The sequence below is a fragment of the Colias croceus genome, chromosome Z (genome assembly GCF_905220415.1).
Source record: "Colias croceus chromosome Z, ilColCroc2.1".
Lineage (NCBI taxonomy): Eukaryota > Metazoa > Arthropoda > Insecta > Lepidoptera > Pieridae > Colias > Colias croceus.
The window spans coordinates 11,907,883-11,970,185 of NC_059568.1; the positions used below are offsets into that span (position 1 = coordinate 11,907,883).

The 62,303-nt window shown below is 35.2% G+C and overlaps 2 protein-coding genes across 2 annotated transcripts; both read left to right on the plus strand.

The window, feature by feature from the left end:
- The first annotated feature begins 5,164 nt into the window (after positions 1-5,164).
- LOC123705020 lies at positions 5,165-6,693 on the plus strand. Its single transcript, XM_045653575.1, has one exon. The coding sequence runs from the start codon at positions 5,228-5,230 to the stop codon at positions 6,416-6,418; it is 1,191 nt and encodes a 396-aa protein (XP_045509531.1). The 5' UTR covers positions 5,165-5,227; the 3' UTR covers positions 6,419-6,693.
- Positions 6,694-19,268: 12,575 nt separating this feature from the next.
- Positions 19,269-57,500, plus strand: LOC123705024 (intraflagellar transport protein 122 homolog). Its single transcript, XM_045653580.1, has 23 exons — positions 19,269-19,392; positions 19,576-19,806; positions 20,163-20,373; positions 20,527-20,674; positions 20,937-21,091; positions 21,360-21,557; positions 21,746-21,883; positions 23,066-23,194; positions 23,708-23,872; positions 24,544-24,684; positions 25,752-25,849; positions 33,221-33,374; positions 33,604-33,762; positions 34,650-34,810; positions 35,494-35,622; positions 35,992-36,137; positions 39,341-39,491; positions 44,695-44,883; positions 47,185-47,293; positions 48,329-48,488; positions 52,135-52,307; positions 53,661-53,816; positions 56,149-57,500. The coding sequence occupies exons 1-23, from the start codon at positions 19,331-19,333 to the stop codon at positions 56,326-56,328; spliced, it is 3,543 nt and encodes a 1,180-aa protein (XP_045509536.1). The 5' UTR covers positions 19,269-19,330; the 3' UTR covers positions 56,329-57,500.
- The last annotated feature ends 4,803 nt before the right edge of the window (positions 57,501-62,303 follow it).

Consider the following 62,303-nt stretch of genomic DNA (forward strand, 5'->3'; position numbering starts at 1 on the left):
TTTTATTAACGCCCGTCATCAATGGTTCCACGGTTATTTCACGGCCGAGGGGCTACCCAATTTGCAACAATGGACCATACTTCTAATTCCTTTTGTGGCATTTACGAATTTACGAGTCAGTGTTATTGCGACGTACCACACAATACGGATTAAGATTTATTTGTTCAAATGACTTTAGTGTTCCGGTGATGGGAAAGACGCTGGCTTATCTCATGCGACTTCCTTGACTTGCGCGTTTATATCCGTTCTGATTGGGAATTGTAACAATGCCTTGTTAATTATCGTGATCTAGAAAGTATTTAATAGACGTGAGCATATTATGAAGTAACAGTTGAATCAATCGTATATATATAAGTCAGGCTGCTTTATATAATCCTTCTATCAAGAAGTTCCTTTATGATACTTAGTATTTGTATTAGAATTTATGTAGGTATATTTTAAAGATATAAGGTATTGATCGTGAACCCTTTAATTGTGCCCAGACAAAAATTTATGACCATTCAACAGCAGTTTCATCATGGATGTAACCATCTCAGATTATTAATTTAAGAATCAAATTATATTTCACGATCATATGTGTTTTTTTACTAATACTACCAAGCATATACCAGCGCCTGACACCTTAAGTAGACTTTTTAATTTTAAACTTATTTACAAAGCCGAAGGGATGATGACTAAACATTTTGTTACAGTTTGTGATCTACAAATGGCCAATAAATTCGTCTATTGTTAAAGGTTATCAAAATAAAAGCTCTAACAATCCCCGCTTAACGTTCGCTATCTCCAGGCTTTACAGTTTCATTTTAAATAACGATTGCTTATAAATTATTGTAAATACTGAATAGATACATATTCCACATATTAAAGATAATAAAGCCACATAGTTAGGCACATCTCTTGTTAAATTTGTAATTTATTTATATAAAGGTTTGCTACTTGATTTGCGATACATAAAAAAATAAATAAGTATAACGCTATAAATGGGAACTGTCATAATACACCTACATTACATACCAAAACCATAATTTTAGGTATAAAAACAAGTAGGCAAAGTAACGACACAATTTGCGTAGGCGGCATGAGTACTCGTAGGTCTAATTATTTATTATTGAGAGGGCTTCTATATGCTTCTATGTGCTCATGAGTAATTTACAAAAATAAGCGGTATAGTTTATATATAAATTATAAAGTTAAAACATTGCGTTATATGGTACCTACTCAGATTAAAATGATAACGTTGCAATTAGATTGCAATCCTTCAAATTATAAATATAAATTATTAATGTCTTTTTGGCTAAAGCCAAAGTTTTCACAATATTAATGTTAATTAATATACTGTTAATACCTTAGAGCATTAAATGCTATAAGGTTAATACGGTCTCAAAGAGATCTTTGAGACAACTATATAATTATGTAAAATGTTCAACGGAATTTGTTGTAATTTCTTCGCTAAGACATTATTTAGCAGTCGTCCAACAAAAATTACTTTTTCACAAACATTTAAAATTCAACTATTAAAAATGAGAATACAAGTAATATTGTTATACCGTAGCCTCGATGTTCATTTTCAGGCCACCACCCAGGCCAAGTTGCGCATGCTCTGAACCGTCGTCTTTATTGAACGTGGAGCCTTCGCTTGTTCTTATCATACTATATTATTGTTATATATCTTTAACATGTCAAGCACATATGCTGCATAAACACATTGTAGGTAGGTACTACATTACGTAATTTTCTTTGTATGACAATGAGATAATTATTAATTAATGTCGGTTATAATGTACAAATCTACGTCAATATTGTAAGTGGATCGTGTATTTAGTTATACAACATAATTAATAATATTGTACATATTTAACGGAATTTTGAATTATGCAGATAGTTTTATGCACCTACGTAGTAGGTACCTACTTAATAGAATATAAAAAAATTCCTACATAAATAACATAATAATTTAAATATCGTATCTATATACAGTATATAATATGACGATTGACGATATACCTACTCATAGCATCCCAAAAACGCCATGTCATTGACTGAATTCGAGCGAACACTCGCTCATCACTATCCGACGTACAATTAAAGAGTAAATGTAAAGTAAATACTCGACGTTTATTGTCGATTTGATCCGTGACATTCGTGCTGAAGTACTTGAAACGAGAGGGAAATCAATTTCCCTTCTAATACCTCTACGTTAAAGTCGCTTTTGCTATGTAAATTATGTCGCTTTGTCACGAGAATACAACCCACGCAGGCTTTGAATTCTGTAGTGGCCAAATGATTTTTACTATAAAAGGGGATATTTAAATTGTTATTATAGTACCTACAGATGAGAAGCCAATTTTAGAAAATGAATATAGTTTTTCAAAGAACTACCTAAGGTAGAGCCCATATTGTGTCCGTTGTCAATCTGCAATCAGCTCGCTACTTACTAATTCTTAACTGAAGAATTTTGAGGAATATCGTGAAATATAAAGTAGGATAATATTTCGTAAGACGAACATAATCCGACTGAAAGAGTGCTCAGCATAATTAGGTATCGATTCATCGTTAAGTGGATTCCTTTAGGCGATGTTAAGTTGAAGCTGCTCGATGACCGGAGGCCATGGGCTCCCTCTGAATATTGATAATGCGATATTGAATATACAGCGGGAAAACTTTGTCAGACGTCTGTAAGGATTATACTCTGCTCAAAGTTTATTATTGTTCTATAGTAGCACAAACAACTTGGTTACAAGTTTCAAGGCACTGTATATTTAAATTTAAGTGTACGATTTTTTTTCTGTGAATTATTTATGTTTTTGGATTGCGATGTCTGCAAACGGGACGTGACCTGATAATATGGGAGGTTCGGTATGGTCACAGATGGAAGGACACATAAGCATGTGTCCTATTGTTTGACGATGGTAAGTTCGTAGTAACAGAAAAAACCCGCGGCGCACCGCCCTGCGCCCATATGGCTTACAATAACAAATTCTTAACCAAAAGTAAACTGTTATATCCCTGCGTTCCGTTTTTAGTTAGTATGCCTGTGCGCAGGCGAAAATGGCATTAAATTAAGTGCCTTTGTTTCCTTACATCTTTACCACCAAGATTAACTTAAACAAACACTCATATGAGGTAATAATGGAGGATATAGTTAAACGGTGACTTGTGTGTTCGTTTACTTCCTCAAATACAGATGTATTGTACAAAATGTGCAATAAGAATACCTAAATATTATATAAGTACCTAATTAAATCTGTGTATCTGTTACCGGAAATGTATGTAATCCGTCATTGTATACAATTCCTAGGAAATGTATACAATTCCTAAAATCGTACGGAAATGTGTGAAATAAATTATTTTATACACATTTCCTAGGAAATCTATACATTTCCTAAATAGCTATCGGAAATGTAAAACATTTAAGATATTGATATGTCGTAGGCAAGTTGTATATAATCTGGCCGTTTACAAACGGTCGGCATTTTGCAGTAACTATGCCGATAATTCGTAATCAGAAATTTTTGGTTTGGATAAGGGGGTGGGTTAGGTTAGGTTCGTGTTTTTTAAAACTACACAGAAATAGGAGCCCCACGAAGTGGGGCTCCGTCGGCTCGCGACCGTCTTTTTGTAGAATTTTGGAAAAAGACGAATTTTCGGCATATTAAAACAGCTAGCCGTAATGTAATACGGCGGATTGTACAATCCGACTGCGCCAAATATACGCGAGGACAGCGGGACGAGGGGACTGATTACTTGCAAAATGAAAATTTGATTTTATAAGAATAAATATAAGTTGATTTTGTGATATTTACGTTAAAAGTTAGATAGTTGATTTTTAAAATGTCAATTAGTAAGATGAACATAATATTATTAGAATTTTACGGTACCTATGACTGTTACCCGATTGTATCAATAAGAGCTATAATAAAAAAATAACATCGTGTTTTATTACAGAAAGCATTTACTTTACACATTTCCTAATACGATATAGGAATTGTATACAATTCCTAGGAAGATTATACATTTCCTAGGATATGCATGCATTAAATAGTTTTTTAAACAATATTTTATACATTTCCTTAATGGTATCGGAATTGTACACATTTTCTAGGAATTGTATACAATTCCTTGATTTCATACATTTCCGGTAACATATCTAATAAAATATTATAATAAAGATTAATACATTTTCCGATCTAGGTTCTTAGAACTTCTATTGAAGGTAGTTACGCATCCACCCCAACCCTCTGTGTTAGGTTGAGCAATAGCCTTCCGCTGGCCTCAGCAAGACCACCGGAGAGTTCTTGCAATTTAACATAAGCATTCCACATAATGGAAAACATTTGTTTCGCAATAAGGTATCGCTTGTATCATTGCATGTAATTCTGGCATTAACATTTGTGACTCCAAATCGTCCACTTGTTATAGTTAAGTAATTAAATAAGTTTAAGTTTAATTTTATTTTATTTCTTTTTTAAAAAAGTCAAATCGCTCCCGCAAAGTTTAACTGGCGCAGCCGGTAGGATAGCCACATAAGGTCTGCATGTCTAGAGGTCTTCAAAATTAGCCCTAGAACATTGCTATAAAGGCCGTGCTATCCTAAAAGAACCGAAAAATAAATTTGTTAAACGACCACGACGAGGACATGGGATCGACGATCGGTTGGTGAGTAAAACTTTTTGCCATCCTTTCTGATATATTCCTATATCCTTTTCACGAGAGTGTAATTTTGACTTTTAATTATTTTTTTTAACTGTTATTTTGGGATTGAACGTCTCTCATTATAACGGATCTGGTTTTAATATGAAATTCTATTAAATCAGTAATTAGTTATAACTCATACAATAAGAAATATCGTATTTAATTCTAAGAATTGTCTTGCATAAAACTCTGCACAGACTAATTAGCTATAGAGTGTAACTTAAATAAAAGTTTTACATAAGAAAAGTAAATGAATTTTTGCATAAAGAAATATTAATATTAATTGATTTAAATGATCTCAAAATTGATCGTAATTCAATTAATAATTTTTATATTTTATATGTGATTTTATACTACTTCAAGTTTTAATTTTTATAGTAATTGGTAACATATAATTTTTTTTTATTGTGCTATATTTAAATTTTTATTATATTGTGTTTTAAATTGATTTCTGTGTGTGTGTGACTTTTATAATTCGAAATTATTGTAATTGGTTAAAGACTTCAGAACTTTAATTACTCTGTACTTATTTAACATGGAAAGCGTAAACGTAATAACAATTCCGAGTGATATGTTAAAGCTTATTCCTCTTTTTGGTGGAGACAAAAGAATTTTGAATCTATTCTTTCGAAAATGTGAATATATAATTAATAAATTTAGAGGGCATGAAGAACAGAATATTTACGTTTTACATGCCATAACTAGTAGATTAATAGGCGATGCCGCCGCGTTATTATCCGAGCGCGAAGACATTAATACTTGGCCCGCTTTAAAGGAATTACTAGAACAGCATTTTGGTGATCCGCGTAGTGAGGATTGCATAAAAATCTCTCTCGAGTCCTGTAAAATTAAATCCGGCGAAAGTTACCTTGAATTTTGTAATAGGATACAGAATATTCGATCATTATTAATATCGAAGGTAAATTTATCGGTAGATATGGAAATTAAACGCGCGAAAATTGCGATTTATAATCATACAGCCCTGAACGTTTTCTTATATAATTTGCCCGAAAGCATGGTGCGTATTGTTAGACTGAAATCACCTAGTACATTGGAACAGGCTTTAGAAATCGTTTTAGAAGAAGTTAATTTTCACGAGCAATACCAATCTCGCAATCGTATCCATAGTAATACGGTGCCGAAACAAACGCCTAACGTTACGGTGCCTCAATTTTTACAAAATAATCCTCAACAAAGATCTAATTTTGGGATACCAAATGTACCTCAAAATGCACAGCAGGCAAAATTTGGTTTTAAATTTACACCTCAACAACCGTTTAATAAAAACCCACAGTTCGGGTATAGGCCAACATTTAATCAAAACCCAAAATTTGGTTATAGGCCTCCTCAAACTTTTGGTATGACGCCACAGAATTTCGGTCAAAGACCTCCTCAAAATAACCACTTTGAGTCTACTGACGTTTCCATGAGGACGGCACCCCCTCGACCACAAAATATAACTCAGCCAGGTTTTAGAGTGAACGAAACCGACTTACATAATGACAATAATTATTACTATGACTACAATCCTTACCACTATACGAATTACTATAGCTATAATCCTTACGACTATACGAATTACTATGGATGTAATCCTTACGATACGAATTACGAATACGATGAGAATGAGATTTATACACCCACTGACGATACCCAAGACATTAATGTGCATCCGTCTGATGAAGAAAATTTTCGAACGAAAGCCTCTACAAAGAAAAAATCATAGAGTTAAATTGCAATCCAAGTCTGAAATTGCCACACATTTATATTCCTGAAAATAATTCCAAATTTATGATTGATACTGGGAAACAAAATTTAAACGCGGACGCTTTATCTAAAATTAGGGTTAACGCTACGCATTCCGATAACGAAAACGAATCTATGGTTGTTAATATAGGCGATAGAGACAATAGGCCAAGAACGCGTAACGACTCTAGTACAATTACTATATCAGAACGCGATTCTAGTGAAACGATATCTATTCCCGACTCTGAAACTCTATCGGCGCTGAGTTCTCCTAGAACATGTGACTACCCAGTCAGGTCACCATCTATAACGTCGAAATCTGATACAGTTCATTCAGCTAATATAGTAGAATCGTCCGGTATACCTATATTACATGAAGCAATAGATACAAAACCAAATCAAATTTTAGTATATACGTGGTTTAAGAACGAAATGCAAGTTCACGACCTTTCACGTGAAAACCAAAAGGTTTTAGAAGTTTTCTTGCCTACTAATAACCCGGATCTAGTAAAACAATTTTTAAAAGAGTATATTAAACCAAAAGTTAAGTATTTCATTTATTTCGAAGATGATGAACATCGCAAACAGTTCACTAGCATTGTCATAGAATTATTTAGAAAGGATACAGTATTGCTATTTGAATGTACGGAGCGTGTAGTTTTTATAGAAGATGAGAAGGAACAAAAGGCTATTATAATAAAACACCATCAAGGCAAAACGTGTCACCGCGGTATTAAAGAGACTCTAGCAAGTATACGTAGAAATTATTTTTGGCACAATATGCAGGAAACTATTTCAGCCCTTATTAATGCTTGTGAAACGTGTTCTAAAATGAAGTATGATCGTAATCCCTTTAAACCTATTTTACAATTAACTCAAACACAAGACGCGCCGTTCCAAGAAATATTTATTGATATTTTTCAGATAGAAGGAAATTATTACTTAACTATTATCGATGCATTTAGTAAGTTAGGTCAAGCCATTCCAATAGACAATAGATCAACGGCAGAAGTAGTGCGTGCACTCATGAAGTATTTTTCGTTTTACGGCACTCCTAGAAAGATTAGTTCAGATCCCGGTAGTGAATTTAATAATGAGCTAATGAAAGAATTTTTGAATTTACATAAAATTGAGCTTCATATCGGCTCACCTAATAATCCTAATTCAATGGGATTAATTGAGCGTTTACATTCGACCATTAGTGAAATTTATAGATGTGCGAAATACGAAGAGAAATGCACGGATGCAGCATCAGTAATGATGTATTCAATTATTGCCTATAATAGTTCAATTCATTCAGTTACGGGCTTAACCCCTTTTGAAGTCGTATTTGGTCACACGGATTCAGGTAGCTTATTTAACGCTGATTTCGAGCAGCATTATATACAGCAATTGGTTAAGGACCATGCAAAACGTTTAAAGATTCTATATAAACATTTAGCAGAGAAAATGATCGAAACTAAGCAAAAGGCAAAAGATAGGAGAGGTGGTGAAGATCCAATCAGTCTCCCATCAGGAAAAATTATATTTGCGAAAGACGTTAATAAGCGAAAAAGCAAGGATAAGCCGCGATTCCATAAAGCTAAGGTTATAGGACAAGGTTCAAGGAACGTTATACCGATAGAGATTGGTAAAAGGAAGACTAAGGTCCCTATTAAAAATGTAAAACGCCCTCCGCGTTGTGGTGTTGGCTGATAGTGATGAGGTCCGCGCTGGCACTTCAACTACAACCTCTTAAACATAACCGGAAATTTAGACTATAGTGATGCAATGAGATACGATAAACTTACACCTAAACTTGAAAACGATCAAACTATCATTAGAAATAAAATTACTTTAATATCTAAAATCCTCTATAGTTTTATCAATTCTACTGAAGTCTTAAATCAAAATTCTAATATATTAGATAAGCGTTTAAAAATTGTAGAATCTATGATTAAGGATAATCATTGGGTTTATACTACTTATGTTGTAAGCCTTTTAAATTTATTTGTAAGTAACTTTCGTACTATTTTTATAAAATTAGGGGAAGTAGAGACTGCTCTAGCATTTAGTAAAGTATCCATACTACATCAAAGCATAATTAATTCTACAGAGTTGTTGCAACATTTAGTTCTTATATATCAAACTGAAAATTTAGTGTTTAAAGCGAGTGAGGCAAATTTAGTAAGACTAGAAGAAACTATTAATGTTAAATCGTATATTAAACAAAACCAGATTACGTTCATAATGGAGGTTCCAATTACAGATAATTATACTTATAACTATTACAAATTATACTCTTTACCTATATACCATGCATCCGATAGTAAAACCGTTTCCATTTTTCCTAAATATCCTTACCTGTTGGCAAAGGGGATGAAATACTTACCGATCGTAAAACCGTGCCGATCGCTCGCTGCTGGAGAACAATTTCTATGCGATGAACGAAATCAAACGCCTTATCCTGAAACTACTTGCATAGAACAACTGCTTAAATTTGAAGGAAACCCAATGCACTGCGAACAACAGCTAATCAATATAGAGAATGTGAGAATTCAAAGAATCACATCTATAAGTTGGATACTTTTCTCAAAATACAGAAATACTCTGACTCAAATTTGCAATGGTGATGTCAGCAAATATCCTGTCGTGGGCACATACATAATGACCATCGACGAACCATGTAGCATCGAGATCCAGAATATAACGATTCGCCCTGACCAAGTAATCACTGAGAATGATCCTGTAGAACCAACAAAAATTATAGTTTTGCCGCAATTACCTGCGAATAGAACTCCAATATTATCCAGTACACGTGCACTCAATATGCGAGGAATCAACTTGGACGAAGTTAAATATATGTCAACGATATTAAAGCAATCAGTGTTCAGTGATAGTGAAATGGTTAACAGTGAAAGAAACTTTAGATTCAGTGCTACTTTAGGCTATACGTCTCTATTTTTAATCTTTGTACTTGTAATTCTATTTTTACTTTACTTACTTCGTTATAAGATATTAAATGTAATGTGTCTGCGAAATCATCGGATAGTTATTAAAAATGAACAAACCGATAATTTCGCACTTAAGGAGGGAGGAGTTACGCATCCACCCCAACCCTCTGTGTTAGGTTGAGCAATAGCCTTCCGCTGGCCTCAGCAAGACCACCGGAGAGTTCTTGCAATTTAACATAAGCATTCCACATAATGGAAAACATTTGTTTCGCAATAAGGTATCGCTTGTATCATTGCATGTAATTCTGGCATTAACATTTGTGACTCCAAATCGTCCACTTGTTATAGTTAAGTAATTAAATAAGTTTAAGTTTAATTTTATTTTATTTCTTTTTTAAAAAAGTCAAATCGCTCCCGCAAAGTTTAACTAGGTATTTTTGATGTTGTTTTCTTATCCTTGATTTTATTTTTTATTTTTCTTTTTCTTTATGATTGCGCCTTCGCGTTTAACCAGCATCGTACATGTCCTTTATTTTTACGGTTGCCTGGAAGAAATTGCTTTAAGGAATAAAGCCGCCAATTGTGCACTTACCATATTCATGTTCACCATGTTAAATTATATGTTTTTTTTTTATTACTGTTATTGTACAATAAAGTGTCTAAATAAATAAATATTTTAATATAATCAGTAGATATTTAGGTACCATTATATTATTTATTGAGTACAGCATCGCAAGCCTTTGTCAATCTTTTTCATTTTGACGACTATTACTTTTAGACGATTGCGTTCGGAATCGGATCGCTCAGAAATCAATTATTGAATTTATTTTGAAAATCTCACGCACTGCATACATAAAGTGGCATAGTGAATTACAGAAGCATATATAACCTCATATAACTCATAAATCAGAACATTTATAATTTTGCAACAACAAACTGAGAGAAAGTAGATATAAATAAATTATATAGGGGACCGTGAGGTTTTTTCGTTACGGAATTTCTCGATTCGGTCCCCGCGCTCAAGGCCCACGATAGAAACTATGCAATAGCTTAAAAAATATTATAGCTACAGCATATTATATTATTAATTTGAGATACAAGCTACAGCTGTAGGCAATAGAACAAGTTTTAAATTATGATTTACCTACTTGATTTTGCCTACATGTTCCAATAAGGAGCACTTAAATGCAAATTGCAATCCAAATTATCTTATTTTACAATAAAATCAAAATTGCTTTTAAAATTTATTCAGCTTCTATATTATGCGGTCCCTACGCTTGACTGAATTAATCTATGAACTTAGTAAATGTCGGAGTCAAAGTCGCCGCCAACGTTTTCAAAATTATTAGAATTTGGTTTAAATCTTAGTGCTTTGAGCCTAGCGTATTGGTTATTCCGTAGCGATTGGGCAGTTGTCGTCGTGAGCGTTCTATTGCGTCTACGTGGAGGTCTTTGTGGTACTCCTTTGGTTGCATGATCATCCTCCCATTCGTTATCAAGAACGATTTGTACCAGATTATCGATGTCCATACCTAAATGTTGAATTTCCGACATATGTAGAATTTGCTGAAAAGGACTTCAGATATTATTGTTATTTAGATGTTTTTTGATTAGATACTCAATTGCAGTCATTCTATACCTACTACACTAAGCAAGTAAATAATATTTTTTTTAATATAAAGTGCAATGTTTGATAGTTTGTTCTACCTTGTTTTGCCCATAATGTATGAAGTTGTTATGAGCAAGAGAGTGTACTCGCACCATCCTGCTGAATTTACTTCGTATTAGGATTATTGCTTTACCAACGTGGTATACGCGATCTTGTTCATACACTTCTTCAAGAAAAGGTTCTACTCTTCTGTAGTTATTTATTGCATCAAGTATGAGATCTCTTTCAAAGTTGATCAGTTTACGCTTCATTCTGTGAGCTGTGTCACCAACATACACCGAAGTGGATAAGTGAAGTATATTGTCTGCAATTGTTTGGAAATACAGAATTAGCTAATGGTAATCTATTGACTATTCTAATATTATAAAGCTAAAGAGTTTGTTTGTTTGATTGTTTGTTTGTTTGTTTGAAGGCGCTAATCTCGGGAACTACTGGTCCGATTTGAAAAATTCTTTCGGGGTTAGATAGCAGATTTATCGAGGAAGGCTATAGTATAGGATATACAGGCTGTAATCGTTAAGTGTGCACAGGCGATTATTCCGTAACTATTGCAGATATCAAAAGGCTTTAAACTGATATCGAAAGCCCTTTACCTAATGAGTAAACTGACAATCATAACTTATTAAAAATAAACGGGAAATATCTAAAAAAAATACAAAACACTTACACTTACACTTGAAAAACATTACACTCTATCAGAAACAATCGGTTAAAAAAAAACAATGAAATAATATTACATGAATAATTTACTTACTTGCTAATACCCAAAAGATAAAATAATGATATTGAGACATAGCGATGTAAATAGTTAATTTTCAAAAACAATTAATCCTTTTAGAAGATACCGAACATGGTGAAAATTTAATTTAATACAAAAATAAGATTATTTAGCGATTTAAAATTATAACGTAAGTAATAATTATACCTTTTTTATGTAATGAACAAACATAGGTAGTTATTTAAACCAAATGAAAGTATATTACCCATTAAAGCTATTTTACTACATGTTTAATGCTTCGGGGATAAAAAATAATAATTGGATTTCGTTTCGTGAGGTTATTAAATTTTCTATAATTAGTGATATCTAATTGCTTGGTAAGACGCTTGGGCGTATATAGCCACAGTGGGACAGGGTGGGGCGCTTGCCCTACCCTGGAAGGTACATAACCAAATCTAAAAATTGAATTATCTAGGTACTAACTACTAAGCATAATATATCTGTAAGATAATTCACACACGATTCTCGAAAGTCAACAGACGACATAGAAAATGCGACCTTTTAAATTAGTATTATTTACCTCCACATTGACTGACTAACAAATCGTCATACGTCCAGCGACCAAACGGCTGAAGATAACACATTTTTGGATCTATTTCGTGGTGTGGTAGGTGAACAATTAGGTGTTTTGAATAAAAATAATTCGAATAACGAATTACACACGAAAAAAGAAAATATCTGAGGCTTCTATGTTACATGAACTGTAAGAAAAATGAGTGTAGTACAGCTGCTAGTTACCCCACTATCTTATCCAATTTCACTTTTGTTGTGTTACACGTTCTACAACTCACTTATACTTTTTACTTTACACCTAGTGCCCACACTAGAAAAAAAAAGTTTCAAAAAATATTAGACAGAATAAAGTAAGTGTTATAAAAAAGTTTTAAAGGTAAAGAAGATGCGAAATTTTACTTTCTAAAAAAATCGCAGTATAACTTTTGCCCTAAAGTGGATAGTTTCCGAAATATCGGCGTAAGACTTTTCTACCCCTAATGCCATACAAATGCCATCGCAACTGCCTTCGCAAATGCCCTCGCAAATGCCTTCGCAAATGCCTTCGCAAATGCCTTCGCAAATGCCTTCGCAAATGCCTTCGCAAATGCCTTCGCAAATGCCTTCGCAAATGCCTTCGCAAATGCCTTCGCAAATGCCTTCGCAAATGCCTTCGCAAATGCCTTCGCAAATGCCTTCGCAAATGCCTTCGCAATTGCCTTCGCAAATGCCTTCGCAAATGCCGTCGCAAATGCCTTCGCAAATGCTTTCGCAAATGCCTTCGCAAATGCCTTCGCAAATGCCTTCGCAAATGCCTTCGCAAATGCCTTCGCAAATGCTTTCGCAAATGTCTTCGCAAATGCCTTCGCAAATGCCTTCGCAAATGCCTTCGCAAATGCCTTCGCAAATGCCTTCGCAAATGCCTTCGCAAATGCCTTCGCAAATGCCTTCGCAAATGTCTTCGCAAATGCCTTGTCACCGGCATTTGAGGTTCGAAGACCTGATTATGACTTTGGGTACATACAGTTGCTAGTAACATTACTTGATATTGTTGCCCCACCGCGACATATTATTTAAATATTTAAGAAATTATACCTTTGAGGAATATTATTTATTGATGCCCTGTATTGAATTCACAAAGATGATAATCCAAGTGGGATAGCTGTTAAAATGTAAAGATACCTAGTAGGTACAATGTAATTTTATTGTAGAATCATACTTTTTGAAAGGATCAATTTATAAAGATATATTTTTATTAATTCAAATAATATTTTAATGCTTCAGGTGATGCCACGATATTGTAAGCGTATGTACATCTTTGGTGGCCCCTAAAGCAGTTGAAGTGCCTTGACTACTTAGGGGAAGCCGGAGGGGTGGCAGCGAAAGGGCGTGGTAGGCCGCTCAGTAGAGGGTAGGGCTGCTACTCTTTGGAAATATAAAAATATTATTACTTTATGTTCAATCTTTAAAATATACCCATGTTTGTATACTGAAACGGTACGGTGATCAACTTATGTATTTCCGGTTTTGAAGATAATAATTATATAAACATTCATTCAATTATTGATTCATTGCATTCATTCTAATTTCTAATGTAACATGTGTTTTTGAATGATTATTTTATTTGAAACTAGCGGTCTGCCCCAGCTTCGCCCGTGGTACACATTTACATTTTCTCCACATAAGAACCACCCTCGTACTTCAACGAAAGAATTATCGAAATCGGTCCACCCGTTCACGCGTGACGAGATGCCGTGACCAAGGAAAACTGGTTTCATTTTTATATATAGATATAGATGATTAATTATAATTTTTATTATTATATTCATTCATCATAGTTATTTTAAGTAAAAAAATGTACCTACTATATTCGTACACATGTTCGAAATATAAATATAGTCTATGGGCCTATAAAGATCATAACCGGTTCACGAAGTACGTGTACCAACCCTAGTTAAGCCTCTTCTGTCTCTTTCTGGCGCTGAAATATTGATTGGGGACTTCCGGACGGATTTCAAATTTGTTGTTAGGTATAATTTATATTTTTGTATTTGCCTTGTCTCTACTCTCTACCTCTACATAGCTATTTTTTATTTTTTATAATATTTGTTTGCCAGGGATGAAATAAAAATATCAAAGAAATTAAAAGAATCGCTGAAATATAAATTAATATTATGTATATACCTAGAGTTACCAAAAAGTGGGTGGCTTTAACCAGTGTGCAAAAATTAATAAAAATAATTTATCATTTTAGAATTTATCGGCATGTTATTGAAAACATCACGCGCCAACTGAAGGAAATCATCGTGATAAACCACTCAACCATAAAGAAGAACTAAGAACCCAAAAAGATCCACAAATTATTATTTCTATCATCACACTCTTGGCCAGCTCGAAGGATGAAGTAGGAACAAAATTTTGGTGAAGATGACCAAATAAAAAAAAAAAATTAAATGTTTAATTAATCCATTCTTCTTTCTTCTTCTTTTTCAGCCTGGGTTAACCCAAAGTTGGGTATAGTATAGGCCTCTTCATGTGCACGCCATTCCTTCCTGTTCGTTGCCGCTCGCATCCACTTCCTTCCTAATCCATTCTATCAACTTCTAATAAATTGTTATTTGTAGATATGTAAGTACCTACGAAATATAAGTAGTTTTAGTACCGAAACCGTCGTTATATAAAAAACTATAATAATTATCAATCACCGAGACCGAAACCACCCAAAACATCACTACCTACATAGAATAAAACAAAGTTGATTTCCGCCGTCTGTATAATTTTGATGAGGTATTTTAATAGAAAGTAAGAGTGATCCTCGAGGAAAATATAAAATTAGTAAACAATTTAATTGGTTTTAGACTAAGGTTTTAGACCAAGCGGGAGAAGCCGCGGAATTATAATAAATATAGCGTGCTACTGCTATATGTCAATGACGAGTTTCCGATAATAATTAATAATGCACATTTTACTAACATAGCCTGCTCCCTAAATTTTAACTTTTTAGATTATCTTTTTGTTTTTTCATAATAAGCAATACCAAAAATTTTATTACAAGCATCTATAAATAATTATTAGTACCTATATGTAGAGCATTTTTCCGGTTCCGGTCCCTAAACTTTGTTTCACTTTGTTTCAATACAATGGAAAATGGTTTAATTAAATTACCTTTTTGAAAGTTCAGAGTTCGGACTTTGGAATTATAGCAGTTATAGTAAAATTTCAACAGTTTATACCCTTAGAAATAATTTATGCATTTTAGAATATACAATAACCATTAACCAATGCAAGTTTGGAATTAAGTTTTAGGCAACTGAAAATAGGGAGGGAAACATATTATAGGGAGGGATCCCTATATTTTTTTGAATGCTAAAATCATTTTTTATGATTTCTGTGGTTTTATGGCCTTATTTTAAAATTATAGTTATCTACTATTATTAAAATGCGAATTTGAAAAGATGTAGGCAATGAAATTATAGGTCAAAAGCCAAAAGGTAAGATAGGTTTAATACCGTTCCGTTAGTCGAAAGTCGAAATGTGGCTAATTAGCCGTATTTTTCATCAGTTGTCTCATTTTGTTGACGATTGTTGAATCATGCCATTCTTATTTAGCGTCTAATCGTGCGTTTAGCGTGCCGTTTTTGAAGATCGAAGGTTGTGTTGGTTACCTATCTACAGTCTACACCTTTCTACTAATAATATCATTGGGTGTAGGCATATAGGCATGTCCAGCTGTTACTTAAAAATAATGCGGATATAATAGTAGGAGCAGATAAAGTTTAATGCAGAAATCATGACAGAAAAAGCAGCAAGCAACCTAAATTTGCAATACGGTCTACTTATTTGAGGTTCTCTTTTCAGAAACAATCCATTGTTTGTTCCTTAAATGAATACCTATATCCGGACGAGATATTATTTCACTTAAGATTTCACAACATTTCAAAAGAACAATAAATTAATTTTAACAATTTACTATAATTATTAATTTATAACTTACCTACCTCAAAAAATAAAAGAAAAAGTAAAAAGCTAATAACGCGATTTAAAAATATATCATGAAATGTTTATTTTACAGATTTTTACGTTACTTTATCAAAAGTGGATAGCCAATCTATAGGTAGATACCTAAAAGTATAGAATAACCCGAAAAAATTAAAAACAGAACTGAGCTACCTGCGAAACCGTGTTTAAAATTCATGAATTCAGTTTTGGCGGGCGGACCATCAAAATTCAATGATGAGTTCCGTTCATGTGATATCTCGTAAAGAGCGAACCGCCATTTACATTTTAATTAAAGCCAGAGGGGATGCACCGGATAATTTCGAAATGGATTAATTGTGTTAAAGGACGTGACGGGAGCTAAGAGCTGAACATTTGTAACGTTTACCTACGCGTTATTTTTTCTTTAGATTTTTCATTTTTCCTTGTGATACCTACTTAATGTTGTAAGATGAAATTTTTAAAGCGTGTATGCTTATGTACCTTCTAGACACTATCAATATTCTATAATATTTTGCTTACCTAGTATCTGCTCAAGTTCACATAATAAGATATTAAACTGGTCATTAAACTTTTTACACTGAAACTTGAAACTTTCCATAGTAAATTATCAAAAAGTTTGCCCTTAACTATCCAGCATCCGGTCACGGCGACAGGCTGTCTGATCCGCGCCGAAAAAACACTCATCAATGTTATCTCTAGTCTCCTGCTTCCAACGCTATCTAATGTCTTAACAGCTCATAATGTTAATCACTGTCCACTGCCAAAATAAACCTTATGTCTTGTAGTTAAGGGCTTATTAAAATGTCAAAGGTACAAACATAATTTATGGATTAGAGGCGGACGGTAGCACTTCGAATGTCACACATCATTTATAACGACTTTCGAATCATCAACATGAAATATTTCGAGAAATTTCACAGTAATTTTTTGTGTAGGGAAAAAATCGAAAATTCAAAAAATGTTGTTAAAACTGCTGAAGCTGCAAGTATAAAGGTGAAATCTCTTCATTATTGGTTATCATAGACAAAATGCACACATTAGCGAAGCGGTAAGTATATAATATGCCAGCTGCGCTGCGCTGCAATAGAAGAGAGAAGAAAAGGAAAAATTTAGCAAATAAATTTTGACGTAATTTTGTTGTTTAATTATTTTTTACGTGATCTATGTATGCAATACTACAAATCCCTTCGCGCTTAGTTTACCTATAGTGGGACATCATGTATAATATTATAACAAATTTTCAAATGAGACGAAATGACTGAATTTTTTTTCCTACGAGATAGGCATACTGCTACTGCCCGACCAACCAACAGAGTCACAGGTCACAGCTGATGGTTGCGAGTGTTCATAGTATTAGTCCCTCATGCATTTTACGAAGTTTCACTCGAGAGGAAATCCGTAATGAAAATCTGATATGGGTTCCCCGCCCGACTTCCCGGGTCATAATGTACCTAGCCGGTCGCGGCTTGGAAGCGCGTATTCTGAAACGACCATAAACATGCAGAAAAATACACTAATTTCTAGACCGCCCTTATTCTAAAGTAAAATAAAAAATGTAACCCTAATTCGCTATAGGTAGGTACTTTATACTTACAATTATTAATAGCTACTATATAAAAATAAGTCGGGTTTTCCTTCCTGACGCTATAACTCCAGAACGCATCAACCGATTTCCACGGTTTTGCATTCGTTGGAAATAACGTCTAGGGCTCCGTGAGGTTTATAGCAAAGAAAAGGTGTGACTGGTGGCGAAACGGAGTTCGCCCGGGCCCCGGTTAGCTAGTAAGGTACTTATAATAATAATAATTATTTAGCTGTGAATGTGTTAGAATGTCTTCACGGCTAATATTAGAAACATAAACTACATAGACCGTATTCTATTTTATGTACTTAACATATTCGTTTCAGTCGATCTATTTATTTAATAGGTTAAAGATTTTTAATATTGATATGATAATAATTTACGGAATTACTTATGACAGAACACAAAATAAGTTAACCGACTTGTTATCATAGTCATATTATCACAACTTTTTTCGGTAGAAACACTGCTGCGAGACTTGGTTCTTTCTACGGGATGTTTTTAATGGCATTATAGTGTGTGGTTTGTTTCAATTCAAAATGATTCCACTTTGTATAAAATAATATTACCTATGTCACAGTAGGTACTCGAGCCCATGCTAAAGCCTAAAAGCCAAGCGGCCAAGATATTTCACGCAACGCCATCTAGCCAAAAAAGTTGATTTTACGAAAACTAAAATTGAAGGACTTGTCTTGTCTTATCAAGCACCAGTGGGAATTGGTGGGAACCTTGGTGGGAACTTAAAAGTTTATAAAATTGGCAAAAGCACCACCTACAGATCACTATTCAAACTAACCCGGTTGCTAATCAAGTGTTGCTTCAAATTGTTTACGTTTTTGGTTCCTTAGTTTTTGCTATCCTAACTATAGATGGCAGAATTATCATTACTTGTGACAAAGATAATAATATAATCTCCTGAATATTAAATTACTCATTCTATAATTGTTAATTTATTAAGTAATAACCCATTTATTTTGTAATTCATTAATTTCAGTCATCAACCAAAAATTTAGGTATCTGGAACCCATAAAAAAATAAAAACAGTTTAAAAAGTTAACTTACCGCCAAGCTGCCAGGCGCCAAATAATCCACATTTCGCGGCAAGAAATATAAAAAATCTAATAAATTTTTAAATTAAACATATTTACAAAAGTAGTGCGTTTAATTTTTAATGATAGATATAAATTAAATAAACCACAGTTGGGTAATAACAGTTTGTGTTCAATTTAAAAACATGAAAGCTTATGTCAAAAGTTTCAAACAATCGTTTGTTTACAGTTTTGTTGAGGTCGTTGGCAACCAAATATTCCATCGGCGTAATAAATATTGAAGTATCGTTAATCAATTGATTATCAGGCATGAGGTATACTTCGTAAAAGAAAAAGTTCATTTAAATATATTGTTATTGTATTCATAACGAGAGCTTTTTCCCTGTCAAAATGAGAACTGTACCAAAATGGGTTAATAAAATTCACGAAGCTGATAAAGTAGAGTGCTCAAGGTATGTATAATAGTCAACTATTATGTTACTGTGACTTTATGTAAACAGACAGCCCTTTAATGACTTTAATATTACAGTCTATAATCTCAACAATTCATTTGAATTTCATTTTAATGAATCTAATATTCTAACGCGCTGCATAATACCTGAATTTATATAATAATCTTCTCCCCTTCATTTCAGTGTACAAACTATATGCTTTAGTCCAGATGGGACCCAGTTAGTTGTAGGAGCTGGCGAAAAAATTATGGTATATGACCCTAAAGAAGGTGCTTTAGTTCAACTTCTCCAGGCACATAAAGGCCCAGTACATGCTGTCGACTATTGCAAAGATGGCAAGAAGTTTGCGAGCGGTAGTGCTGATAAAAATGTTATTATCTGGAATTCTAAAATGGAAGGCATACTCAAATATTCGTAAGTACATTTATATTATGTATAAATTATTTATTTCAAAGTCATTTTCATTCATTTGCTTTTATGTATACGAACAAAGTGTGACTCAATGTACACAGTAATATTTGATGTGTATATATTTGATTAATTCATAGTGTTTCTATGTTGATTTTGAGAATTCAACATGCAATGTTAAGCCACCAAATGAATTATTTTGTTTGGTCATTTTTCTGTTTAATTGTATGTTTCATATTAAATTTTATATTTACATACATCACCGCAGTATATACTCTTGGTATGAAAATTTTATTATAATCCACCAGCACTCAATTGAATATGAATAAGCTAAGTATTCTAAAATTCTAATCATATTGCAGCCACAGTGAAGCCATACAATGTCTCGCATATAATCCAGTCACTTATCACTTGGCATCATGTGCATTGTCCGATTTTGCATTTTGGTCTGCAGACGTGAAGGCTGTACAAAAGGTTAAATTATCTGGAAGAATAACCAGTTGTGCTTGGTCTTGGAATGGACAATATTTAGCAATAGGGCTGGCTAGTGGTGCAGTTTCAATGAGAGATAAAGTAGGTTATTTTTAATTTTATGAAATAAAAGCACCTCTTCTAAGTTTGAATGTTATTGTGTAATAATAAGTCTAATAGGATATAATCATTATTTAATCTTGTATTGTGTTACGAAGTCCCTGTATCACTCAAATTTTATTATTACATTTTCAGATTGGTGAAGAACTGCAAAGGATAGAGAGGGATGCAGCGGTGTGGGCAGTTGCCTTTTCAAAGAACACCCTATTAATCACTGATTGGAATGAAACACTTTCTTTTTATGACGTACTTGGACAGCAAGTTGGCAAGGATAAAAATATTGGTAATTTGGTCATAATTAGATGCAGATTTTTCTGGCACATTTATACAAATTATGAAATAGAGCTAAAGCAAGAACATTCTTTCGTGGTCTTTTAGTGTGAACTAAAACTTGTATTCAGTTTTGTTCAGTATTAGAACATTGCATCGAACCAAATAAGCATATAAATATAAAATCAGCTTAAATATTATTTGACTAACTGAATTATTATATTTACTAAATCAAAAATGTTTACATTTAGTAGATTGTAATAACTCAATTTCAGGTTTAGCAGCATTATCAATATCAGTTGTGGGAGCTCTAGTACTAGTCGGTGGAATTGGTGGTTGGTCAGTACTAACATCTGAGGGGACTTTAATTGTTAATACTGAATTGGAGTGGGTCTGGTCCATCGCCCCGTCGCCGACATTCAATAGCTTGGTAAGTTATTATCATATTAAAATGATCATATTTGATGTGCCCCACGCTACTTTCTTTGTTCAATAATTTTGTGTGCTTGTAATTCATGTTTGTAATGTCTTCAACTATTTTCATATACACTTTTATCCTATGTTGTCCTATAAATAAGGTGTTAAATAATATAATTAGTAGATTACCTTTATCTTTATGCTGTTTGGTTTCTATTTCTTTTAATGACACATTTTTTAGTTTTTACTAATCTTATATTCATTTACACACTGGCTTACAGGCTGTTGCATGTCAAGATGGAAGTTTGTGGTGTTATCAAGTGGTCTTCAACACAGTACATGGTTTATACAGAGACAAGTACGCATACAGGGAAAACATGACTGATGTTATTATACAGCATCTCTCGTCAGGAAATAAAGTTAGAATAAAATGCCATGATAAAGTTCAGAAGATTGCAATATACAAACAAAAATTAGCAGTAAGTAACTATTACATCTTTTTAGAGATTGCCTCACCTTTGATTTGAGGCAGACTTGTTAGATAAAAAATGTTGGTACATTTTTTGATCTACTCTGACTAGTGCTGTTTAGTTTTAAAAAGTTCAGTAGAAATAAACCAATTTGAAATAGAAAGTAAGTCCTTTTTACCGATATTTTTATGTTTCAGGTACAACTACCAGAAAGGGTATTGATTTATGAACAAACTGATACAGACGGCTTAATGTATAGAGTGAGAGATAAACTTGCTCAAAGGGCAGAATGTTCTCTCCTTGTAGCAACCAGTCAAACTCTTCTATTATGTCAGGTAATTTATTAGAGAGCAATATTTATTTATTAATAAAACTACATTGAAAAATAAAGTATTTAACAATGTGCCAAGGCAAAATTATGTTTTCTAAAATGCTACAGCGAATGATGTATAATTTTTTTTATTATTATATATTCTATACATAAGCACTAGCTTTCCGCCAGCGATGTTACCAGCTTTGTCTAAACAAATTATGTATACTTAAACCTTTATTGAGAACTGTTTTACCTGCTAAATAAACTGTTTCAAAATCTGTGGCGAAGTTTAAAGATCTAAGCATATATATATACGACGAGAAGCGATTATGTTATCTTCTATATATATAAAACTCAAAGGTGACTGATATAGTGATCTATCAACGCACAGCCCAAACTACTGGATGTATCGGGCTCAAAATTTGGCATGCAGGTAGAATGTATCGGGCTGAAATTTGGCATGCAGGTAGATGTCATAACGTAAGCGTCCCCTAAGAAAGGATTTTAGAAAATTTAGAATTTAGAATAATGGGATAAAATAGGGGATGAAAACTTATACCATGAAAATTTATCTTTTCCACGCAAGCGAAGCTGCGGGCAACAGCTAGTATACTATAAAAGCGATGTGATACTTGCAAAGCAAATTTTAAATTAATTATTTTTAAATATTATAAGCTATGCAAGCGAATATTTTGTTTTTGGTTACATTACTATAAGAGTTGTATATGTATACTGTATAGTTTGTTAAATAATTATTTAAACATTTGACCCAGTTCATGAAACTCTGGGTAAAAAAAACAACTATGTTTCAATTTCCATACTGACTATTATATTATAATGAAAATGGTATCCATACTATATATTAATATTATAAATGCGAAAGTAACTCTGTCTGTCTGTTACTCAATCACGCCTTATCTACTGAACCTATTTGCATGGTATAGATATATTTTGATACCCGCGAAAGGAAATAAGACACAAGGACACAGGCTACTTTTTACCCCGGGAAATAGGATAGGTTTTATCCCGGAAATCCCATGGGAACGGGAACTATGCGGATTTTTCTTTGTCAACATCATGTTGGCCATGGCGAAAAGTTTAATATTCCCTTGTGCTATTGGCAATTTTCACAATTGCCCTTTAATCCATAACTACCCTATTTTAATACATTTAAATGGTGTGTAAGCTTGTTAAAATGTTTCAGGATACCAAATTAGCTTTACTAGGAGTTCAAACACCAAAGACATGGGAAATGCCTGCGCCCATACGTTATGTTAAAGTTACAACCTTGTATTTTCAAGAGGTTCTACTTCTAGGATTATTAAATGGACAAGTAAGTGAAAGTATAATTAATTTTTAGTAAATTAGATTGTGTGGTTGTTGTGTAATCTAAGTTAAATTTTTGTTAATGTAAATTTGAAACAGAACGTTGGAAATGAATTTTAAATGTGCGCATTCTATCGGTACCTAAGATAATGTTACTGAAGTTAGTGTGGATATAAATAATGTAGGAATGTTTTGATAATTATACTAAACACTTAATATTTTAAATAATTTAACATAGAGCTGGAGCTAGAGCATTATTTCGTGATCTTTAAGTGTAAACGAAAACTCGTATTCAGTGTTGTTCAGTATTAGAACATTGCATATTTTCGAAGGCACTAACAACAACGAAAGAATGCTACGCCTGTTAACGCTAAAAAAATGACATAGTGGAGTTAGAATGAGCATTTGCTCGTTTGATGTGTAAATTTATTTATTTATTTGTTTACGGCGTATGCCAAACCATACATACATACATAAATGGAATCATCCCCCAAATAACTCCTCACAATAAAACTTCTAGATATACCAAGTAGAAGTACAAACGGGTAACTCCAAAGTGCTACTCCACACGCCGGCCAGCGTGCGCTGTCTAGACGTGAACGCGTCGCGCACGCGGCTAGCGGTCGTGGACGAGGCGTCCGTGTGCCGCGTGTATGCGCTGCCTACTGGAGAGCTGTTGTTCACTGTGAGTTTTGCTTTTTAGCCTAGCCATACACGGACTACTCGAGCAGTTAACGGCTGAGCGACGTACACGAACTGCTCGTGCTGTCGCTACAAACCGTGCAGTTGACAGCTTGAAGCGGTCGTTACTGCTCGAGCAGTCCGTGTACGGTAAATGAATGTCTATAGAACCCTCTAAGCCGTCGGTCTCAACTTCTTGAAGCGGTCGGTGTACGGCCGCCCTTAGATACATGTTCTCTACTCTATATACATAAAAAGAGCGTATGCCGAGCACACGTGTCACAAGTGAAACTTCAAACCAAAATCGTCGCCTTACTCCATGATGATTTTACGTAAGATGCCACGTCAGAATGTTATTTTTCTTCGAAACCACTGGATTGATACTCATGAAATTGTGAGAGTATTGGGTAGATCTGAGAATCAACCATCATCTATTATTGATTCCCCTAAATCATAAGAGTAAGTAAGGCATGCAATAATTTGTATTGATTGTTGATAGGTACCCAATGATGTAAAAAAATATTTAAATGTTAATTTCGCCACCAACTGGTTAATCTGCGGCTTATTTTGAAGAATAAACATAAACACAAGCTTTTTTATATTATGCACATAAATCATAATATTAAAATGACACGAAACCTATAGTATGATAGTTAATAACGTAATTACTTTCAGGAGGAAAATATATCATCTGTCTCATACAACCTGTGGTTTGATGATCTTCTCTGCCTGTCTGGGGGAGACCTGTTATCTATAAAGGCCAGCAACTTTCCCGCAGCTACACAACCACTCAATGGGTCCGTTGTTGGTTTTCAGGTATTTATTTATTCATGTACTTACCTATCTTCTATAGTATAAAAATGAATCCCAAAATGTGTTGGTAAGCGCATAACTCGAGAACGGCTGAACCGATTTCGATAATTCTTTTTTTATTATATTCCTTGAAGTACGAGGATGGTTCTTATGTAGAGAAAACGTTAATATGTACCACGGGCGAAGCCGGGGCGGACCGCTAGTTATTCATAGTTTTGTCACACCCCGGACACTCCATACAAAATTATAGTTTTGACAGTCACACTGTAGAGACTGCAAATGTGTGTGTAAACTCTTTATGGTTGGCACATTTGTGACTAGCGTAAAAAAAATTCGCGTTTTTCTGATGAAATACATCCGTAAACAGCACAATATCTAACCATTTTCTACGAAAAACGATAATCACAAATCCAAAATAATAAAATTGCTTTAAGTCAATTTGATTAATGTTGTCAATCTTCGTTGCGTTTCGTCTAAAGACGTCGTTGGTATCGTCCTTGCGGGGAAATGGGTACCATAACATGTCTGATCGTGCGGGGTGAGGTAAGTGTTTAATTTTGGCGGGAGGCGGAGAGTGTCCGTTCTGTAGCGTTATGTATTCTGTGGTTTTGTACCAACTTTAAGTTACATTTGAAAGATTATTAATTATCAATTAATGAAATTAAATACTCAGTTGATCTTACATGTGAGATGTTTTCACTGAAATAGTATTGTGTATTGATGTTGTAATGCATGGTTTTCAATTATAATTAATAAAAAAATTAACATCCATACTTAATATTATAAATGCGAAAGTAACTCTGTCTGTCTGTCTGTTACTCAATCACGCCTAAACTACTGAACCAATTTGCATGAAATTTGGTATGGAGATATTTTGATACCCGAGAAAGGACATAGGCTACTTTTTATCCCGGGAAAATGACGCAATCCCGGAAATCCCACGGGAACGGGAACCGCGGGCGGAAGCCGCGGGCGGAAAGCTAGTTGTCTATAATTTTGCATAAAACGTTAAATACCTATAAATGTTCAATACTGTTAAATGATTTTAAGAATATGTATAAAAATTACAGGGTGGTCGAGTATTTTGCCTGCAGTCCAACTCCATGCAATCTATAAATGTTCCACTCTCACATGCAGTTCACCAATATGTCCAACAAAAGATGTTCAAGTAAGCATAATAATTATTATATTTTTATTTTTTACCAAATGTAATTCTTCCTCTATTTCTTTGATTTTAAAATTTTTACAGAGTTGTAGATAATCCATACTAATATTATAAATGTGAAAGTAACTCTGTCTGTCTGTCTGTTACTCAATCACGCCAAAACTACTGAACCAATTTTCATGAAATTTGGTATGGATATATTTTGATACCCGAGAAAAGACATAGGCTACTTTTTACCCCGGGAAATAGGATAGGTTTTATCCAGGAAATTCCACGGGAACGGGAACTATTCGGGTTTTTCTTTGACTGCGCGGGCGAAGCTGCGGGTGGAAAGCTAGTTGTCAATATAATATGGTTCCTAAATGTAGAACAAACTAAGCTCTAAGCGATAAGACCGCCAATTGTACTTAGTGTAAGTTATATTTAAGTGCATGTATTTCTTGTTTTGTGATATTTATGTGCAATAAAGTATTCACTACATAGTATAAATAAAGTCACTTTCTCTGTCCCTATGTCCCTTTGTATGCTTAAATCTTTAAAACTACGCAACGGATTTTGATGCGTGGTAACGCCAATATAATTAAAATAGTAAATGTAGAAATTAAATGTTTATTATTTGTGGTGTACTCCTTCATCCTTCCCTACATACGAGCACAACCAATCACCGCGCGCTATTTAGCGCTCGTCACGTGACCTACCTATGTCACGAACGACAGCCAGTAGTTCTCTCCGATCTTTAGCGAGGATCGGGACTCACCGCCGGAGAGCTTCCACGAGGCTCTCTAGATCATCAGGCATTGTGCTTTTGTAACACCACCGGGGTATCCCGTGCCCCGGCCCTTGGTCGCGCTCACCGCCGCGTGTGTGTTTGTGTGGAGTGTTGGACTGGACCCGTTCTTGCCCGCCGCGAGCTGGAGGACCCTGACCGCGTGGCGGCAGCGTGTGTTCTGGACGCTACTCCCTCCGACGAGGTATGTGCCGTGTGTTCCCGTCTTTCCCCTCTTTGCTAACACCACGTTGATCTAAATACAGTCCACTTTATATCGAGAATATATTTACGTATATTTTTATATTGGCGCGACCATTGATTGGTACCTTCGATCCGGATAAGAACCATTGAGTGGTACCTTCGATCCGGATAAGAACCATTGTTGGTACCTTCGATCCGGATAGTAACCATTGTTAGTCCTTACGAATCGTACATTACCTGATGATTCCACCGCCCTTATTAGGATACTCATTGTGTAGGCCCTAATAAGCGTATTAGTAGTATCTTCAATGCGAAATACTATTTAATTTACCGCGTAGAACGACAATGCGTCTTCTACTATTCATATTAAACCCGCCCTTATTAGGATACTCATCGTAGGCCCTAATAAGTGATTTAATAGTACATTCATTGTGAAATAACTATAACCGCATAGATCGACATTGCGTCATCTATTATTTTCCGCTTAAAATATATTTTATTCCGCCCGTGACATTAAGTTACGCGTATATTATTATTAAAATAGTTAATTAAAACTATATTCATATCGTTTATCCGCAGTTATAACGCTAAAATCATTATAAATCGAACATATTACATCATATTTATCTACGGTCTACCCGCACTCGAAATTTATCGAGTACCTACATTCCGCGATCCGCTGTTATAATCCGACCATATTGTAATTGCATAGTGCATACTCGGTTCTTATTACGCTTGCGTCACTGACCTACTTTATTTGGTCGTATTACTTGTTATTGTAACTTTTACTGTAACATTCTCAGTTTGAATATATACTTTTGTTATTAAAAATGCCGCCTAAGAAAATGACTAAGTTAGCTGATAGTGACGCTTCGGATGTTAATGATTCGGAAGATATAAATGATTCGCAGTTATCCATGTTGTTAGCTAAACGCGAAGTTATATTCGAAATGGTGCAAAGAATTTATGATTTGTCTTTAAACGTTCATAACAATGCTGCGCTTATGGAAAGTTTCCTTGACGAGTCCGCGCAGATAGAATCATTACGCGATGATTATAAGAAATGTTTAGATGAATATAATATTCGTTTGTTATCATTAATTCCCGCCGCGAAACCTGATTATAAAAGCCTCGTTGCATTCGAGTCTTTATATAGCAGGATTAAAAGAATTAAATCGCAATATTCGCAACCAAGTCCGTCACACGGAGATGTTAATAATTTGCATAAAAATAGGCCTAAACTACCGCCTATTGAATTAGTACCATTTTCGGGTGATATTCGCTCATTCCCGCTGTTTCTTTCGAATTTTGAATCAATTGTTCATAACAATCCCGGCCTTACAGATGCCGAGCGTTTATATTATTTACTAGGTAAATTAACGGGGAAGGCCACAACTGTTATAGCTGGTATAACCCCCTCCGCTGAAAATTATAATTTAATTTTACAAACTTTAAAAGATAAATATGATGATAAACGTATGTTAGTTTCCGCGTATTTAAATCAAATGTTTGATTTTAAACCTTTGCATTGTGCGTCCGCAACAAACTTTGATTTATTTACTGATAACTTTATTAGCGCAGTGCGCGCCTTACAAAATATAAAGTTAGATAATATTACAGATTTAATGATTGTTCATATCGCTTTGAAGAAGTTAGACTCAGATACTGTTCGCGCTTTCGAGACTGAGTTTGGTAGTGAAATGCCTACTTTTGATAACTTAGTTCAATTTATTCAAACTCGTGCGAAGGTATTAGAACGCATTCATCCTTCCACAAATTCGGGAATAAATAAACCGCCTCGAAAGAATAATAATTATAACCGCAGTTCAAATAATACTTCTTCCGCACCGCCTAAGACGTATCAGTCTTACGTAACAACCGCTGATTCCGCTTATAGTAATTGTCTTTGTAAAAATATTACGCATCAACATTTATATAAATGTTCGAGTTTTCATAAAATGAGTCCGCAGGAACGTTTGAAATACGTAAAGGATAGACACGCGTGTATAAATTGCCTCAGTATAAAACATCGAGTTTCTAGTTGCTCGTCTTATTCTAATTGTCGCGTTTGTAAATTAAAACATCATACAATGTTACATTTGAAACGCGAATCTTCCATACCCGCGCCTGCGTCTCATCCCCCGCCGCGCAGCACACCGCCGTTGCCTGCGCCGTCGCCGCCGTCGGGCGAGTGCGTCCGCTCTGACGTAGCGCTATTTACCGCTAGCTATACAGCTGATACTGATAACGCATTTCAATGCAACGCGCCCGCGAATAAACAATGTACTATTTTATTATCAACCGCTGAAGTCGTAGCTTATAATTGTAAAGGTGAACGGCTTATTATTCGCGCGCTTTTAGATTCCGCTTCGCAAAGTCACTTCATTACAAATGAATGTTGTGAACGTTTAGGTATTAAACCGCAGAAAACCGAACGTACTATTATTAAGGGGTTCGGTGGTTCAGAAAAAATTATAGATAGTAATTCCGTAAATATAAAATTTTATTCGCGTTTTGACAACAACATATCTTTTAATATTTCACCGCTAGTTGTTGATCATGTTACGGATTTATTGCCTACCGCTGTTATAGACACTTCTGTCTTATCGCATATTTCGCATTTACCGCTCGCAGATGAGAGTTTTGGCACGCCAAATAAAATCGATTTATTAATCGGTGCTTCTCTGTTCCCTCATCTGCTTCTCCCCGACGTAGTTCATGCAGCTCGTGACTCGTCGGCGCCCGCTGCATTGCGCACGGTGTTAGGCTATGTAATAATGGGTTCAGTACCCACCATACCTAACATACATAAACCGCCCTTGACGTGTTGTCACGTTCAAGAGACCGCCGCTATTGACTCATTAGTCAGGCGTTTCTGGGAGCTCGAGGAGCTTCCTACCGCACCGCCCGTTCAACATCCCGATGATGTTGAATGTGAAGAATATTATAAATCAACTACAACCCGCGACCCCGTGAGTGGCAGATATATTGTTTCGCTTCCATTTAAGGATGATTTCTACACTCTCGGTGATTCATTTAATATTGCCCGCAAACGTTTCATGTGCCTTGAAAGAAAGCTACAGGCTTCACCTAAATTAAGGTTGGCATATGATGACGTCATAAAAGATTATCTAACGAAGAATTATATTTCACCCGCGCCTCCGTATGATCCGCGTGACCCTACACCTATTTATATTATACCGCATCACGCTGTTCTGCGCGAGGATAAATCGTCGACTAAGCTGCGCATGGTTTTAGATGCTAGCATGCCAACTTCTGGAAGCCAGCGTTCATTGAATGACCTTCTGCATGTTGGGCCGAATTTACAAGGCAATTTGTTTACAATAATTTTAGGTTTTCGTCTTCACGCGATTGCCATGACCGCCGATTGCCGCCAACAATTTCTGCAGATATTCGTGCGTGAGTTTGATCGTCGTTTTCAATGTTTTTTATATCGTTTCAGCCCGCAGGATCCGCTGCTTCTTTATCAATTTAATCGAGTTTGCTTCGGCATCAAGTCTAGTCCTTATCATGCACTGCGCACGGTAAGACAGCTCGTAGAAGATGACGGCGCGAAATATCCGCTCGCGAGTAGCGTTGCGTCTTCCTCGTTGTATATGGATGATATCGCCTTCTCTATTCCCACGGAATGTGAAGCAGTTTCCGCGTCGCAGCAGCTCATCGATTTGTTTAAGGGAGCTCAGTGGGATCTAGTTAAATGGAATAGTAATAGTAAAAATGTGTTAGATAATCTTCCCGCTTCGCACAAACTTTTACCCTCCGCGGTGGAGTTTGATAAGACCGTGCAACATAAATTACTTGGTCTGCATTGGTCTACTGTTGATGATTGTTTTTATTTTAAAATTACCGCACCCGCAGATGTGATGTGCACTAAGCGCTCCATCTTGTCAACTACCGCCCGTCTGTGGGACATGATGGGCTTCGTTGCTCCCACAGTCGTGTATAACATCCCATCAGATAATTTCTACCATGTTTCTGGTATTGAAAATCCCGCTGACGTTCTTTCGCGTGGCATTACGCCACTAAATCTCGTCTCGCACCCTCTGTGGTTCCAAGGACCCCAGTGGGCTCGTTCGGACCCATCTGATTGGCCTCTTAGGAGTCTCGATGGTGAGTCTATTGCAGACATTCCCGAACGAAAATTATTAGCGCACACTGTGTGCTCGCCTATAAAGCATTGCGCTTTATATGATACCGCCCTTCGCGTCTCGTCGCGTAGCGTATTTTATATTTATAGGTTCCTTATATTGTTACCCCGCCGCGGTGTTATGATGACCGTAGAGGAACCTAATTTCGCTGTAAATAAAATTATTCCCGCCCTGCAAAATATTTATTTTGCAGAGGAGTATTCTAATATACTCTTTTATAAATTTTATTTGCAGGCTTTCAATCACTTGAAGCCTTTTACTCGCGACAGACTAATCCTCGTCGGACGTCTAAGCGATACCGCCCTGGAATATGCACATAAGCATCCAGTGATATTACCGCACAATGATCACATAATTATCATGATCATTGATTATTATCATATTAAATATATGTATAATATTATAACACATTTGTTTCTTGTTATTTTGATCACCGCGCTTTTATTAGCATTACCCGCGCCGCAAGTCAAATCTGATCACGTCAGTTTGCTTGATAGGCATTCGCAACTGGACAAGTTAGTTCAGTCGTTTTGGAAACGTTGGAGAATGGAATACTTACACGGTTTGCAGGTTAGGCAGAAATGGAATACGCCTTCCACACCTATTACTCCTGGAACGGTCGTGGTTGTGATAAATGATAATGCACCGCCCCTAACCTGGCCTTTAGCCGTCGTAGAGAAAGTACATCCTTCAAAGGACGACGTCGCGCGCGTTTGTACAGTTAGAACCGCCAAGGGAACTTACCTTCGCCCGGTCGTTCGTTTATGTCCGCTTCCAAGACAATAGTTATATCGCATTAATACATTACCGCAGTTAGTTAAGTTTAATTTTAAGTTTTTGCACCGCTTTCGATATAATTTCTTAGTTATAAATACCGCCGTGACTTTAGGAATTTTTTATACCCCGCTCGCATTACGCGATCCTAGAGTCATAGAATTTGTTAGTTATATTTTCCGCCGTGACTTTAGGAATCTTTTATACCTACCCCGCTCGCTTTACGCGATCCTAGAGTCATAGAATTTGTTAGTTATATTATTTTCCGCCGTGACTTTTAGGATTTTTTATTATCCCGCTCGCATTTTGCGCTCCTAGAGCCATAGAATTTTTTATTTATATTACCGCCGTGGCTCTTAGGACTTTATAAACCCGCGCGCATTATGTGATCCTAGAGTCATAGTTTTTCGCTGTATCTTATGATTGGTTTTAAATGGTGACCCATTTAGGGCGGGTGGATATGGTAACGCCAATATAATTAAAATAGTAAATGTAGAAATTAAATGTTTATTATTTGTGGTGTACTCCTTCATCCTTCCCTACATACGAGCACAACCAATCACCGCGCGCTATTTAGCGCTCGTCACGTGACCTACCTATGTCACGAACGACAGCCAGTAGTTCTCTCCGATCTTTAGCGAGGATCGGGACTCACCGCCGGAGAGCTTCCACGAGGCTCTCTAGATCATCAGGCATTGTGCTTTTGTAACACCACCGGGGTATCCCGTGCCCCGGCCCTTGGTCGCGCTCACCGCCGCGTGTGTGTTTGTGTGGAGTGTTGGACTGGACCCGTTCTTGCCCGCCGCGAGCTGGAGGACCCTGACCGCGTGGCGGCAGCGTGTGTTCTGGACGCTACTCCCTCCGACGAGGTATGTGCCGTGTGTTCCCGTCTTTCCCCTCTTTGCTAACACCACGTTGATCTAAATACAGTCCACTTTTATATCGAGAATATATTTACTTATATTTTTTATATTGGCGCGACCAATGCGGTTTTTTTGATAGATAGAGTGATTCAAGAGAAAGGTTTTAGTATATAATTTACTAGCCTACCGCCCGCGGCTTCGCCCGCTTTGTCTAAAACCTAATAAATTATATACTAAAACCTTCCTCTTAAATCACTCTATATATTAAAAAAATTAAAAAAAAACGCATCAAAATCCGTTGCGTAGTTTTAAAGATATAAGCATACAAAGGGAAATAGGGACAGAGAAAGCGACTTTGTTTTATACTATGTATTGATTAGGTGTTAGACAGAGCGGTCGAAGCCGCGGGCGGTAAGGTAGTTATAAATAAATAAATAAATAAACAAACTCTTTTGGAGGTGACTTCAGAGCAAAGGCTCTGATCTAAACCGTATTTTAATTTAGGTAAATGGGGGGTACTCACTCATAAACTGAATTTTAAAAACAAAAATTGACAATAAGATAGTAAAACTAACAATAATTATAAATTTATTTTAAGTGAGGCGTACGCAGTAGCCTGTTTAGGAGTAACTGCATTAGATTGGGAGCGACTTGGTACAGCTGCGTTAGAAGAATTGTCCTTTGAAGTGGCCAAAAAAGCCTTCCAGAGAAGCGAGAATATTATGTTCCTTACTCTTATAGATCAGTTGCAGGTAAATGTTTTGAAATAAAAGAAATACGCTAATCAAAACAGTTATTAACTTTTTATTACAAGCTTAAAAATGCACTAATTTGCCGTTGTACATACGCTGTGTTAGTTTTAAAACAGAACAGGTTCTTTTCGAACTTTGTGGGGTATGGAACTCATCTATTTACTTTAGACAACTAATTCTTTATATAGAATTTTATTTCGTAAAACAATAAAAAATACCGTTTATTTAGGAGCGATTAGACACAGGAGATCGAAGAGCAGTGATAACAGGCGATGTACTTGCTTATCGAGGCCGTTACGCAGATGCGGCGAGATCCTACCAGAGTATAGCGAGAGACGACAAGGCACTGGACATGTATGTGGACTTGAGAATGTTTGGGAAGGCTCAAGTGAGTTGATGCTATAGTTTTTTATTGTGTACTAGCTTTCCGCCCGCAGCTTCGCCCACGTTTTTAAAGAAAAACCCATTCCGGTAGGATTTCCGGGATAAAACCTATCCTATGTCCTTTCTCGGGTATCAAAATATCTCCATACCAAATTTCATGAGAATTGGTTCAGTAGTTTAGGCGTGATTGAGTAACAGACAGACAGACAGAGTTACTTTCACATTTATAATATTAGTATGGATGGATTAAATAGTGCTAAAAGAATGGCCTGTTACAATTTGTTACCCCACGCGTTAAAGCTCCTTTTATCAATCATGATGTTGATATTTTAAAAGTAATATATGATTTGTTTATTCAAGTTTATATAATTACTAGCTTTCCACCCGCGGCATCGCCCGCGGTGTAAAGAAAAACCCGCATAGTTCCCGTTCCCGTGGGATTTCCGGGATAAAACCTATCCTATTTCCTTTCTCGGGTATCAAAATGTCCGTTACAAATTTCATGCAAATTGGTTCAGTAGTAGGCGTGATTGAGTAACAGACAGACAGACAGAGTTACTTTCGCAATTATAATATTAAGTATGGATGCCTATGTTTATCTGCTGCCTCTACACTCTACCTATAATATTTTCGGTTACCCAACTTACTACTTACAATTTTATTAATAGACCCACTTCTAAAAACATAATTATTAAAAAAAATACGACGTGTGGCACTCGGGGACTGCCGCGGTAAAGCTATTGTATGCTATGCCTTCAAGCCACACCTCCCCTCGGAGTGGGGAGCGTGAGGTTTTTTCGTTACGGAATTTCTCGATTCGGTCCCCGCGCTCAAGGCCCGCGATAGATCTATGCGATCTATGCAATAGCTAAAAAATAAATTTATCGATAGGAATTCGTCGGTGAAGGTGAGAGTCTCACAGCATTAACACGTAGAAGAGCGGAGTGGGCGCGTCGAGTGAACGAGCCAAGAGCGGCGGCTGAAATGTATCTAGCGGCTGGAGATGTTAAGAGAGCGGCTACCATACTGGCTGAGAGCGGGAAACGAGACATGTAAGTGTAGTAGAGTCTCTGCGTATGCTCTACGAGATTAAAGGGAGCACAAAGACAGTGTCATGTGAAGGTGTGTGGTATGTGTCTATGAAAGTGTGGGTGCGTCAAGGGAATGAACCGAGAGCAGCGACTGAAATGTATCTAGCGGCTAGAGATGTTAAGGGAACGGCTAATATACTGGCTGAGAGTAGCTTATGGTGATGAGAAGAGTGGCTACTATACTAGATGACAGCGGCAAACAGGATGTGTAAGTTACATAGTTGAGTATATGGTTGCATAAGAGAGTATATAGGGATGCAATTTTTTTTTGCAAATAAATAAAAAAAAATGCTTTAGAGTATATTAAGGACATGTCACTTGTGAGTGACATGGTAGAGTTGATGTATGGGATTGTTGAACAGATGTTGATGTCGGTGGCTGCGATGTACCGATCTAAATGGTGTATGAATGTGTGTAATAGACTAGCTGAGTGCTACATTTGGTGTAAAGTTAGCCACAAACTAACTGTCCTATTGGTCTGACTGGAGACAATATAAACTTTGATGTTTTTCAAAGCATAGATAGTTAATTCGTGATTTTGTCCAATGATAGTCTAAATTCCATTTTAACAATTTTGATAGCTAGCTAGTCTCTACTTGCAATACAATACTTGACGAATTCAACAATTAATTCTTCTTTCCCAGGCTAATAGAACTAGCGCGCAAAATGGACAAGGGTTCAAGCGAGTCGCTCCGGCACCTAGCCGACGCACTTGTGACGGCCGGCGAGTATCCCACCGCTGGTGATGTGTATGCAAGACTTGGCGATTATAGGTATTATTTATATGATGATACTAACTTTAGACCCCCCTTACACTTACATCGGACATAAGTACGATGCATAAGTAAGAAGATATGTTTTCACCTCCCGTTATGTGTTCCAAATTCGAACTTCATTCACAAGATTGAATCTGGCCTGACCTGACGCATACATTTGTATGCGTCAGGTCAGGTCAACGTTTTCGACAAATCTGCATTAAAAATAGAGATGAGCGGATTTATGTTTGATCGATGTTATATTTTGATGGCAATATTATGTGTATAATCTCGACACATTCAGGGATTTATCAAAAATACGTACAAGAAGACGACCCATTGCATATTCTTAATATAGCAATAATAATAGGCTATTAATTTTTTCAGAAAAGTAGCTCAGTTAGCAGTGAACACTGGCGAATGGTCGCGAGCGTTCGCGTTAGCTCGCGAACACCCAGAGTGCAAACACGACGTGTACTTGCCGTACGCGCACCGAATGGCGCAGGAAAATAAATTCGTTGAGGCACAAAAAGGTTTGTATGAATTTGCCACGTTTTTATAAATATTTTTCTGTGTACTTCTGGCACGTTCGATGTTGTCTGTGGGCTAGTTTTGGATATTCTCTGTAAAACATAGATCCCACCAAAAACATAAATGTAAAAATTGGAGCCGAGTTCAATCGTTGACTTAATTTGCCAAAAAAAGAAATGAGATCTAAATGTGTGCCAAGTTCTGCAGACAGTCCAGAAATTTATTTACAAAGATGTATTAAGTTCTTAGGTTGACTGAAAACTCAATTGTTTTATTTTCCCTTAGAGAACAATGTTTATTCCAAAATATAACTTTTTTAATTTGAATAATATAATTATTTTCACAAAGCAAACAACTAATGACCTATTGAACCCCATAATTTGATGAGGCTAGTTTTTAGAAAATAATTATATTATTCAAATTAAAAAAGTTATATTTTGGAATAAACATTGTTCTCTACGGGAAAATAAAACAATTGAGTTTTCAGTCAACCTAAGAACTTAATACATCTTTGTAAATAAATTTCTGGACTGTCTGCAGAACTTGGCACACATTTAGATCTCATTTCTTTTTTTGGCAAATTAAGTCAACGATTGAACTCGGCTCCAATTTTTACATTTATGTTTTTGGTGGGATATCATTACTTTTTGTACAGAAAATTACTCTGCAAATTTGATTTACTTTATAAATATAATACTTTTTATATACGATTTTTTTTCTTGCGGTTTCTCTGTATGGTTTGTTTAGTATTATTTTCTATATTTTCTTGTATGTTATGAATGTCAGCGCACATTGCCCCGTCATTATCTGCAATTTTTTAAACTCGTTTTCTATTTAAAAGATTACATGATTTTCTAAACATCCAGCCTGAATTTGTACACACACTATTACCAAGATGCAAAGATCGTTGTAGAAGAATCGTCGCCTTACTCCATGACGTTACGGTATTGCCATGACGCGATCTTGAAATTTTACTCTAAACGCGCCTAAAGATGTTTCATTCATATTAATATTACGCAAATTAAATCATTTCGACCTTCGACGAAGCCTTCTTCCATAACACCATTTATGGTAATTATTTTTGCATGCTTGTATTGGCTAAACATGTTTGTGCTTTATTAATATAATTGTATCACCATTGAATACCATGTTTAAAGCAAAATAAAGATTTTATTTATTTATTTATTTATTTACACTGAAATTAAAACTAAACTAAACACTCATAAATAAAGAATAAATAAATGTGAATATGTAAAATTATATATTATTTTTAACTGTATGAGCAATAAAGGCAATATTTTTATTACAATTTTCTTTTATTTTACATTTAATAACAGTTTTGAATAAAGAAATCATGCAATCGAAGTAATCCGCCCTAGCGATACTAGCGCGAGTGAGTGTGATGTCAGAGGCGCTTCGAATCTACAGATGTTTCGTCCTAAATTCTCCAATCAAATTCTTCCAATTTTTACATTTATGTTTTTGGTGGGATATCATTACTTTTTGTACAGAAAATTACTCTGCAAATTTGATTTACTTTATAAATATAATACTTTTTATATACGATTTTTTTTCTTGCGGTTTCTCTGTATGGTTTGTTTAGTATTATTTTCTATATTTTCTTGTATGTTATGAATGTCAGCGCACATTGCCCCGTCATTATCTGCAATTTTTTAAACTCGTTTTCTGTTTAAAAGATTACATGATTTTCTAAACATCCAGCCTGAATTTGTACACACACTATTACCAAGATGCAAAGATCGTTGTAGAAGAATCGTCGCCTTACTCCATGACGTTACGGTATTGCCATGACGCGATCTTGAAATTTTACTCTAAACGCGCCTAAAGATGTTTCATTCATATTAATATTACGCAAATTAAATCATTTCGACCTTCGACGAAGCCTTCTTCCATAACACCATTTATGGTAATTATTTTTGCATGCTTGTATTGGCTAAACATGTTTGTGCTTTATTAATATAATTGTATCACCATTGAATACCATGTTTAAAGCAAAATAAAGATTTTATTTATTTATTTATTTATTTACACTGAAATTAAAACTAAACTAAACACTCATAAATAAAGAATAAATAAATGTGAATATGTAAAATTATATATTATTTTTAACTGTATGAGCAATAAAGGCAATATTTTTATTACAATTTTCTTTTATTTTACATTTAATAACAGTTTTGAATAAAGAAATCATGCAATCGAAGTAATCCGCCCTAGCGATACTAGCGCGAGTGAGTGTGATGTCAGAGGCGCTTCGAATCTACAGATGTTTCGTCCTAAAATATGTAAACTTCAATAATCTATATCTCAGTCATTTATTGATGGATTTCAAAATTTTTTTCGGCCACTGATTAGTTTTGATCTATTTTTTAAGACTAGTAAGGTGAATATACTATTTTCTTTTTTTTTAAACTTTTCCATTTTTCCATACAAACAAAATTTATGTCATTGAAAAAAAAATTAAATACAAATAAATTCAGTATTTTCTGATTTTTTCCTTTGTACACTCACTATTACCTAGTTGATTACAAAATTTGAACTTTCTAGGTCATCTGGAAGTGGGTTAGGTTTTGTATATGTCTATAAGTCAGTCAGTCTTAAAAATTGCGATTTTTGGATATTAATATCTACGCAACTGTTTAATCTGTATTTATGAAATTTAAGGTTCTTGTTTATCTTGAGGTCTTCTTGATATGTACCAAATTTGGTTTATATAACTTAAATAGTTTTCGAGTTATAAGGGGGTGAAAAGTGGCTCGAAATGGTTCGTGTAAATATACACACGGCTGCTGCTCGCCAGTTCTCTTCGCTTGAACTCGGCTTGACACGCTGCCGCGTGTCTAGATATTTCAAATCATCCAATTCGATGGAGATTAATTTTGCAAAAGTAACAACGATAAATCTTGTGCCCTTTTTAATTTAATTATAGTGAAGTTAAATCTATAAGAAACTAGCAAACCGGGCGAACTCCGTTTCGCCACCAGAGACACCTTTTCTTTGCTATAAACCTCACGGAGCCCGAGACCTTTCCAACGAATGCAAAACCGTGGAAATCGGTTCGTGCATTCTGTAGTTATAGCGTCAGGAAGGAAAACCCGACTTATTTTTATATAGTAAATTACGTTTCAACATAAATTAATTTTGTGAAAATCGTTGAAAAAACATTAAAATGAATTCTCCTATCTAGCGTACTACATGGCGGGTGAGACAGCAACAGCCGAGCGAGTGCTGAGCGTGCTAGTGAAGAACGCAGTGAGCGAGGAGCGGTTTAGTGACGCGGGCTACTTGCACCACTTGCTGGCCGCACAGTGCTTGGAAACGGCTGCAGATAGTCACGGGTATGTGGCCTTTATTACGTGTATTAATTAATAAATAGGAGGATTTGATCTCTTATATTATTAAAATTATATCAATTTTATACATAATTAGCGGTCCGCCCCGGCTTCGCCCGTGGTACATATTCACGTTTTCTCTACATAAGAACCATCCTCGAACTTCAAGGAATATTATAAAAAAAGAATTAACGAAATCGGTTAAGCCGTTCTCAAGTTATGCGCTTACCAACACATTTTGGGATTCATTTTTATATTATAGATGTATGTACATACTACATTTCCGCACGCCACACTTTTGTAAATAGATATCACGACGCGATACATTTAGCATCAATGCTTAAGCTGGACGCGCACTTGTCCGCGCCGCACGTGCCGTAAGCGCAGCACGGGGCATTTTCCGTATTTAAATTTTAATAGGCCGCAAAAAGGTCTAAAGATGCTTTAGTGTAGCTGTGTGTAGGGAGATGAAATTAAAGATAGCGGCCAATTAAATTTTATATTTCTTCTAAATTACACAAAAATATACTATTTAATATTTATATTCACTAACTACAAAACGTGGGTCGGTGGCGCGAGCTATGGGACAACTGAGGGGCGACGCTATGTGACTGTGCGACGCGGCCGAAAATCCTGCGTCAGCACAGCACCTACAATATTCCCCCCTTTTCAAAAAAAAAATGTGGAACATTTTTAAACAAAATCAAATTAAATTATCTTTATTACTAACTCGCACAACGAACCCTAACAATTCTGCTGACAGACAAAAAATAACAATGTGAAACATAATACAAGATTAGTTCAGGAGTCGGTGAAACATTTTTATAAACACACGAACATTTATTTTAAAAAAGATACTTAACATATAAAAATTACTAGTCTGCAGCCATGGTGTTTGATATAACGTTATGATGTCCTCTCTTGGCATCATTGCGGCCATTTGCCAACAATACAATCTAATAAAGTCCTACGATCGAACAACATAACATTACATACACACAAACATTATAATGTAAAGTAACATTATTAATAAAAAAATACGCAATGTATAAAATTAATTACATATTCGCAATCAATTAAATCTTTATGAATGAACATTTTACACGGTAATTTATTAATTCTAGGTACCGGTTTCATACTGTGTATAATCGACCTCAATTTATCAACATAACTATGTTCGTCACATGGTTTTATATTACTTGTGTCATAAAAATCACCAGGCAGCCTTATATTACTGCCATAAATCATTTGAGCTGCAGTTACGCCTGTGTCTAATTTAACAGTTGTGCGTAACCCTAACAATACTGTTGCTAGTTCATCAACCCATGAATTACAATTTAAACGAGCCATAAGCGCTGCTTTTAAAGATCTATGCCAACGCTCTACTGCACCGTTGCTCTGTGGATGATATGGGGTGGTCCGCAACTTTTGTATTCCCATTAATAACATAAGCTGCTTAAATAAATTACTTTCGAATTGTCGACCTTGGTCACTTGTAAGCCTAAGGGGACAACCGAACCTACAAATCCAACCCTCATACAACACCTTTGCCACAGTCTCCGCAGTAATTTCTTTTAAAGGAAAGCCTCGGGCCACTTGGTGTACCTATCTATGATTGTTATACAATATCTAAACCCTTCTGATGAAATTGGCAATGGCCCTACAAGATCAATATGTATATGCTCAAAACGGCTCGAGCCTTGAAAACTTCCTAAATCGGATACAGTATGTTTTGAGACTTTAGCTCTTTGGCACTTAATACATGTTTTAGACCAAATTCCTATATCCTTATTCATTTCTGGCCAAAAATATCTATCTGTTACTAATTTTTTTGTGGCTCTAATACCCGGGTGACTTAAATTATGCACAGCATCAAAAGCTAAACGTCGAAATTGTTTAGGTAAATATGGTCGAATTCTATCTGTGGATGTTTCACAATAAATTTGTTTATTACAATCGAACATTGCAACACGCTTAAGTGTAAATTGACTGTTTACGTTTGACCGGTGTCTCATTTCTGCAAGTTGTTCATCCGTTTCCTGCGCTCGGGCGAGTTCTGCGAAATCTAACACGGTGGGACATGTTATTGTTTCAATTCTCGATAACGTGTCAGCGACTATATTTTCCCTACCTGTTACATGACGAATATCTGTACAAAACTCACTAATAAACATAATTTGCCTAGTTCTTCGAGCAGTTTCCCTATTTGTACCTATTTTACTAAATGCAAAACAAAGCGGTTTATGATCTGTATAAACTATTAATTCGCGCCCTTCAACCATGTTGCGAAAATGAATAATTGATAAATATATCGCTAACAATTCTCTATCATAGGTACTATATTTACGCTGAGCTTCCGTAAGTTTACGTGAAAAATATCCTAAAGGTTGCCAAATATTGTTAATTTTTTGTTGTAAAACTGCACCTATACACGTATCTGAAGCGTCAGTCATAAGAGACAATGGAGAATCTAAGGAAGGATATGTCAACAAAACTGCATTTTTCAAATCGAAGCCTGTCTTTAACCTTGTCTTCGAGCGGCTTAATGCCCTCGGTAGAAACTTCATAACCTAAAAACTCTAATTTTTGCTGACCAAAACTACATTTTGAAAAATTGATAGTTATACCGAATTGATTAAAACGATCAAAAACTTGCTCTAAATGTTCTCTATGCTGACTTTCTGATTCTGAACTGATAATGACGTCATCGATATAAATAAATAAGAAATCTAAACCTTTTAAAACTGTTTCTTGCATGAAACGTTGGAAAGTTTGCGCAGCATTTCGCAAACCAAATGGCATACGCATAAATTCAAATAAACCAAAAGGTGTAATAACTGCTGTCTTTTTTATGTCATTTTCTGCAACAGGCACAGAATTATAGGCTCTATTAATATCTAATTTAGAGAAAATTTTCTTATTACCCAAAATATATGTAAAATCATGTAAACGTGGTACTGGATAACGATCTGGTTTCGTAATTGCATTTAAACGTCTATAATCACCGCAAGGCCTAATATTACCATCTTTTTTGGGAACTATATGTAGTGGACTTGCCCAAGGACTACTACTCGGTCTACAAATCCCTAACTCTTGCATAACAATAAATTCATTTTTAGCCTTTACGTACCTGTCAGGAGGAAGCTGCCTCGCTCTCGCATGCACCGGCGGTCCTGTCGTCTCGATATAGTGACAAACATCGTGTTTTGGCGTCTCTTTGTAAGAAATAGGTTTAGTTAAATCAGGGAATTTATTCAATAAATCGGAATATGGACATTCCATAATTGTTTTTAAAGTGGGCACAGTAGAATTTGAGATATTTCCCTTAGTACTCAAATTAGTTACTTGATCAATCAATCTACGTCCGTTTAAATCAATTAATAATTTATGATTAGCTAAGAAATCCGCACCAATAATTGGTTGCTTTACATCCGCTAATATAAAAATCCAACGGAACGGTCGTCTCAGACCCAAATCTAGAGACAAAAAATGAATACCATATGTTTTAATTTCCGTTCCATTAGCAGCAAATAATTTATATTTATTACCTTCTGCATAAACCTTACGATACACCACACTACGCGGGATGACGGACACATTTGCACCACTATCAACTAAAAAGTTTAGTCCTGAATTTCTGTCCAAAACACTGAGACGGTTATTTCTGTAGACTCGGTCGCAGGTACCCGTCGCTGGCTGCACCGATGCTAGTTTTCCGCTGGTTTCTCACGCTGACTAGGTTTCCAGTTGCACGGTTTCACACATTTCGTCGCTTTGTTTTTATATTTGTAATGGTATTTACAAAGCCAATTGGGATTATGCCTTTGATTACGTTGAAATTTACCTCTTGACCTGGATCGTGACCTCGTTCTAAAATTTGATGTATTATTCCTTGTTTCCAATCTTCTCAGTCGATTATTTAATTTTTCTATCTCACTAATCAAATTATTTTCTGGACTGTTGCTTAAACTGGACTGTTGAACTGCTGATAACGAGTTTAAGGGTGTCATGCTCTCCATAACTTTATCTGCTATTGATGCCAAAATATCTTCACTTTTACTCTCGGATACGGCTAACACAGCTCTTATTGCCGGCGGTAATAAATTTTGCCATAAAACTAGAAGTGTTTCTGTTGTTACTCGTCCACGCGCCAAATCTTGCATTTTCCTCATTAATTGTGACGGTTTTTGATCACCCAATTCCATTTCGCCAATTAATTTTTTTATTTGTCGATCTTCCGATTCTTCAAAAATTTGTAATAATCTTCTTTTTAATTTTTCATATTTTCCTGTCTCCGGCGGGCTAATTAAAATGTCCGTGACTGTGGTCCGTGACTTGCTCGATGACATCTGGCGTTAATTTAGAAATTACTATTTGATATTTCGCCTCATCTGACATTTTCTGTGGCGATAAAACTGCTTCCGTTTGTATAAACCATATTTTCGGCGATTTCTTCCAAAAATCTGGGATGCGGGACGTAATGGAGATTGACGATAAACTTGCAAATTCTTCCTTAACCGGTTCCATGGTGATATTTAATTTTTATATGTACTTTTATGTGTTATTAAATTTTATTTAGTTATTTAAATTTTACCGCTGCCACCGCCCTGTAGTTTCTTCTTGAGTTGTCCGTATATATATATTTATTAATTTTGAATATTTATTCCCTACTACACACTCACGTCGATATATCACGCCGGTCGAGATCACGTCGGGGTCACCAATTTAGTGTAGCTGTGTGTAGGGAGATGAAATTAAAGATAGCGGCCAATTAAATTTTATATTTCTTCTAAATTACACAAAAATATACTATTTAATATTTATATTCACTAACTACAAAACGTGGGTCGGTGGCGCGAGCTATGGGACAACTGAGGGGCGACGCTATGTGACTGTGCGACGCGGCCGAAAATCCTGCGTCAGCACAGCACCTACAATGCCAAGGGCCTAATTGGCCAGGGACGAAACTGACAATCCTGCGAATGATACCATTCCCGGCACCCCAGCGCATCGCAATCGTCGCACGCGCCTATATACCTACAGGAATTTACGGAAAAGCAGATCGATACGAGCGCAATGCCGTATTTTTGCCGTAGCGATTTTATCACGGAAATTCCACGGGAACGGGAACTATGCGAGTTTTTCTTTGAAACCGCGGGCGGAAAGCTAGTTTCATAATATAAAGATTAAAAAAATGCGTATACCGCAGTGAGCGCGCTACACCGCTGCACCGGTACGCGCACAACGACCGGCTGGCGCGTATCTACCACGCGTACGACGCGGTGCACCGCTGCGTGCACGAGCCGTTCGCGCTGAGCCAGCCGGACGCGCTGCTGAACGCGGCGCGGTTCGTGCTCGCCGCGCTCGAGGGGGAGCCGCCGCCTGGCGTCTCTATGTTGTATCCTTTTTAAATGCGTAAAATAAATTTTTTAAATCGAACTGTTTAAAACCAGAGTAAATAGGCTCGTCCAGGACAGGCATCATTTGCGATCGACCGCATCCACGCTTACCACCAGGCGGGATCGCGGTCAAATGCCTGCTCTGTTATGAATAAAAAAAAAAAAAAATCAATATTGCAGGACTATTTTCACACACGGCACAAACTGATCCCATACCACACCCCAGACACTCCATACAAAGTTATCGTTTTAACAGTCACACTGGTTGGCACATTTGTGACTAGCGTAAAAATTATTCGCGTTTTTCTGATGAAATACATCCGTAAACAGCACAATATCTAAGCATTTTCTACGAAAAACGATAATCACAAATCCAAAATAATAAAATTACTTTAAGTCAATTTGATTAATGTTGTCAATCTTCGTTGCGTATCGTCCTTGCAGAAAAATGCGGACCATTTTTATGCTGATCGTGCGGGGTGAGGTAAGTGTTTAATTTTGGCGGGAGGCGGAGAGTGTCCGTTCTGTAGCGTTACTACTATTATGTATTCTGTGCCCATACTAAGCTTTCGCTTGTGTTATGAAAATCCCTCCGACTAGGGCCCTTCCGGCCTCCTCCACTCAAGCGACAGCCCAAGCCGAGGTTCGCGATCCTTGTCAAGGGGGGACGCCCTTGCGCATGTCGCTACCAGGGTGAACCTTCAGTTCAAGCCCTTCTGGCTAACATTGAGAGACACCACACAAATAAAGAAGAATGTTATGGAAACCACATGACTATTAAACATACATATATAATTTAAAAAATAAATACTTATATGGGTAGAATAAAGAGTGAATTTGTTTTTTTTTATTAATTCGAATGTTTTTAGGATTGATATGTTATTTATATGTGTATGTTGTTAAAAATTGGGGTTGTTATGGTGTTTTGTATTCGTTATTACTACTCGAAGCGCTTTTTTGCTTCTACTGTAAACTTTTGGTAGGATAGATGATTATTTGTAATTTTTTAATGTGTTAAATGAAAATTTTCCGTTTTATCCTATTAGTATCAGTATTGTTTAATCAATACTCTAAATACGAAAGTTTGGGAGAATATTATATTATTATTTCACGCACTAAATAGCGTATCGGATATGGCTGTAATTTGAATAGAAGCAAAATACTTAATTAGCTAGTCATTAGTTTGTAAATTAGCTCGGGAAATGGAAGACGTATTGTTATTATTATGTATTAATTATTTTATTTTAGATTCACTAGGTTCAGTAATCAAAATCACTCGCTTAGTTCTATAAGAATAATCTTTGCACCTATGTTTAAATTTTTTCGAATTTGTTTCAATAAATATATATAACTTTTTATATTTATAAAAAACCTTATTCTTCTAATTAAAAAGGACACCTTTTTATGATTACTAAGTAACCAAAGATTTATGACGTTTGTCTTCTGAATAATTACACAAGGTATTCAATCTTGTATCGATTAGCCCTTATTTCGTAATCCAAATTAGAAAACGTATCATCAGTTTCGTTAGTGAAATTCGGCAAAATAACATAATATAGAGATTATTAATTCGATGCATATCATCAGCGTAACCCAATTAAAAATGTTTTGAACAAGTTTCTCGTTCCCCATTAATTAGCGTTTATAATTTGATGATAATTTTATTCATATGTAACTCGGCTGGTAAGGGCAGGTGCTTTTTGACGGGCAATAAAATATAATGTATACTTTTCGTCTAGCTTCATATCGACTGCTTACGCCGATGTGACCTAGTTTTTACAAATACTATTAGATAATTAATTGCGTAATTTTTTGGGATTGATTATTTGATCGATATTTTTTAATTGAGAAGACATTATATTCCGTGATTTCAGCCCCAAGTCTTGCATAGCTTTTGATAAAATAAAGTAGATTTTTATTCAAAATTTCATCCATATCGGCGCTGTGATTTAGCTATGAAAGCGTAACGGACATACCGACAGACTCTCGCATTTATAATATTAGTATGCATAATACATATCGTATCTTATCATAACTAAGAAAATTAAAAGATAAAATACTGCAATAAAACAAAAACACTACAGTTTTGTTTATCATTTTTGGGTTTAATAAAAATACCATATGGGCAATAATACAATTAAAATTTTGTTCAAAAGTCAACAGACTATCGACCTTGGTGTATTATCTTTGCACCTTTTTAAAGGTTTATTTCCTGTTGCATATTATCTGTAATATGCAACGCAAATGCAATCAATTTAATTAACATAAGTTTTAAAAATTTGACCTTAATCGAAGTCCAGCTGCCTTTATCTGTGTATGGCGAAACAAGCGAAGGTATTGAACGCCAATCTATTGGCCCGCAAGATGCTGGACAAAATTTTGGCTCTACAAATTCCGCAGAAGTTTCAGGTATGTTTCGAGTACTTGTTTGTATACTATAATTTAATTGTTTAATATATTAGATGAAACAGTACTGAAATGAGTTCACATTTATAGCACTATATACGATTAATAATTATTTAAAGAATAAATTGAGTTGAAATTCGAAGACAGCAATTTCTATTTTCAGTTTTTCCAGTTTTTCTCTTACTTAACGAGTTAAAGGCGAGACGACACTTTACATTGATTCTAACATTATCCATACAATCACCGGTCCCGTGAAACGAAATAATTTGAACAAAAATCATCGTCTGTCAATCAAGTATTTGTATACCTTGGTGATTCCACATGCAATTTCAATTCTTAAGGGGTACAAATTACAATCAAAAATAGTTTACCTTCCCGTATCATAGAGAATGAGCGGCCTAGACGTAAAGTAGATTTTGACGATAACTTATTTCGGAGTCATTTTCGGCACTTTAACGAAAACATTTTATCCAATACCCACTATTAACAAATGAACTGGTGGTTAATATTAAATTATGCAATTTGAAGATTCAGAGTCATTTTCGACACTTCTTCATATTACCTACCCAGTATTTTTACAACTGAACTGGTAGCGAATATTATATTATGTACTTTGACGATTCAAAAGTGCTTCTAAATTCTAGTTGAATGAATAAATGAGATGATATGCAATCGAATGAATGTGTCTCCAACCAAGAGAGCGTAGAGCTGCTGATGCTCAAGAGCTGTGCCAGTGTTACCCAGTATATTTACAACTGACCTGGTGGTAAATATTAAATTACGCATTTTGACGATTCAAAATGTGCTTATTCTAGTTGAATGAATAAATGAGATTATATGCAATCTCATAAATGTGTCTCCAAGCAGGAGAGCGTAGAGCTGCTGATGCTCAAGAGCGGTGCCAGTGTTACCCAGTATATTTACAACTGACCTGGTGGTAAATATTAAATTACGCATTTTGACGATTCAAAATGTGCTTATTCTAGTTGAATGAATAATTGAGATGATATGCCGACGAATAAATGTGTCTCCAAGCAGGAGAGCGTAGAGCTGCTGATGCTGAAGAGCGGCGGCAGTGCTGGCGAGGGCGAGGAGGAGGTGTCCCCGCTGTGCTGGCGCTGCCGCCGGCACGCGCCGCCGCTCGCCGCGCGCTGCCCGCGCTGCGCCCACGCGCTCGTGCACTCGCTGGCCACGCACGGTGGGTATAACGGCGAGATTACATATCACTACATAGTATACAAGTGATAACTGCGTTAAAAACAACCGACTTCAAACTTGCACTTGCAAAATTTACAAATACCTACAGACAAAAATGCTCATAAAATAAAAACTACTGGGCCTATCCGAATAAAATTTTTATGGGACCAATTCGACACCATCCCGCATCGAACAAAAAAAGAATCACGTAAATCGGTTCAGAAACCTCGGAGTAATCGGTGTACATACATAAAAAAAAATATACCGGCCGAATTGATAACCTCCTCCTTTTTTTGAAGTCGGTTAAAAACTAAGTCCCTTTGTATGCTTAAATTTATTAGGTTTTAGACAAAGTGGGCGAAGCCGCGGGCGGTATGCTAGTATTGTATAATTTTAATTACAGAGAATAAGGAGCAGCATTTAGAACGCGAAACAACTTGTACCTACTTGTCTATAAATTAGCGTATATCAATTATAAAACAATAATATAATATTACAAGACATCAACAATGGGACATAACTGGTTACTAATTCTTGTGTTATTGTATCTTAATATGTATCGCAGCTTGTGTTATTGTAACTTATTATCTGAATACGCAGTTTTTTAATAGGTACTAATAATGCGTTACTCTGTATTAACATTTTCATTTTAGAATTGTATCTATTTAATAATTTTAATATGTATTTTTATTATTATATTTTTTTAAAGGGGGCGAATGTTGTGGAACGTACTATGAAAGTGTGAGAATGATGACACCGCAAGATGTGTGTGCGTTGTATTATAACTCAGTTAATAAAACCAGCTAATATCTAATGTCCGAGTGTTTCACTTGTGTCATTGTTCCCTAATCACTCACGACATAAACATACATACACGCTACTTTACAAATCAAGTATATACGAGAACAAATCTATTCGTTTTATACAAAACTCACATCTATACATATTATAATAAATCTGTAGAAGGGTCAATTCTGTACATTGAAAATATTGAAAAAATAAATAGCAGGGGGTGTTACTGGATCGATACCAAATCCAAATATGTGATGAAAAAAAATTTTGTCTGTCTGTATGTGAAGACATCACATGAAAACTAACGGTTCGATTTCGATGAAACTTGGTATAATTATACCTTATTATCCTGAGCGTAAAATAGGATACTTTTTATCCTAGAAAAATACGTAGAAAAAAAATTTAATCTTAATTTTTCAGTTTTATCCATAGACGTTGTTCTGTAGAACCGCGAACACACGTTGCGTATTATTATAGGCCTACCCGTATTTGGGTCCAATAGATATTTATAACATGTCATTATCAGAGTTTATACTCAAAATGGAGAAATAAACCATGCACGCAAAGACCGACATCCGCGCGGACGGAGTCGCGGGCGGAAGCTAGTACTAAATAAATTAAGCTCTCCAAGTGCTAAGGGCGTTGATGGTACGTTCACTAGTGTTATCTAGCTTAGTTGCCCGCTACGGCATAAATGTTATGCTAGCCGTTCGTAGAGGCTCCACCTAGTGTTTCTATAACTAATATATTATTGAAATACATACATAAACTACATCAGCGCCAAGTTTCGCCAAAATCTGATAAGTAGTTTCAAACATCCAAACTTTCATATTTGCAATATTAGGTTCAGATTATAACGTTGAAGAGTTTGTTGAAATAAGTAGTGCCAAGAGCTAATATTTAGATCTGAAATATTACATTTATTTTGCAAAGTCCGTTTTTCGAGGAAAGCTATAATCTATTTGAAATCTCGCTACGGCGAATAGGAAAGTATTGTAAAAAATGGGAAAAATGCAGAGGAAGTTTAATGGAACACAGTCCGCACCCCGTACTCGGAAACTCGTTCAATCAAACAGATTGAATCGCATTGAAATTTGTTTTTACTTTTTAGTAAGAATAGTTTGGACATAGCCCCAGGTACCACGCACACTGATACGCTTGTAAGTTGTATACGTGACTCGCAAAATATGTATAACGATGCTCATCAAGAGAATTTAAAAGCTATTTGTTTACAATTTTTAAGAACGTTGAAGATGATAGATTTTTTATTTTTGTTGAAAATGTTTTTCAATTTATAGTTTTTTTAAATCTATTATATTCTGAATTAACATAAATATACATAATACCTGTATAAACTAAATTGACCATTATTATAGGTGTATACAGTACATCAATAAATCTTAAAACATAAAAACTAACGCTATATATTAAAACTAGCTTAATTACAGTATAATTAACCATAGTTCCGAATTCTAGAGTTTTCAAAAATTTCCTACGTTTTCGTTGCTAATCACAGCAAAAAGACACGAGAACAAACCTTTATAAATAAATGTTCCAAAAGAAATAAAATAAAAAACAAAAAAAAAACTTTCACTTCAAGGAAAAACAGATTAAATCGCCGTTCCCGCAGAATAAAATGATAACTGCAAAAACACAACTTCTCAGGAGAAATAAAGAACCGATAATTGACTATAACTTGCCCAGCAACAGACGTAGAGAGATAAAAAAAGGGTCAGTGGTAGCTAATTTTTCATGTTGAACATAATAAAAATGACCGCCTCCTTGGTACAGTGGTTGACACGTGAGCGTAACACCGAGGGGTCCTGGGTTCGATTCCCGGTGGAAACGAAGAAAAAAAAAATTGGTTGCCTGTAAAGTCGGTATACGGGCGAAAGTTTTACGTGACAACGACTTTTTATGTCTGTCTCTCTCGCTCTTAGGCGGGCTAACCATGCCCGCGTGCCTCTTTCGGTGACTCATCGTAACGTTACCGAGCGTTACACTTTTTCATAAGTGACTCCCAGCCGCAACCTAATTTAAGACGTTGTCACGTCAAAAATGTCTCGGTCTGGCAGGACACAGAAGGCTGATCACTTATTGTCCCTAAAGAAAATCGATCAGTGAAACAGATGTATAATAATATCCGCCCCTTACCCCACATGGGACTTCACTTTTATTATGTTTCAAAATAGTTTTAATAACTTTAAGAGAACTGAAGATAGTTAAAATTTAAAAAGTTAGTAGCATTTGCCTGATATGTAAATTTACTAATACACATTTATCATTTTATTCTCGTTCATATTGGACATAGTGTTATTATATGCATAATAGGCGTTCGTCATTATTTCGCCGATTCGTTTTTCCGAGAATATTATTGTAAAAGTTATTATCACATAAAGAGTTAAGAAACTTTTTCACTATCTCTTTTTTCTAGTACGAATATGTTCTGGGAAAAAGCGGTAAATATTATTGTAATATCTTATAACTTTGTGGATTACAGGAGAAAAATTACAAAAAGAATTTTATAGTATATAATTATGTATTAGGCTGCGTAGGCTTCAAATATGGCATAACAATAAAACTATGGTAATGGCGAGTATCATTTTATTCTCCGAGGGCGGCGAAATTCTATCCGAGTCTATTGTTTACATAACAAACAATGTTTTTCAAAACGTAATTCAATTTTGATTTTGCAGAATGCAAACATGGAGTTTATTTACAACAAATACCTAGAAATATTCTAACAATATGTTATAATTTAAAATTCGTTGTAATCAATTTTATTAGAATAGCAATACCTTTTTCCAAAAAAAAAAAAATTATACTAATTAACCTTATTTAATATTCAAATACAGAAGTCCTGCCATTGGTGCAATTCGTCCCAGCGGAGGGTATAACTTATGAAGAGACGTTACAACTAATCGAAAGAATGCCGCTACCAGAAGAGAAAATGGAAGAACATTCCGAAATATTAACAATCAATCACGATATTGATACTGCTGACCCTTTCTTGGATAAAATTGACGAGGTAAGTGATTTAATCATTTAATAAATAAGAGGCTATGGAGTCTAACCTATAATACAAGATTCTATGGGAATGTATGTATCATGTGTTTCAATTAAGGTTGTAAAGATAATTTTATTAATTACTTATGTAAGGACTCAACACATAGATGTCCCCATACTCATTATTGGTTAAGATTCTCAATCAATTTATATTCTTTCGGTCAGCAGATTAAGTTACTTTCCCTAAAATATACGATACAGGTGTAAAATGCATCTGCCACACTATTCAATTTAAAATGTGGAGGAGTGAAAGAGTGTCGAAAAAATTGGTCTGGTCTTTCACTTTAATGTTTTCGTTTCAGTTTTAACAGCTTTCAAAATATTACAAACTCGATAGTTTTAGTTGCAGCTTTAGTTTACCTTTCTCGTGGTAACGAATGAGCAAATTGAGTGAATTCTGCCGGGACGGTCCATCCATTGTCCATAGTACAAGCTTTGTTTAGTTTGAGAGCAAATAGTTGCACTCAACCTCTATACGCGAGAGTCAACACACATATTGTGAAACTATTTTTCCAATGATGGAACATAGTTTTTTAATAGCATTTCATTTGATACACTAGAAAGCTTTCACTTTATGAGACATGATTGTAATGTATTTGAAACTTCTACAGGCGAACTGTTTATAAAAATTATTTTAAATGTAGAAAAATTGCGATATGCGATGTACATACTTTACAGTAATGGAATGCGGAGTGCTTTCAATTTGTATACCTACTTATTCACTATATTTATATAATATTTTCGTCGTAGTTCGCTAGTCTCAAGTCTCAGTCTAGATTGGCCGCCGTGACTGAAATTCGGTCAGCGGGACTCGTATACTGGAGTAAAATTTCCTCTATTTGCTCTCGTAATGTGAATCTGCACGATTGAAAACGCGAGCGGCGAATTGTTTGCTTTTATTTTCTTTTTTATTTTAGAATAACGGATGTGATACGGAAATTGATTGAATTTTTCTTAACATTTTAAATGTATTGAAATCTAAAATCATAAAACTAAATCAATTCCATGTACAATAACACTCTCGCTCTCAATAAAACTCATAACTTCACGAACACATGTACATATACGCATGCATACACATAAACGCACACGCATACGCACACGCACGCACTCAGAATGCGGTGGAAATCGTCCACAACTTCTACAGATCGCCTATAGTCATTGTTATGAGATATAAATAATGGTTTCATTTTTAGGGTTCCGTACTCAAAGAATTAACGAGATGATTTTTTTGCAGATGCTCTTTCACTTATTAGTTAGGAACCCGAAACGGGGTTACCAATATTATAATTTGAATCAATGTTGTCATATACAGGATGACGATACCGGCGTGGTAGTGTGCAGTAGACAGGCATTGTTGCAGTTGAACCCAGCCGCAGTGCTGATTGTGAACAAGCGGCCGCTCACTCCGCTGTTCTATAGGAACATGCTGCCGGAACTGCCCGTCACTGTGTGCGATGGGTGTAGTAATGTGAGTTTCGTTCATACTAATTGTATTGAAATAAACAAACGATTAAGCTATTGCATAGCTTCTATCGCGGGCCGTGAGCGCGGGGACCGAATCGAGAAATTCCGTAACGAAAAACCTCACGCTCCCCACTCCGACGGGCGGAGGTGTGGCTTGAAGGCATAGCATGCAATAGCTTTACCGCGGCAGTCCCCGAGTGCCACACGTCGTTTTTGTGTACCAAAATAATAGCAATAGTAGATAATATATCAAAAAATATAAGTTAAAAGAAAAATTGATATTTAAAGGTTTTATAAAGGTAGGTAGGTACTTATGTCTTTCTACTCGGGTCGATCTTGGCGAAGCCGGCAAACAGCAAGTAATAATAATTTATTAAGAGTTTTATGAAATTCTTCGTCATTATTAAGTCTTGGAATCTAAAAAACAAGTATAAAAAGGAAGATTCCTCCGATAATTAATTAAATGGTATAGAAAAATGAAAGTCAAATATCGTTGAAACTACTTCACTGTACATAGTTTAGAAGCATCTCAATAGACAAGAACTTTCATTAAAATACCACATTTATATTGATTCACCGCACCGTAATGTAGTCAATTTTTCTCATAATTCTTCTTACTAAAGCTTATTAAAATGAAAAGGTTCATTATTTTAATTTGCTATCGATATTTCACGATAGAATCCTCACTTCACATTATAAAGGTGAAAGAGTGTTTGTTTGTCTTTCTTAATCGACTTTCTTTCTTAATACGTCGCAACCGAATGAAATTTATGGTATGATTTTTGGCCTTTCGAATTGATGACGAATATCCTTTGACCAAGCGGGCGAAGCCGCGGGCGGAAAGCTATTATTACGTGTGCAAACTTTATTTGGATAATAGGTTTATGTTCGTAATGCATACACAATAAATGCATCGTAAATAATTAACATTTCGGCTACAAATTACAATGAATATTTTATCAATAGATACGACAGTAACAAAATTATCTCGGAAGCGAATTGTAGCTGACAGACAATGTAATGAACCTCATTGTTATGTTTTAATTGCAATGTAAACGAATTTATTTCCAATTTGATACAATATAAAATCAAAGTGCAAAACAAACGAAATTATCTCGGAAACAAATTGTACAGTTAGACAGGGCTTAACTATCTCAAAGAGCATTTTTCTAGGACAAAGTAAATTAGAGAGCTCTTATGAACTTTGTAGAAAATTGTCTTGCATTAGTCTATCTATATTTAAGGGAATACTTAATCATAAGTCCGTCAAGCTCGGCTCGAGTAATAGCAACGCATTTCGCTGGTATAGCTTATTTTCAGTTCAAATATAAATATGTATGTTTAAAGTTGCATAACTACTACGTCGTTTTTTGTTTCGGGCGTATTAAAAGTATTCCGGTTTAAAAAAATTGGATAGTTTCCGATGGGTTGTGACATGTGTTAAAACTGTTCACCCCAATGTTGCTTTGTTAGGGGACACCGGTCCGATATTAGTTTTTCGCTATCAAAATTAAATAATTACATACGGATCGAATGCAAACACAATTGCACTGGAAAAATAGAATTTGAACAATGAAATAAGACACGTGAAAATAGTATGAAAAACGTGGTTGAAACAACGCTACTCGGAACTGTTTGTGGAGTATAAACAAGAGCGATTCTCTCAATATTTTATTACTTTTTCAATCATGTTCTTGGTTGTCGTTTTCGTATAATTTCGCAATGTTTTCATCATTCAATATGTCTATAGACATATACACTGCAATCTGGGTCTATTATTTTCTACTTTCCCTGTTTCTGGTCACACGTACGTCATGCCTATATTTATCAATTTATGCCAAAATGTTAACTTCACTTTTTTGACCCGGAAAAATTACTTTATGCCTTTAGTACAAAGGTAACGCTTCGATTCGTTTTTGTGGTAACCGACTTCTAACACAATTAAGTGCTTAGGTTTGTTTATAGAATTGTTGATGAATGAACTCTGTTGACGAATTGTAATGCAATGAAATGTAATGGAAAGGATTAACAATATTAAATGCAATAATTTAATATTGTTAATCTTTTCCAAACGCCACAATACGATGATATACTATTTTATTTTGGTTAGAATGTTGTTTTATAATTTGTCCAAAAATATTCGTATTCATAAATCCGTTTCCACGAATTCTGTGTGACAACGTATTATTTCGTTTTCCTATTATATTCGCTATTTGTTAGCTAAGCTTTATTTTGTATGGAAATATTCTAGGTAAAACTGGTGTGTAATTGCAAGTTCTCATATTATTATAAGGTAAGGTAATTTAGTGTTTATTATCATTTTATGTTTAATGCAGTTGTTCTACATGGAGGACTACGAAATACAAGTATTGACGAAGGGTCACTGCGGCTTCTGTAGGTATTCCGTCGAAGAGGACAAATCTCGAGAGAGCTCTATACAAGACTCGTCTAACAACGACTCTAACGAATCCACACCGAACAGTCCAAGCAATGGACACAATATGTCGTGGCGATAATTGAACCTTATTTATTACATATCGTATATCGCAGAAATTCTGTTGTATGTGTTCTTATTTTCACGTTTGTGTCTCTTTGATAATGTACTTTTTCTATGAAAGAATAAGTATTTTATTAATAGCTGTAAAAAGTTACGCACAAAGATTATTTTGTTAAACATGATGTAAGCCATATTTTATTGTACAGTATTATATTGAATATGTGTTTTTACATATTCGCCAATAATTTCGTCAATGTATTGTTGCGACCGTATTTACTAGGTATTATTAGATGTAATTAAGTACAAAAGACCAGTTCTCAATGCAATTTGCCCCAATACTTAATGTTTTGATAACTCGGAACAACAATGAATGTATTTTAACAATTGTTAATGATTTACAAACAATACGTTTACGCTAAAGTTGTCTAAATATCAATTCAGTGGAGCCAGATATTGTTATTGTTTCATAATGATAATAATTGGTTATTTAACTACAAGTTTTGCATCGCTCGCAATGCCCGTATTAAATTGATGTTGCAATGTTCAAAACTATGTGTATAAAGCCGAATACGTTTTTTGATTAAAATTTTAATAGTTTGGTTACAGGATTTATTTTGAAAATGTAAATTGTTATTCACTTAATTACTTATTGATTTTTCGAATGTTTAATATGTTGGTGAAAATTGTTTTCGTAACGAGTTGTTTTAACAGGCGCTGTTTAATCGGTGCCTTGTTAACTAAATATTATTAATTGTGTTAAAATGTTTCTCTTTTGTTGCTAAATCCGAATTTTTATTATGAATGTATGAAGATGAGTTGACCACTCAGAATGCAGTCAATACTTCTTTATTTCTGTAAATAAGACAGAAACGTTTATTGTATTATAATATTTTTTTTTAATTTAAATCTGACCATTTATTTTTTTCCAATAACATGAAACAAATGTTACACATTTATTGAATTATGGATAACTTTCTAACGAATTATTCGTTAGAAAGTTAAGTCTAATTGGAAAGAATTCAATATTAAACTGGAAAAGTGTAACGAATCTTCCTTCTTCACTTTGAAAACTATTGATTACAAAACTGACTCCCAGAAATATTCTTGTATTCTTAGTTTTATGTACGATCTGTCCATTAGTAGTATTTAAGTATTCTTATGTGTATATTTGAATGCAATATGTGATACAAATAACCGTCCCATCGAAATAAATATACAACATAACACTGTAGTTTTATTTAACGTGGAATCTTTAACAGCTGTCTAGATTTAAATAGCTAATTAAGTAATGTTCAAGCTTCCCCGTATTTTTTGCATGCTTTGATGATCTGCGATAATGAGCGCGCTGTAGGTTCGCAGTGTGGATAGGGGTGACGACTATTAGTTATTTGTATGGAAAATAGAAATTTCCGAACACCTCCCTGCATTGTATATGTTGCATTTCTAACAAAAACCGACTATTATCGATTCCGTATAAAGATGCTGCTCGTGATTTCATTCAATAGAATCGAAATAAGAGAATAACATCTAAAGTGAATTTTAAAGCTTGCAATAATATGTTCGACCGCAGTTTACATATTAAGTTGTCGATCATTTTCAATTGAAATCGGGTCGCAGGATTCTAGAATGTTTTATTGTTAATATACATTCTAGCTAAGCACAAACATGAGCATTTTCAATATGCACCTGAAACTATTTTCCTCTCACAAAGGAATAAGAAATTGATTTGAAAAAGAAAACCTGCTAAACCTAACTGTTATATAACTATACAACGAGTAAAAGGTGTTGAACAGAACGTTAGATGCAGGTATTCGCATATTTATGAATATAAGATATTCATACATCAGAAGAATTTAATTTAAAACGTATTACTGTCATGATCATTTATGAAATGAAAAATAACATGAAAAACATGCATGATAACTACAAAATTATAGTGAATATCCAAAAAATGCTTTCGGCCATATTAACTAAACAAAATGTAATTCTCAGTGCTGAATGCCCTAGATATGTCTATGTCATTTTGCCGGCGACAAATGGGTGCTAATTACTTTCTGATATACCTTGTGCCGGCTTCACCTGTATTTCTGTGAACTACTTTTAAACTTTTTTTCCATTTTTCTCAATTAGTCATCTCTGCTGACGTGGCAGAGGACACAGAAGATGAACACGTCGATAATTTTTATTTTCGTGGAGCTATTATCAAGCGATTTAATATGAGAAACATTTGCGACTGGATGAAAGCTCTACTTTATTACTATTATCTAGTATATATCTTCTGTTCTTACTAACAGTATTTTAATAGAAGAACATAATAAAGCCTTAATTACAACAAAACACGGGCGATGAGAACGTGAGAAGCCAAGCGATATAAAAAGGGTAATTAAGCTGAAGGAATTTTAAGAATTTTGCCGCAATCTGTGAAGAAATATTCGCCACTAGCAAGGCTTCATTACATATCGCACGATTGTTAACATTTTGTTTTTGTTCTAACTTTTGTTCATGTTACAATGGAGTTTTGGGAAACTTTGTAATTGGATTGCATCAGTGATGAATTTGCTCCCCAGGCCATTTTCCAGGCTGCGGTTGAATTTGTAGCCACTGATACACATGTATCGGATATGCAATTAAAGCTAAAACTGATTGAATTTGCTCAAAAAATATATCCAGATCGTCGTAAACCGATAAAACATTTTGATGATTATTTAACGAAAACGTGGTTATATTTTCGTTTTTAGTTAAGTAAACTAATTATGCTGCTCGACTCAACTTTTGAAAGTTCTGGGAAACATATTATCGAGCATTTTAATTTCATCCACGTGCCAACTAGGTGATATCTAATTACGATTTCCCGAATATAATTCTAATCGTGTATTTGTGAGCGGATCATGTATGCAATTAAACAGTGCGTTCCATTCACATAGGTACATGAGTGGGTTTAATTCCCATTGGAGACAGAAAATTGCTCTGTACACTAGGAGGCAGACAGTTGATCACCTATTCAACTGAAAGCAAAAATCAATGTCGCAAAACGTATCCGTGTATGCGTTCTCATGTGTGAAAAAGATTATTCCAAGGACTGAAATGTAAAAAATAGATGCAAATAAATTGTAGGAATATGAGAGAAATACTTGCACGAACACATTGTGATATCTATCTTAGCATGCATATTTACAATAAGAAAGCTCTATCGAAGGCCACTATTGGGGGCAATTAAGGTGAGATTTGATTGTAAAATAAGTGAATATTCGACAAACACGAGTATCGTTACGGCAGGTGATGCATCCGACTGTTCGTTTTGGCGAATCAGAGGCGGCAGGTGCGCGCGCAGGTGTCTCCGCGATCTCGGCTGATATCGATGTACAGGTTGATATTGATAACTGGTCGCCGCATGTAGCATACATACTACATAGTATGGAACTTGAATAAATCGTTAATACCTACATTTTTATAAGAGAACTGTGTACGCGCAGATTGGTTTAGGGCCAGCCGGCCGCGGCGGCGCAACTGGCTAGCGATTGTTTGATTTGTTTGCATTGCTTTCTTTAGATGCTTTTTCTATTTCAATGTTGGACTTATTGAAGAAATAAAGCATGGTATTTAAGGGTAATTTGGGAATTAGAGTAGCTACAGATCTTTTTTAAATATTTCTTTCGATACTTAAATGATTTGAATAATAACGAACAGAACTTGTTTAAAACATTATTGAATGTAAATGCTAATAAATTGTGTCGTTTTGTTTTCCATGATGCAATTACTGGACCGGATTTAACATCTGCTTCAAATACGATTGTGTGTTGTGACACAGGGTGTTGACTTTGACTAATGACTCAAGTATTTATATATTCACTTTTGTATAGAATAACAAAATAACATCCAATCTCAATAATATTTAAAAAAAAAGATAATGTAAAAATAATACTAATACATTTTTTATCAAAGATATAAGTAATACAAATTGAATAAATGTACCAATAGCAGTGGAAATATTCTCCACATGTTCATTGAGCGCAAACGTTCAAATTAAAACGTTTGGGTAGCAATTTTAACGCAGAATAAATTTTGTATCGACGCTCGGTCGCAGTTATGCTTTCGCGTCTCTATATTGCTTTCCTAGAAACGGTCCTTTGATATAAAATATCGAAGGTAACGACGATATACAGAAGTGGGTTTATTTTAAGCTAAAGTACACGGTTATTACCGGTTGTTTCAAATGAGAAGTTTCTTCGTGTATTAAAGATTATAAGTAGTTCCCATTATTTTTCGAAATTACATCATGTGTTTATGTCTATAATATTATGAAGGATATAGCAAGGGTTCTTAGAGTAGGTATGTTTATGAGTTATCCGCTCAAGAATTTAATCTAAAATTTTCCAGCTCATATTTCACAGAATTCCAGGATTCTGTAAACTCTTGTGAATGCTGGCTGGAGCGGTGGACGTCGATGGATAACGTATCCTCGCTTTATATTCAGACTATAATATAAGTTATTTTAGTTATAGGTCCTTTAGATTCTACATTTACAAAATGAATTGCTGAGGTTTAGAAAAGTGCGTCTCTCAAAATGTACTTAATTAATTTTTATTCACCTTTATCAGTAGGTACTTAAACGTTTTAACTTTTAACCTTAACAAATGTCAGTACTAATTAACAAAACTATTTATCACAAATTTATTAAATTGATTGTTAAATACACGAAATTTTGAGCAGCAGTCCATTAAGTTTTTTGCCTCCGCGCAAATTTATATGCGGCAGTTGTCGCCAACCATCAGGCGACGTTTTTATACAAATGTGAAATGAAGATTTTGCGGCATATTTTTACACCCTGTTGAATGTAGCACGGCTGTCGGCCCGTGCGCTACTCCGCAAAGGTGTTTAAGATAGGACAGATGTTCAGGCATGTGTGCCGACGCAGATCGCCGCTCAATGCATTGACAGACGCGACTCCAAGACGCTAGGAACACAGAATGCAATTATGATTATGGTAATAATAAACGAGTTGCCTTCGAGAATATGGCGACAAAATTTGCAGTATCAGTAAACCAGGTCTTATGTTTTTTCACTATATTTTATGGCCAACTGTTCGTATCTTCCTGTATAGTAAACAACGAACAATGCCGTAACTTATAATTGTTTTATTCTTAATCTTTAATATGTTCATGCAGATAGAGCATGAACATATTTTTAACATGGTGTTTCAATTTACCTAGCATTAAATGTGATCATGATGATTAAAATGAATCTACATATTCGGATAAGATTAATACAATATAATAACTACATATATATGTATGTAATATAAGACAATCCATACTAATATTATAAATGCGAAAGTAACTCTGTCTGTCTGTCTGTTACTCAATCACGCCTTAACTACTGAACCAATTTGCATGAAATTTTGTATAGAGATATTTTGATACCCGAGAATGGACATAGGCTACATTTTACCTGGGGAAACAGGGTAGGTTTTATCCCGGAAATCCCACGGGAACGAGAACTATGCGGGTATTTCTTTGACTGCGCGGGCGAAGCTGCGGGTGGAAAGCTAGTATTAAATATATGTATATTGTATTAAATTTGTATATACCATCACAAAATATATATTAAATACTAGCTTTCCGCCCGCGGCTTCGCCCGCGTTTTCAAAGAAAAACCCGCATAGTTCCCGTTCCCGTGGGATTTCAGGGATAAAACCTAGCCTATGTTACTCGTGGATAATGTAGCTTTCGAATGGTGAAATAATTTTTCAAATCTGCCAAGTAGTTTCGGAGCCTATTCAATTCATATAAACAAACAAACAAACAAAAAATCAAACCTTTCCTCTTTATAATATTTGTATAGATATGTATATTGTATTAAATTTGTACATACCATCACAAAATATAGTACTTAAAGAAGTAGGTATGTAAATATGTGCCTACATTAATGTTCCATCCGTTTTAATTATGTCTGCAAATACATTAACATCCCAGTAACGTTATTTGCTAAAATAAA

Coding starts and splice junctions, on each gene's coding strand:
- LOC123705020 (XM_045653575.1), top strand. CDS start 5,228: ATGGAAAGCGTAAACGTAATAACAATTCCGAGTGATATGTTAAAGCTT.
- LOC123705024 (XM_045653580.1), top strand. CDS start 19,331: ATGAGAACTGTACCAAAATGGGTTAATAAAATTCACGAAGCTGATAAA. Junction 19,807..20,162: donor GAAGGCATACTCAAATATTC/GTAAGTACATTT, acceptor ATCATATTGCAG/CCACAGTGAAGCCATACAAT. Junction 35,623..35,991: donor GCAAGACTTGGCGATTATAG/GTATTATTTATA, acceptor TAATTTTTTCAG/AAAAGTAGCTCAGTTAGCAG.